Source organism: Micromys minutus (genome assembly GCF_963924665.1).
Source record: "Micromys minutus genome assembly, chromosome: 29".
Taxonomy (NCBI): domain Eukaryota; kingdom Metazoa; phylum Chordata; class Mammalia; order Rodentia; family Muridae; genus Micromys; species Micromys minutus.
The window spans coordinates 11,903,851-11,965,830 of NC_137964.1; the positions used below are offsets into that span (position 1 = coordinate 11,903,851).

General features: G+C 46.1%; 2 protein-coding genes and 1 pseudogene across 3 annotated transcripts; all 3 read left to right on the forward strand.

Annotated features, from left to right (window-relative positions):
• The first annotated feature begins 24,600 nt into the window (after positions 1-24,600).
• Positions 24,601-26,481, forward strand: LOC308439086 (N-acetyltransferase ESCO2-like; annotated as a pseudogene). Its single transcript has 2 exons — positions 24,601-25,319; positions 25,413-26,481. The product of its transcript is annotated as an N-acetyltransferase ESCO2-like (transcript).
• Positions 26,482-33,756: 7,275 nt separating this feature from the next.
• On the forward strand, positions 33,757-40,287 carry LOC308439311 (paired immunoglobulin-like type 2 receptor beta; the record flags this gene model as incomplete). Its single annotated transcript, XM_080941036.1, has 5 exons — positions 33,757-33,768; positions 34,469-34,553; positions 34,849-35,235; positions 38,358-38,547; positions 40,275-40,287. The coding sequence occupies 5 exons, from the start codon at positions 33,757-33,759 to the stop codon at positions 40,285-40,287; spliced, it is 687 nt and encodes a 228-aa protein (XP_080797162.1).
• An 11,074-nt stretch (positions 40,288-51,361) lies between these two features.
• LOC308439312 (paired immunoglobulin-like type 2 receptor beta) lies at positions 51,362-56,990 on the forward strand (the record flags this gene model as incomplete). The annotated part of the gene is made up of 4 exons (XM_080941037.1): positions 51,362-51,449; positions 51,763-52,149; positions 55,074-55,263; positions 56,978-56,990. 4 exons carry the CDS (start codon positions 51,362-51,364, stop codon positions 56,988-56,990), a joined length of 678 nt encoding a protein of 225 aa, XP_080797163.1.
• Positions 56,991-61,980: the final 4,990 nt, after the last annotated feature.

The following is a 61,980-nucleotide window of genomic DNA, read 5'->3' on the forward strand; positions in this document are numbered from 1 at the left end:
CTAGAGAAGAAACTGTGTCTAAGCCAGGAAAAGAGAACCAATTACAGCATTAACCCTGAGTGTGCTTCTGGGAGCCAGCCTGGGAGGGTTAGGAATGAGAATTACCTCCCTGCCAATATTGTCCAGCCACTACTCAAGTTTGAGTGCAGCCACAAACCTTGATAAACAGAGGATAAAAGATTCAATCTCCCACCTTCAAGAGTCACTCACCTCCCTGGCAGAAGTAGTCCTACAGCACAGAAAAGGGCTAGACCTATTGTTTTTACAGCTGGGGGGGGGGTCACTTTAGTTTCAACTCTGATAAGACCTTTGATCATCCTGTGTTTGCTCCTAAAGTTTGGTCCTTGCATTTTGAATGACTTAGTTGTTTTCATCAAGGAATGCCTCAACACTACAAATAATGGTGCTCAAACAACAGTATGAGGCTGTGTAGAGCAGGAGGACCTTTGATTACAAGATTGAAATAGTAGCCTAGAAAAAGGGGGAAATGAAAGAAGTGAGAAATTCTCTACCCCCAACCCCTGCAGAAACAGTGGCCCAGCTGCCCATCCTGCCTTGACCTAAAGAACTTCCTTGGGTAAACAATTCTCAGGAGAATCAAAAACTGTGCTGACTGATGGCCACCTGACCCTCTGAAGAGTCCCAGTTAGGATCCTGATGCATATGCTTACTAAGCAATAATTTTAAGGTCAATATGCTTAGCCAATGAATTTAAATTATAACTTTGCTGATGTAACCTGATGTACCCCTAAAAGGTATAAAAACTGCTTGTAACAGTCTTTCGGTGTCACCTCTCCTCTGGATGTAGGCCACCCCAGTGCAGTTGATGAATAAACCTCTTGCTTTTTTTGTCAATTCCTGATCTCTTGTCTCATTCACGGGAACCTCAAATAAATAAGACTCAATTTGGGTCTTACTAGGGCAGGCTCTGGGGGTTTCTACATCTACTCTTGGGCTCCAACTTCACTGCTGCTACTGTCTGTCTCCTTAAACACAAGAATCACACCTTCTTTTTTCCTTTCAGTGCCCTGAGAAAAGTTGAATCTTCCAAAAGCTGTCCTTGGGTGTGGCTTCTCTCAGGGACACTGGGTGCTCAGCTTCCTTAAATGTTAATGGTATTTCCCCAACCTGAAAGGCAAGGCCAGGGAGTCACCTGCAGGCAGGCTACTGTTATGGGGGAGGAGGGACTTTCTGGAACACAAAGGCCTGGGGTTTTGGTGATCAAAGACAAGGAAGCCTAAAGGACTAGCATCAGCCCCCAGGGTGTCCTGAGTTCATTCTTAGCCTTTCTGCCCACACCAGAACTGCTCTGCCCCCAAAACAGATTGTTAATCCACTCACTTGGCCTGCCCAGACTGAGGCATCCCTCTAAGGTACCAGCCATAAGACAGGTACTGTATAAAAATGTAGTTTGGGGTATGGGAACGGGCTATGGGGAAGGGAGTAGAGAAAGAGAAAGAAGGAAAGAAGGGAAGTGGAAGACAAAAAGGGAGCACATGGAGAGAGGGGATGGGGATGAGAGAGAGAGAGAGAGAGAGAGAGAGAGAGAGAGAGAGAGAGAGAGAGAGAGAGAGAGAGAGGAGACCCAAATGTTTTTATATGTGAGCCAGGCTCATATCTGGCTATTGTTGGGCAGAGCCTAGAAGAAATGCAAACAGTTGTCAGAATATCCATTGACAGCAAACACAAAAGCAGTGAGGGGCAGCATCAGAAGAATGAAACAGCTGCTATAGGTCCTCTATGGGGTCTCCCATTTCTTCCCTCTCCACAGTCCTCACAATTAAACTATCTGCAACTGGCAAAAATCATACCTCACCCCCAGAGCACAAGACAATCATAGTTAACATCTGAGGGTAAGATGTTAAGCAGCACCATGTCCCATGTCTGGGATTAAAACACAAACATATTCCTATAACCTACCTGGGTAATTTTAGAAACTTTAGAAGCTCTTACTACAGGGAGTTTAGTTCCAGGCACTCACTTTAGGTAGCTTACAAACCAAATCCTTAGTCATCAGGGAAATGAAAATGAAACACCTCTGAGATTCCATCTTATGCCAGTCAGAATGGCTAAAATTGAAATCTCAAGCAACAGCTTATGCTGACTAGGATGTAGAGCAAGGAGAACATTTCTCCACTGCTGGTGGAAGTGCAAACTTATACAACCACTTTGGAAACAAAACCAATTGTTTCTCAGAAAATTAAAAATAGATCCATCTCAAGACCCAGCTAGACCACAACTATGTATATGCCCAAAAGAAACTTCACCATAGCACAAGGACACTTGCTCAGTTGTGCTCATAGAAGCTTTATTCAGAAAAGCCAGAAACTGGAAACAAACTAGATGTTCCTCAACCAAAGAATGGTTTTAAAAAATGTGGGACGTTTACATAATGGAATGTTACTTGGTCATTAAAAACAATGATATCATGAAATTTGCAGGCAAATGGATGGAACTAGAAAAGATCATCCTGAGTGAGGTGACCCAACAGAAAGACAAACATGACAAGGAACCTTGCATAAATCTCATCAGAGGGGCTTCACCCAGCAACTCTTGGAAGCAGATGCAGAGACCCACAGCCAAACATTGAGTGGAGCTTGGGTCATCCTGAGGAAGAGGAGGAGGAGGAACTGAGGGAGCCAGAGGGGTCAACGACACCCCAAGTATATCTATATCACTGTGGGCCCGTGGGAGCTCATGGAGACTGAACTGCCAAGCAGAAAGCAGGAATGAGACAGACCCAGGCCCTCTACACACATGTGGTAGTTGTTCAGTTAGGTCTCCATGTGCGACTCCTAAAGCAAGAACAGGAGCTGTCTCTAACTACATTTCCTGCCTTAGGATCCCTTACCTGTAACTGGGATGCTCTGTCTAATCTCAGCGGAAGAGGATGTACCTAGACTTGCTAGGGCTGGCTGATGTCCATGGGAGGCCTCCCCTTTTCAGGGCAAAAAGGGAGAAGGATGGATGGGGAGGAGGGACAGAGAGGGAGAGACTGGGAAGAGAGGAGGGAGGAGAAGCTGTGAACTGGGTGTAACGTGAATAAATAACTCAGTCAAGGAAAGACAAGGAAATAGGCCAGCCACCAACATTATGGAAAGAAGGTCTGAGTGATGCTGTCATTATGAACAGGGTAATAGTGCCAGCTTGGAACAAGAAGAGGGAGAACTCAGAAGCGCAGTGCAGTTGGGTCTGAGGGCAGAGTGAGGGGGTAAAATCAGAGGAAGCAGCAGAAGACTTGGAAGTGATTACAGGGAAGAAAAAAAAATAAAGTCAGAGGCCTGGGGAAAGCAGAGGCAAGGGAGAGGAACCTGAAACAGGGTCAGAGTAGGGAGCCTGAGGTACCTTCTAGGGAACGAGAAAGCCCGGATCATCCAAGCCTGAGCTGATCAGGCTCACTGTAGATGATGAATTTTGTCCTCTAGAATGACGACCATTCATTGCTTCATGCCTTCCCTCCAAGTGTTCAGATAAACTTGACAGAAGCATGCAATCTGGTCCTTCACCTGCAAGCTCAAGGTTCGGAGGAAGACACATGTCTGACCCTGTGCCCAGTTTAGGTGACTAGGTTCTTGAAATGCTCCTGTATGCAGGATGGTGGTGGAGAGAAATTCCCCATGGAAGTTCTTCCATCTCCACAGAATCCTCATGTATGGATCTTTTGCCACCTCCTCCCTGCCCCTGCCACCTCTTCTCTGGTACAATAACCCTTTCCAAGACTTCTGTACCTCAGTAATGGCTGTTCCCCAGGCTTATCTCTAAGAGCCTAAAGAATTTGCCTTGCATCTGGGAGGAGACCACAAGAAAGGGGATTTTCATCTCCCTGCTTTTCGAATTGGGTCTCACAGTCTCATTGGGTGCCACAGATACAGCCCTAACACACCATCTCACCAGAGACGGGCAGGACAAGCTTGGCCAGGCAGTGGCTTCCACTACAGTCTGGGATCCCTTCAACCTCAACAACAGATAAACTTCCTAGTCAGGGTTACCTGGGACTTGACAGTCAAACAGTGAGGGACTTGCATAATGTCGGGAAAGGAATGCTGCTTCTATGTTAACAAGCCTGTCTGGTGGAACAAGACATACAAATGCTCATCTCCACTGGGAATTTCCAAGCATACTATGTGTCTAACACCCCAACCTCGTGTTACTCAAACCCCCTTGTGGCTTGGCTTCTTCTCCTTCTCGGCTCTGGACTGGCCATCAGAGACCTGCCCCCGGCACCCTGCCTCATCTAATTTTCAAATCAGCAGATAAGTAACATTACAAAAACCATTGCCAAATGGGTTCTGACTTAGTACCAAATTATTCACAAGACAGAGGCTGAGGGCTATTGTGACACCTCTCCATTATAAATAAAAGAAGGGGCAATGTTGGGAAACCTCGCTACTTGAGGTTTACATCTACTATGTCCAGATAGCTCACTTGCCTGAGCTCAGCACAATATGGAAAACTCCCTTTTTCCAACATGGTTTCCCCTTCTCTGACCCTGTCTGGGGAGATTGACCCCCCCCCACATCCTCTTCCTGGGGAAGGTCATAAACCTACAAGTTCAACTTGGCCAACTGTAAGTTCAACTTCTTTCCAAATAAGGACCCACTCAACAAGTGCCTGGGATTAAACTCTGGCCAATGATTTTACATTCAACCTGGAAACTTCTTCCTACTCTCCGAGGTTCATATATATGGGATCCTGTGGACACCACCCATTCTGAACTCTGCTTCATCTTTCCAGTGTGTATCAGTGCTTGGACACCCTGAGAGAGGATACGGAAGGCAAGGCACCACAGCTGGCCACCAACATGCATACCATAACTGGCTGGTCCTCCCCCTCCCACTTTGACGTTCTGCTTTATCTCATCCCCATCTGTACTGTCCCATTCACTCTTCTTGATGATGGTTGTAGACGCTCTCAGACCTGGACTCTTTCCAGCCATCCCTGTCTTGTGTGCAAGTTATTTTATTTCACAGAGGTTGAATCTTTCTAAGAGTGGATCTACGGAATTGTTTTTCTGCCATTGACCCCTGTTCTGCAGAGGTTAGCTAGAACCTCAGTTTGGGAACCCTGGTCCCCCTTTGCTGGGGGCCCAGCCCTGGCTGGAAGTCTTCTTCCTTGTTGGTTCTTCTTGAGGCAGCTGAGGGAGAAGAGCATCTGCGGAGGGTAAGACTTGGTCTTATGAGATTCAGGGGTAAGATTTTGTCTTGCGAGATATTTAGGGTTGCTGTATAATAAAAGGTTTATCTAAGTCTAAGTCACTATGCTACTGTTGCTGACCTGCCTTCTGTGTTCCTCTGAGACCAGAAGCTGCAGCCTCTGGCACTTAGCATCTCTTCCTAAAACAGCAAAGGATTAAGTAAATAGCCTTTGGACTATCTCAGCAGGAACTGCTGAGTTCTATGCTTCTTGCTTGTCAGGTTAGGGGGAAGTTTGGAGCAATAAAATTCTGTTGAACCAAGAGGAGAAAATAGCGCTTGCAGGAGGAAAAACTTTTACATAGGCAAATACGCATAAACTCATATATATTCATACAGATTCGCCAATGTGCATTTATACATTTCCATTCAAACCAGTTGGGCTCAGCTTGCATGCATTCTCACAATGACATTCTTACACACACACACACACACACACACACACACACATACTCACACTTACATACTTACACACACACATCCATACTTACATACGCATGTGGAGCAAAAGACCAAGCACCAGCGCAGAAAGAAAGAACTCATTCTGGATGAAAATGAACTCCAATCTTTATTGATAGAGAAAACAAAAGCTTCTACCGTTTTAATGCTAAATGAATTAAACTCAAGTTTGTAAGAAAAAAAAAAAGCTTTGTTCCTTCTAATAAGACTAAGCCTGCCTTGTTATTAAGAAAGGACCTGCCCTGTCCCATGGTAGGGAGAAGCCTGCCTGCTCCTTCTGCTTTCTGCAGCTTTTTCTGTCTTCTTATTTTATGTTAGCTGAGTCTCTAAGTTATTCTACCCTGCCTTCTCCTTCTAATCCTGCTCTGACGTCACAGTGACGTTCTCACTCTCAGGCCTTTCTCCCACTGCTGTGCCTGTACTTCTAAGCTCTTGAGTTCAGTTCTGTCTAAAAATTTCTCCTCAGTTCAGTTCTTCTCTCAGCTCGGTTCTGACTCTTCTCTTTGTCCTCAGCAATTAAACATCCCACAGAATATATGATCACATGTTAAAAAGTTCATCACAAGTTCACACAGAAAATCAAATCATAAACTGAAATAGAAGTTTACAGCAGAGAATGTTTACATGCAGATCCACTAGGAGTAATTATCTGGCTGAACATCCATCACCTGTCCCAGCTCCACAGGTTCGATGAAGGTTTAAAACCATAACTAACTTATTAGGGAAGTTTTTAGATAAACCCAGTCAATATTTTGTCCCCTGTCCTAGCATCTATAATAAATTGTTAATTTCCTTTTTATGACCTTTGGTTAATAGTTTTACAGCCTCTTGGAATGTGCTCTGAGTAGGAGAAAGTCTGGTTACTATCTAAGAGCAATAAACTGGTGACATTTAGGAGATTAAGTTCTCATTGCAGTTTAGACTATCAGAAACGACCTGATAGCAGACCTACTACAAGAGAACTTAATAATCATTGATATAATTTAGAAATTCTTATAGGATCACCATTAAGACTTAAGAAGTCATCTGTTTGTCTGTATAGCATCACTACAAGACAGTACATCTTCGTAGACCTACAGAGATCTGCTCCAAAGTGGTAAGCTATTACCTAATAATTGTTATCTATATGTTTAATAATAACAGGAAAAGCATTTTAATAGCAGGAATCTTTCCTATAATAGACCCCTTGTAGCCTTGCTTAATAAGGGTGAACCAGTTGCAGATTATATAATCCGAGGTGGCCATCTCAGGATGATCACCTGCTGGTTATTAGTGTGTCCGATTATGGCTCCTGACTTCCCTTTGCTAACAGACCTAAGATCCTATGCTTTTGGGGACATGGCCAGAGTCAGTCTCTGGCTAAAGCGACTCCCCCATGGGGCTGTGGAAATTCTCATGCAATAGAAAGAAGGAGGAGGTCCCTCTGTTCCAATCAGAGACCTACCACATCACATCATCCTGAGAAGAGCCTTCTCCCTGGTCCTGTTGGCCAAGCTGTCGGACCTGATTTGGTTTTCATTTTCCATAGCTTCTTGTCACTGTTGGAAACCTTCTGGCCACTTCCTGTGCATGGTGGCCCAATGAAGCTGAAGTTGAGACCCTGAGAACAATGCACTCATTCATGGTTTGAGGTCTAAGTGGTAGCCATGGATTTGAGGTTACAACCCCTTTGGTCTCACAGTTCCTGTAGGTTGGTCACTGGTTGGGGTGGGGTTGGACTGAGGAAGAAAAGATCTTGGGCCAATTCAGAATATAGTACAAGCTTCTCAGGATGTGGCAGTTATGAGTCTAGACTGCCAGGAGGGCTATGCTGAGGTACAGACACCCAGTGTTAGGTGTAAGCTGCAGGGGGACAGGCAGTAGGCATAAGAAAGGTGAGAGAGAAGAGGGACACCACAAGCAGAGTTGTCAAGGGAATGAGGCAGAGGGTGGCAGAGACTGTACCAAGGAACGCAGGCTTGGGATGACCAGAAGCAGGGAGTCTGTGGAGGACTCTTGGGGGCTGTTGCTGGTCTTCCCAGAGGTGAATTGTTGGGAAGAGGAACAACCGGTGGTGGCTTCTGGACAGTGGCTGGGGATGGTCCAGTTTCCCAATCCAGCAGAGGGCAGGGCTATGAATTCCAGGTCACCCTTCCCCAACTCACAGCTGCTTTGAGGTTATCCCCTTGCCGGTGGCCACTGGACTTCTTGTGCTATGGCCCTGTGGGGACCATCTGGTCCCTTAGCAGTGGGGTTAGTTGTCACCTGGTAGGGACCAGACCACTAAGAGGGTTTCCAGGGGTGCATGTGGAAGTCAGCCTCTGTCCACCAGGAATACTTATGCTCAGTTTTTCCCTAGAGACCTCCTGATTCCATGCCCTGCACAGTTCCCAAGCTTCTCTGTCTTTCAGCTTTGGTTCAAGAGCATTGAAGCCTCAACAGGCCAAACAGCAGCTCAGTTTGCAATCTTCATGCTGCTAAAGGCTTCCTTACCCTTGTTGTGAACCCCACAAGCAAGGGGAGCCTCTCGCCTACTCAAGCTATGTGGGTTGCCATGTTAGGGTATCCAAACCTGGGGTCCTCACGGCTCACAAGGCTCGCTCACTCATTTCACATTGTCAGCAGTCAGAGTCACTGTGGTGGCTTCCCACAACCTGACCTTATTTCCTTACTGTAGGCCTCAGTGGTAGTGAAGTCAGGGTAATGGGTTCTCCCTCTTAAAGTTACAGTACCAGGCTTCCCTTGCCACTTCCTAGACCTGCAGTAGTGGGAAAGGCTGCAGGGGTTGCTCCGTCAATCATCTCTGTGCCTCAGAGAGAGGAAGGGGCATGGCTGTTCCTGAGGAACTGAGCCTTATCCCATCCAGTCCCACCCAGCTAAGGTGCAGGGAATGGAGCAACAGGAGATGGCCAGATTCTGCCATCAGGAAAGCCACTGGGGAGGCAGTCAGGAGCCCACCTGAGTGACCCAGCTCCAAGGTGTGCTCTCGCTAGTATGTACCAGTAGTCCCTGGTTTCAGTCTTCAGTTCACCATCCCTCCCCAGCTCCCGTCCCACGTCCACCTGGAAACCCAAATATTGGCTTACAGGCTTTCCTGCCCAAAAGCTACCCAGCAACAGTTTGTCATAACCCCACCAGGTGTAAGCCAGGTTCATGTGCCAGGTATGTGAGCCAGGTTTGTGAGCCAGGTGTGTGCACCAGGTGTGTGTGCCAGGTGTGTATACCAGGTGTGTGAGCCAGGTGTGTGAGCCAGGTTTGTGAGCCAGGTGTGTGTTCCAGGTGTATGATGGCACAGCACCATATAAAAAGGACTGCTCATTACCCCAGCCCCCCTTTTCCTTCTTTCACCTCTTTCTCTCTCAGTTTTTTGTATTTCCTGCTGGCCTCGCTGTCTTTTTTCTGTTCTTCTCTGTTCCCTCCTTTCTCTGCCTCTACTACAACTCCTGTGAATATGTTGTTCTACCTTCAAAGAGGTAGTGATCCACAGGTTGAGAACCAGCGCACCAATTGATAATCTTCCCATCACTACCTGTCAATAGTTGAGATGACAGGCATGAAATCATGCCCAATTTTTCTAGTACCTTTTCTTACTAATAAGCTCAGTCTAGAGAATAAAAACTCCAAGTGCTGGTCCCCAGGGCAGAAGCCAATGTCTGCTCTGCACTTGCATGCTAATGTTCCTCTTTAGTAGATCACACAGTCTTTTAAGTCTGTTAAACCAGGGTTAAGTACTTACATGACAACGTTGAGAATGTAGGCTCTTTGTAAGTTTTTGCTGTGGGCTGAATGTGTTTTTTTTCCATTTTGAATAATAGAAAAGGACCTGGGAAGTCACATGACCATTTGAGCAACTGAACTAAGGTCCCTTCTCTGTGTGGAGCTGCCTGTGTTGTGGACCTGACAAATGGACTCCTTTAGATGTCTGGACAGACCTCCACTGTGTCATCCTGTTGTGTGAACATTCAGGCTTGCTCAGAGAAAACAACACCTAACGTTTCATGGTCATCATGCGCCCTGGGAGTTGCTGTTTTCAGCCTCAGGAAGCTTGGATGCAGTCACAACCACAGCAGATACCTCACAGCTGTTCCAGGGCACCTCACTTTAGCCACAGGAGTCTTGGTGACTCCTCCATAACCCCAATTTTCCCACCTTGTCTCATGGTATTGGGGATAGTTTTCCTAAAGACCCAGAAAATGCCCATGAAAGATATTCATTTGAGGATTGTTACTGGTAGACTGGAGCTGCATCTATGGCTCACTGTGGCTGGTAGATCTCTATCAACCACGGCGTGTGCCTCTTGTTGCTATAATAGAAGCCTGGTTATTACTCCTCATGGGTCGGTCTGGATGGTTTCCTTTGTCCCAAGCAGGGTTTTTGTTAGAAGCTAACCTGCTGACTGTCAAATGTTAGGACAAACTGAAATTGGGACAAAAGTCCTGTCCTAGGAGAAAACCCAGAGGCCAGAATATAAACATGGCAGGAAATGAGAAAGTAGGTGTGTACTTTAGAGGAAAGGAAGCCCAACATGGGACCCACACAAGCAAAGGTGCGTCACTTGGTGTGAAGCTTGGAGAAATCAGCTGTGGATGAAATGACAGGTTCCTGGGAGTAAATGAGAGATGAACCCTGGTTCTCGGGTTGTGGTTATCAATGTGGACCATGGTCCTCGCATCTTTCCCTGTAACCTGCATCCTTGACATTATCTGCAACTCTTTAAGGGGTGTCGTGAGAAAGGAAGGGGCGGGACCACAGGAGATCACTAAGATGGATTTCTGGGAGTAAGATATTTATTAAAAGTGTCAATAACTCCATGAGCAGACAGAGACCAGCACAGTCAGGCTCTCGGGAACAGAGACATACAGGATGACCTGGGATCTAAGGAGAAGGTATCAGAGCCCACATGGCAGAAGATGTAAGATTTCATATCTATCCAAGAACGGTGATGTTTCACAGCACCATCCTGTAGCCATGAACTCTGATTCCCGGAGAGGAGGAAGAAGGTGGGATGTGCAGGGTATGTGGTCACTAATAAGTACTTCCATGTAAACTCACCTCCCTGGTGAGAGATGCTAGCACGGGAAGGCCTGCTAACTGAGGACTAACCATTCATGTCTCTATCACCTGGAGCCTGTGGTGATGCTGGAAAGCAGTGAACAATTGCCCGGAGCCAGTTTGCTCCATATATCATTTGGGTCCCCAGAAATAAGACCCAGGTCATTGGGCTACACAACAGACTCCATTTCCCATTGAGCTATCTAATTGGTGCCCATTATTTTTGTTGATTAGTATGTCATTTAAAATACTTCACATCAGATCAATTTAGGAAATGTTATAAATGTGATTTATCACCTTCAGCAAGCCCCTCATTTTTAAAGACATGATCTTTCATTAGCCTGTAACTCACCAATTGTTCAAGACTAGCTAAACAGCCAACCCACAACTCTGCCCATCTCTTGCTTGACCAGGGCTAGGATTGCAAATTGCTGCCACATTCATGACTTATGGTGTATGAGCTCCTGATCCATCAAACTCAGGTCCTCCTTACATGTACCATGCTTTTCTGACTGACTCACCTCTCTGGCTCCCTTGCAAGCCTCTCATAATAAACTTCCAAACTGCCCCTCAGCGCCCCGTGGGATGACAGACACTCACCTGGCTGGGGTTTAGGTTTTACTCTGCTGGCCTGTGGGACAGAAACTGTGTCAGTGTGTCACCCATGCTGGTTCTCTGTCCTCTCAGCTGTTCCCTGTGTTCAGACAACAGGAGGGACCAGGGCAGTAAACAGCTCTGCTGCAGCCAGGCAGGGAAGGACTGAGAATCATCAGGACCTGAGGCCAGGAGTCAGCTGACCTTCTGTACACAGAAGTCAGAAGAATGACAAGTGCACTGACCCAGGTCCTGTCTCCCTTTCCTTCTTCCCCTGCTCTGACCTCTTGACACATGTCTGCCTTCTCTGCTCTGCTCTCACCGTGTCTCCCTTTTACCTCCCTGGGAAAGAGCTCTCTAGCTCTCCCTCTCAGAGCCGGCTCTGCACCCTGGAGATCCAGCCTCCTGGTTTGAATCCCAGTCAGAATCTTGCTGTCTCCCTGGCTACTGATATTCCTCCTCTCAGTTTTTCTACTTACTGTAATGGAGCTAAGGCTGTGTATTTTGGCAGACAGGTCAGGTTTCCCACCATTTTTCTTGCCTGGCAATTCCTAAATATAGAAGAAGAGGCGATGAAAAGCCAACATGGAAGAAAAGTTCAAAGAGAAAATAGTCTTGGTCACAGTCAGGGCCAGAGGGAGTGAAAAGCAGTTATTGGATTGGTGATGAGGGAGTCCCGCGTCCTAGTCCTGCCTCTCCAAGTGGCCGTGCTTGTGGTGGGGTAGACACGAGATATTTGACTATGCTTACTCCCCGCCCCTGTTGGGTGATGCTGGGTGGGCGTCGGGCTGTGAGAAGCCTCGGGACCCCACTCAGAGAGTGGAGAAGCAAAGTCTGAGGCAGGGGAATGGGCAACCAGAGCTGTTAGGTTCTCAGGCTCCTGGACATCCAGGTGCCACTAGATATCACCGAAGAGCTGAGAACGAAATGAGGGCCCATGAGCAGGGCCTAGAGGGGGGAAAGGGGAGCTCCGGCTCCCACGGCCTTTAGCTGTAGGCTCTTTGTTCAGCAGCTGCTGCATCTAGGAATACAGAGAAGACTTCTTAGGTAAAAGCTTTCCTACAGTTCCTGGCAACAGGTCCAGATGAAAAGAAACGGCCCATGAGTTTAAGATGTTCACTGTCAAGGCAGAAAATAAATGAGTAAAACCTTACCCTGATTATACAGGATAGGTCTGAGATTTAAAAATCCTTTTGTAAGGAGGAGTGTCTGGAAACAATGTATAATTGGCTATGCTTTTAGGCCTTTAGAATTGGGGGTGACTTGGGGGAGGGTTTTAGAATTTTTTTGGTTATTATTTTCTTTTGGTTGGTTGGTGAGGACTACCCCAAGAGCTTGTAAGGTCCTAGAAGATTGGTGGCTGCTTGAGTCACTAGAGGGCGTATGAGGACAGTGGCTCCATCTGGGTCTTCCCACTTATAGGCCTGTTTGGTGAAGAAAGTATTCAAGGTGCCCCCTATGTCTAAGAGTTGAGGTCCAGGAATCAGTTGCCAGTCATTTGGGATCTCTTGCTGTCTGTCTTTAAATTGTTCTGTCTGCTCCGATGTTGATAAAACACTTGAATGGTTTGTTGTCTATTTTAATGGTCAACTTAGGGTGAGAGCTTTCTGAGATGCTGGATACCCATAACACTTCTGGGGAAGGTGGTATTTGGTTTTGCAAGAGAATCCCTAAAGTTGCAAAGTTTCTGGGTTATAGATGTTTGGAGGCAGGAGACTAGGGAGTCTGGCTGAGCTTTATCTGCCGCATTCTTTTTGTTTCTAATGGCTTGAGGAATTATTATGGCTCAGAGAAGGGGAAGGAGAGATCTCTCTCTTGTTGGATGGGGAAGGGGCAGGAGGAGCCGATGGTTTATTTGTTATCTCCCCCAGAGTGTAAGGAGGCACGGATGGGTAGATGGATTTAATTTCTCCTATTAACTGGTTGAGGACTGTAAAATCCAAGATGGAGTGATTTTGGGGATCCTGGTCTGTCAGCTCATCTAACTTGGGGGACTGAGTGGCTGCATTGTTTTCAGGCTGTTTTGTTTTGGGTGATTTTATGCATTGTTTAATTGCAGCTAAAATCGGTAAAAACTCACAACAAGGTAGTTTGTCCTCTTGGCCATCTCTTTTTCTAATTAGGGAAGCTACTAAAGCCCATGATTCATGTCTGTACATTCTTTCATTGGCCATAAATGACACTATTCTGAGCACTTCTTCCCAGAACAAAGAAGCCTGTTTTTTGGCTAGCCTCATCCCACATGACTTTAGTAAGAGGAGAATCTCCCCTGACCGGAGAAAGTTTTTATGTGATTGTGAACTGCCCATTAGAAAAAAGAGAAGAAACACTCTCTAATGGGAACGTTCCCTTGGCCTTTTGGCTTTTGAGGGATTCCACAGAGGTCCAGAAGTGCTAAGCCTTCCCACCGATGCAGGCTCACAGCTGCTTTAATGGTCTTTACGTAGCTGCTGTGTTGCTAGGGTTTGGATTTTTTTTGTCTTTGATTACTAGGGAGGGTCTCTGGGGTTGCAGGGAACTGACCTTCCCTCCTTAGCTGTCTGTGTGTTGAACCTTTGGGTCGCTGTCATGCCCCACATTGGGCGCCAACTGTTGTATCCTGTGCAGGTCTTGCACCACCCGTCTGATGGAGGGCAGCTTCACACAGCTGATGGAGGGAGGGCAGCTTCTGAGGCTTTTAGGCTGGCAGGCAGTGCAGGCTAAAAAGCATGGGAACAAATCCCAGTGGGGCACCGCCAGGCCTGTGAACTCTGGCTGGTCAAGGCTCAGCAGCGTGTTGAGACTAAAGCCCTGCTGGTGGGGTGTTTTAACCCCAGCCTGGCTGTCTAGTAGCAGTGCAGAGCCATCAATAAGGCCCTGGAATAGAACATTCACAGAGGACAAAAAAGTCAGGACCACAAAGGAGCCAAGATCGAGGAGAACATTTTAACGTGTGTCTTTATTTTCACGAGCTTCTCTTCTTTGTTCTGCCCTTTTTAAACAGCCCCAGATCCAACCACCTGCTTCCCATTTGTTTGTCTCTGAGATTGGCCATAGTCGTTTTTTTATTGCTCTACGTGAGTGTGCAAGGGAGGGACTTAGGAAGTAGCTGATCTGGCTAGAATCTACGTCACTCTGTCCTGTGGAGGCAGGACTTGGGGCATGGCTCAAGTTTTGCAAAGCTGCCCCATTGTGGTGCATCCAGGAAAAGTAGATTTACAATCAGGAGTTTAGAAAACACCTACCAGTTTATGATTATTTGCATAATCATCTTTGGGGCTTCAACTGATCCCAACCTTTTGTACTCCCAGCATTTGCCTTTCTGCCTCACAATGGAGAGCTGAGCCTGTCTGAAATCATAGGATGCACATTTAAATGTTTATTTACAAACCACCATGACAGGCAACAATATACATGTCTGTTCTTTTCCCTTAGTCTTCTAGTTACCATGGCTTTAAATCTGCTCTGACCTCAATGCATCTTGGCTCATGTTGTGTGTACAAGGTCCTTGGTGCCCAGTGGCCTGCAGCTTGCTATGTAACTGCTAATGGCCTTGAACTTCTCATGCTCCTCTCTGCCCTTCCCAAGAGATGGGATTATGAAGTCCCCCACTGTGTTTCAATTTTTGCTTCTTAAAAATACTCATGAATATTTGAATATTGAAAACAAATAATTTATTTTTGCAGAAATGCAATTCGATTTCAAGAATGAGTTGCACTGTATTTATAGATTTTTCTGTTGAAGGGAGGTAATGTATAGAATTCTCCATGCTGCAAATATACTTACATATTTAGTATTTCCCTAATGTGTCAAAAAGTTTATTTGATCAGTAATTTTCCACATTTGAATATTTGCATATGTACACACACCCTTGGGCATTGTTTTTGGGGGGTGTCTTCTCTAGGTTGTGACACAGATCAGTCACTGGTCTCTATGTAAGGTTGGCAACACAGGGAACCCCAGGATGCTAGTGTCTTTGCCTGTTCAAGCAACTCGCAACATTTTATGTGGCTCTTGGGATGCTTCTGTTTGTGGGGCAGTTACTTCAACTGAGACAATTTATTGGCCGTCTGGTCATGTTGATCAGGAGGGTTAGGTTTCTAGAGTCAAACTGTACATTTTAGGTTTAGGCTCCACATTACTTTCTGTTTGTGGCTCTATCACACTCCATGCTCTTAATTTTCATGTTGCTCCCACATGCCCAACTGAAACAGGTGTCACTTTATAGACATCCCTTCCTGTGAGATGTTGTTTCTGAGTGCTGGTCTACCCTCAGATCTTCAGAAAATACAGCTCTTTACAAAATGAGCAGACATCCCCTGGGGATCCTGCATGCCTCCTTCAATTTCTTAGGAGCAGAATCCATGTCCATCTGCATTTGTACCTCTAATTTCAAGCCTGACCGGAAGGACAGCAGGCTCCAGGGATGCAGTCCTTGTAGAGCTCAGCCACCCTTCCCTCCTTCTGTTCACTTTACTGTTCTCCGCACAAGCCTTCCCTTCTACAGTTCCCACTGCTGAGAACACCCCCAGAGAGAAGTTTGGGTGAGGCCTGTCCTGGACCACTTACCCTTTCTTGCCACAGAAAAATCATCCATCCACAGACCATGATTATGACCACAACTTTAGCCACCACCATTGTGACCATGACTCCCAGATATAGCAGTCAAAGGATCCTATGGTCCCCTGTGTCCTCCAGGCCAGCTGTGGTGACTGCAGAGGTGATGATGGAGGGGCTCCTCATGGTGGTGCTGGGTGCTGTGGAGAGATGAGAAGTGAGCAGACCCTCCCTGGGTGAGAGAGGGATGAGTGAGTATCTCATCTTGTCTCCTCTGGGTGAATGGAGAACAGCTGTCAGATATTCACATGCATGCACTCATGCTTTTAAATTTAATCTCAAGAAGCCCAAACTGGTTCTTGAACTTGTTACATAGCCAAGAATGACCATGAATGACTAGACATTTTCCTGCTTGTCGCTGCCATGGCTGGGATTACAGGTGTGCACCATCATGCCTCTTTATCTCTCATTGGACATAAAACCTTCGGTTCTGCACATTTCCAGAACCCAGAGACAGAGCATCTCTAAATTATATGGAATCAGATTGTCCTTAATCTTAAAATGTTCAAGTAGCACTTTAAAGGAAGCAAGCACAGGTATTTCCTATAAAGCACATGGTGGGGCTGCTCACCCTTTCTAAGCGCACACATGCTGGTACCCGGTAGTTTCTATGCATGCACTTGACATGGAACATGTGGTGCTAAGTGCTGTTGTGATGTCCTGTCCTCATGTCACACAGTGCTGGGCTGGGGACCAGACAGTAATGGCCAAGGACAAGACCTGCATAAGGCACTGCCTCACAGCCGACTCTGAGAACTGGTGTTGTGAATTCCAGACATAAGACCTTAGGCTTCAGTGGCATTCACAGATAAATAGGCATAAAACCAACCATCCTGCACAGGAAAGCCTAGGAAGACTGCTCTTTCATCCATGGATTTTCATTTGGTCACAAATAACTAAGGTAGACAAAACAGTGATTTTGTCATAAATTTATGTAATATACAGATATTTAGTCCGTAGTGGGCTTGCTGCCCGGGCCTTAGATTCTGTGTTTGCTCCCTAGCATCAATATGAAGAGCTGGATGAAGTGGGCAGGACCTTTATTCTTAGCTCAAGATGCAGAGGCAGGCAGATCTCTGTGTGCTGACAGTCAGCCTGGTCTATGTGTCTAGTTCCACACCAAACAGAACTGAGTGACCTTTTATCCTGGCACTGAGGAGGTGGAGGCAGGCTTGTTGCTGTGGCTCACTGGACACACAACATTGTCTCCTTGGGAAACATGAAGCCAATGGAAGAAACTGTCCCAAAAAATAAGGTGCATAACACATTTATACTGTGACTTTCCTGTAACCTCCACATTCATGAACAAATGTGTACATACAAACATACACACACACACACATACACACACACACACACATAGAGTGATTGAGAGAGAGAGAGAAAGAGATAGAGAGAGAGAGAGACATAGGGATAATCCCAGACACACACATACCTGGAAACATCAAACATACACACACACGTATACTTACAAAGAGAGAAACACTCAGAGAGAGAGTAACACATACATACATACATACATACACAGAGAGAGAATTACAAAAACCTATCTCACACAAAAGAGTCATAGATAGAAAAACAGACACACACACATATAAACACATGCACACACAAAGACACAGAAACACAGAAATACACCCAGATACACAAACACAGAAACTTTTGCACTGACACACACAGAAACACACACAGACCCATACATACAGAGACACAGAAACATACACTTAGATACACACAGAGAGACACACAGACACAGAAACTTACACAAAGACACACACATGCAAACACACTCATCTGACTTAACAGACCCACATGTTCACACACACGAATACACAAAGATGTGTAACAGAAGAAATACAGGTTTAGGCCTGTGTGGACAGCTCAGTGCAGGGCAGAATACCTTCCTCTGCCTTACAAACGTCACTAAGGATATTTCCCCAACACTCACCTATTAGCAAACTGTAGAGCGGTGGTTCTCAACCTACGCAGAAGCACTGAGCTAACACACACATGAAAGGGCTCCTCTCTCTCTGCCCTGAGTCCAGGCAGCTTCATCTGACTTTACATCAGGTCAATATGGCAGCTGAGCCGGCACGGATAACTGTGCTGAGGGCATCCTCTCATAGCTGCACTTTAGTGCAGTCAACAGCCACCCCGGATGTGGTGGCACATGCTCTAATGTCCACACATCGGAGGCAGAGGCAGGCAGATGGCTGTGAGTTCGAGGCCAGATGGGTCTATGCAGTAAGTATGAGGACAGCCAGGGCTACATGCTGATAACCTGTCATAACGTAAACAAAAAAAAAAAAAAAAAAACAAACAAACAAAGCAGGGGTAAGAAAGAAAGAAAATAGAAGTAATGAAAGAAGTTGCTAACTTTAAAACACTCTGGAGCCACAGAGCAAGGCTATAAGAAACAATGTAGTAACACACAGTCCCCGCTCCTCTAGGGCCAGGTGCAGGAACACAGAGACTGATTTGATCCTCAGGGCTCCCCGTCAAGGGGGCTACAGTTTACTTCTGCAGCAGAGGAACTGGAAGGATCAGAAGGCAGAGCAGTCACATTATGAAAATGCAGACCTTTTCTTGTTCATTTCCTAATTCCTGAGGAGCCTGGAGAGAGAAGACTGATGTGTCTTGGGGATCTACAAGGACAAAGGAGGAACTGTGGTGAATGTGGCAGTCACCCTTAGAACTCAGGACACCGGAACAAGCAATGGCCCCTACTGTATGTTCTGAGCTGAGGCTTTGCGGCATACAGGGAACAATCTGAGCTCTCACAGGACCAAGAGAATCAGCTACATCCCAGAGAAGTTTATTCATCCTGAAGTCATGGTATGAAAGTGGTCAGGACTTCCGTTAGATTTGGAACATGAAAGGTGTGAGCTAGAAGGCAGGGCAGATGCTGAAGCCTCGAGTCCGGTGTGGTTCTGTCTGAGGAGACGATGACAGACCAGGGCAGGGGTGGCAGCCAAGACCTGTCACAACTACAGTAAAAGATGTTATTGCAGAGGTACGTACAGAGCCAAGGGGAAGTATTATGAAGGGAAGGTCAGAGTTTTGAAGCCTGAGGTGACATCTAGGGGACAAGAAAGCCACAAATGTCAAAGCCAAAGCTACGGTGGCTCACCACGGATGATGATTAGTTGGGTCCCAGGCATCGATTCCCACAAATCCATGCCTTTTGTTGTTGGCAGATAAACTTGACTGACATATACGGCCTGGTCAGTCTCCTTCAAGTTCAGGATTCTGAGGACTCCGGATCTCTGACCCTGTGTCCAGTTCAGGATGAGCTGGTCCTTGAAGTGCTCATGTATGAAAGGCAGGGTAGAGTTGTACATAATTTCCCCATGGAAATCCTTTCATCTCCAGACTATCCTCATCCTCAGTTCTTTCACCGACTCCCAGGGGAAGAAGAAGGAGAAGGGGATCTCGATGGAGCCGCCCTGGACTCCAGAGAGGACAGCTGGTTGGTTGATCCCAAACTCATTTTCTCTGTTGGATCCAGCTGAGTTCCCTGGGAAAGATGGGGAGAATGTGAAGCCATTGCAGGGATGGAAAGGACAACCCAGAGCAGCCTGAGCATCATCTACAGGCAGGGGTGGGACACAGGGCTGGACTGTCCCTATGGCTGGTGGGACAGCAAAGAGAGGGAAGGGTTGGGATAGGCTCTCTTAGGGCAGAGAGGACAGGCTGACTCCTCTACTGGACATGACACTCCACTCTTCCCAGCCCACTGCCCTCCCTGATCCCTGCTAGTAAGGTTCCCAGCACTCACCAGGGTGCAGACATTCTGCTAGCAGCAGAAGAAGCAGGATCCAAGCCATGGTCAGAGTCCATGGAGACCAGCAGAGCCATAGGAGACTAAACTCTGTGGCGGGCCCCTGCTGTTGCTCAGGATTCAGGAGACACCCACCCGCATTCCCCCTGGGCTTTCTCCTATGAAGGACTCACTGTGGTGAGCCAGGACCTCCCCATCTCCCTTCTGTGGCACTATCAACTTCCTTTATCAATCTGACTTCTTCTTTACCCATGTTGTGTAAGACCTGCTCTCTTAGTCACTGACAACATGGCCAGGCCTTGAGCCCAGCCTCATTTCTTTGACTGGGAGATGTACCCTTCATGCAGGCACACTGGGTTCTCTTCTGGTCCCCTTGCCCCCCTGACTTACCTAGTCCTTCGTGTATGTGATGCTGTTCACCTCTCCCTTCCTCCCTCTTTTACTTTCTTCTTTCCCTTTCTCTCAAATCTTCATCTGTCTTCCTGCTTTTCTGAGCATCTCGGGCTCACTCTGTCCCTAAGGAAGAGGCTGTCTGGACAGCACACCCCTTCAGGGAGCCAAAGCTGACCCATGCCTTTGAGCAGCCAAGCACCATGATCAGCCAAGAGATGCTGATAAAGATGGTGACAGAGGATGTTCCAAAAGCCCCCAAAACTAGAACTGTGTCCCTTCTTCTGTTTTTTTTTCTTTTGCCTCTTTCCTGGTCTTCAGTAACTCCTCATAGTCCTCAGGCTATCGGAAGGCCTGGTGGGTCATTCCTGCCATTGCCCGTTCCCCTGTTCCTGTTCCTGATGTCCCCAGGCTTCGCAACTTCTCAGGTGACAGTCCCCTCACCTAGGCAGTGATTCTAAAGCCTCTTCTTTTTCTGAAAGAGCCTTTCTACCCTGACTCCTACAGAGGAAGGCCTGGCTCAGGCCATGCAGCATCAGATGGCAGGCCTGAGGCAACTCCAGTCTTACTAAGCCCTTGTAGGCTTAGGTTCAACACAGAGGCCTCATACAGCCTTTCCTCAAAGGTCAGGGCTAGGTGACACCTTCCATGATGCTCTAGAGGTGATTCCCTCTAGCTGTGGCCATTCAAGACCCTTCTTTGGAACAAGACAGCAAAGAAGGCTCAAGCAGCAATTTGTCACTCAGTGCTTATTGCCGGGGACATTTCTGAAAGAGGACTCAGACTGTGATTGGAATGGAGAAGTCAGAGGTGGGGGTCAAGGCTGTGTTGGCCTCGGTGCTGGTTCTCTAGGACGTTCATCCTAGCTTTCCCCATGACAAGGTGCCATCAGCTCCCTGAAAGGCAGGAAGACATGATTGTATCAGAGGAAGTGACATCATTCTCCCTGAGTGACATGTGCAGAGGCATCTTCTCATTTCCTTACTTTCCTGGCATTGATTGCTTTGTCCACCCTTCCCTCAGCTGGCTATGCAGCCTGTCCTCTCCCATGTCTGCTTCTCTGTCCTCTTCACAGTCCCTGTGTCCTCAGATCCCATGACCTGAGTCAGACACAAACTGTTATGGCCCCAGCCAGCCACACACAGACGGATTTCTGTATCCAAAGTACCCTTGGAGACCCTGAGGCACAGAATGTTAGGATTACTTGTTTTCTGTTGGAAGGTCAATCAAGACACTGACTAGGGTTCTGAAACTTGTCAGAATGAACCTTTTGTTTGTATGTGTTTGTGTCTGTCTGTCTGTCTGTCTGTCTGTCTGTCTCTCTCTCTCTCTTTCTCTCTCTCTCTCTCTCTCTCTCTCTCTCTCTCTCTCTCTCTGTGTGTGTGTGTGTGTGTGTGTGTGTGAAAGAGAGAGAGAGAGAGAGAGAGAGAGAGAGAGAGAGAGAGAGAGTAAACCATCATGCCCATTTATTTACTTTTGAACACAAAACCTTTGGATCTGTGCATGCAGGGCAAGTAAGTACTCTACCAGATGAACCATGTTTTCAGCTGCAGGAATGTCTGTGACGATGTCCTCTTGGTCATGAGTCCTTACCTCCAAATTTCACCTACCTTTCCTTTTCTCTCTGGAGTCTCTCAGTAAACAGTGACTCAATTGCTAAGTCACACAGGAAGGGGCTGGACCTGACAATATTGCCCTATGTCACGTGCTGGACCACAGCATTTTACATAGCAGGCTCTGGTGGGCTCTACAGGATCCCAGCTGCCCCTTGTGCCCTGTTCCACCACTGCCACCTGCTGGCTCCTTAATCCCAAGCCATAGGCTTGGTTCTAGTTCCAAGTCCTGGACTCAGTTGAATCTCCATTGGGACCATGCTGTGGGGTGTGATTCTGCCCAGGATGCTGTCATCAGTCTCCTGGAGTGTCATCCTGCTTCCCCAACAGCAGTGACTGTGTCCTGCAGCCACAGTGCATTCCCAGAGCAATGACACTTTCTGTAAAAGAGCACCCTGCATTTTTGGTGTGCACCCTAGGTTCATGCAGGTTGTCAGAATGCAATATGAGAACATGGGTGTGGTTTAGGCATTAATACATGTGCACTGCCTCCCATAATATAAATAAATATAATTAATAAAAATAAACTCCCCCCCTTTTTTTGCCTGCAGGACCCTCATCATCAGGGGACAGGAAAGTATAAGGTGAGTGGCCTAGGCCCTTGTTATGACTCTAAAGCCCAGCTCCTTCAGAGGTGCCCAATGAAGAAAAGAGGAATGGCTGTGGACCAAGCCAAAGATAAGAAACCAGTGGTGTTCAGTGAAGTGTCTCTGGACTTCTCTCAGGAGGAGTGGGAATGTCTGGGCCCTGGGCAGAGAGACTTGTACAGAGATGTGAAGCTGTAGAACTACAGCAGCATGCTTTCAGTGGGACTTCCCATTCCCAAGCCTCTGGTGATCTCTTCACTGGATCAAGGCAAACCCTGGATGATTGGTGAAGAGCTTACAAGAGACTTTTGTTCTGCTCCGGAGACAATGTGTGAAAGCAAGTTATTATCTCTAAAGAAGGAAGTTTATGGAGTAGAATCCTGCCAGAGGGAGTTAATGAGACTTAGGAAGCAAGGCCTCGAGTACTCCAGTTTTAGACATGTTCTAGAATGTGGAAGCTAATTTCAACACGGACGTGGAAGCCAAGAATTACTCACATATGAATACATGCCCACATTTGTTCAGCAGACTTTCTTTACCCTACATCAAATTATTAATAATGACGAGAAACCCTATGAATGTAAGACATGTAGAAAGGTCTTTACCCAGAACTCACAATTTATTCAACATTAAAGAATTCTTCTTGGTGAAAAGTCTTATGACTTTATGTGTGGATGTAAGGAGTGTGGGAAATTCTTCAGTTGTGGGTCACATGGTACTCGACATCTGAAAATTCACACTGGTGAAAAGCCCTTTGAATATAAAGACTGTGGGAAGGCCTTCAGTTGTAGCTCATATTTTTCTCAGCATCAGAGAATACATACTGGAAAGAAACTTATGAATGTAAGGAATGCGGGAAAGCCTTTAGCTACTGCTCAAATCTCATTGACCATCAGAGAATTCACACTGGTGAGAAGCCTTATGTGTGCAAAGTATGTGGGAAAGGTTTTACAAAGAGTTCACAACTGTTGTGTGAGTTCATGCAGGTGAAAAACCTTATGAATGTAAGAAATGTGGCATAGACTTTACTCAGAGCTCAAGCCCAGTTCAGCATCAGAGCATCCACACTGGGGGAAAGCCTATGAGCGCAGGAATGTGGGAAAGCCTTCACTCAGAGCTCACTTCAGTAACATCAAAGAATTCATGATGGCAAGAAACCTTCTGAAGGCCTTGAATGTGGGAAGGCCTTCACTCAGAACTCACAGCTTTTTCAACATCAGAGAGTTCATTCAGATGGAAGCCATATGAATGTAATAAATGTGGAAAGGCCTTTAATAAATGCTCAAAACTTACCCGAATCTGAGAACTCATCTTGATGGCCAGCCCTATAGCTGTAAGGAATGTGGGAAGACGTTTACTAATGAGTCAATACCTTATTCACCATCAGGGAATTCGTACTAAGGAATAATAAAAAACCATGCTCCAGAGTTACTCCCCCTGACGTTGTTTGAACAGGTATTTTCACTTTCTTCTGAATTTTTTGACTGTAGGTTGTGAATTTCCAAGCCTACCTTTATTGCCATCCCCCACACCAATGCTGGTTGCTTAGTTTTTTTCACCCCTTGCTTGGAGGTTTGCCATACTGTTGTTCGTGTTTGCTCCTATTTTTAGGCCTGTCTTTTGATTTCCCAACTGTGTTTCTGATGCTTGTGCTCATGAGTGTTAATGAGTTGAGTCCCTTGTGGAGCTCCAGGGTTGGATCTCAGGTAGTGCCGGCCATACTGCTGTCTCGTGAGCTTGTTCTTATTATTTTTATTATAAGTGAGAAAAAAGAGAAAACTAGAAAATCCAAAGCTCAGACATGAAGATGAGCTGTGATTGTACCAATTCTAGATGACGGCCATCAAATCGGGAGAACCAGTTCTGCTGAAGATGTGCAGTGACGATGCTCGTGTTCCTGCCTCGTCTGCTTTTATCATCTACAAAGTCATCTTCGTAACTGATTGTTTCAGCAAATAAGGATTCTAATGCTAAAGGTTTCCTTAATACCTTTTAAATGACTATTATTCATGTTATGGCTGCTTCTAAATTTTCACATTTATACAAGCTGTCTCCATTAATATGACTCCAAACTTACAGTTGGATGCCTAATTTTTTTGGTTCTCCGAAGAACAAGAACATTTAATGCTGAATTTATTTTCTCCTTGTATGCTATTTTGTTAACCTTTTCATTAACCCTATCCTAATGTCATGCAAGAAAGGTAATTACAGTTAGGAAAGTGTTACTCAGGCAGAGCGCCGGGCTCCTGTGAGCAGAGTTGTTCGTTGACTGAGGTGCAGAGAAGTCTTTCCCTGGATCCTCCCCCAGGAGTGGACATTCGTCCAGAGGGAGACCAAGAAACAAAGAAATAGTTAAGATGATGGGAACTTTTACTCCAGGGAACAGGCAGCGACACCCACTGAATGATCATAATGCCGATAGCCTATTAACAGATATTTCAACAAGCAAATTAAATTTAAGATTTGCTGAAAATCTATTTCCAGCACCTAATAAGAAACGTAATTGTAGAAGCAATGTTCAGAGGAAAAGAAGCGATGCTCCCACCAACGACATTTCACTCAAGTCCACTCAAAACAACTGAAGATACTAGGCTGTCATTTACAACCCACAGCATGTTATTTAAAGCAGCTGTGTCTACGGTATCTTTCTACAATTAATAAGAGCACTACCTCAATCCATTGAAGAGGAAGTTGGTAGGGGAGTGCATATCTATTTGTCTAGCAACTGAAAATGGAGATAAACCTTTCCCAGTGTGACAGAGATAAATCAGAGAAAACCGGCCTGTACCAAGAAGAATAAAAAGAACCAGAAGGGTTTAGCTGCTAAATACCAATGGAATTATAAGCACATCAAGTCTATATCAAGAAACTTGAAAAATTCCAAGGAAATGAAGTCATCTATAAGCTAGTTGTGGACAAAGGGAACAGTTGTTTTCCAGCAGAAAAAAAACCCCAAATTCTCCTTCTCAGGTTCTAAGCCAGAAAATAAAATCATGAATTACACTCCAAGGTGGAGCATTTTTTTTTTTTTTTTTTTTGGTTAGGAAAAGAAACTCTTAAAAAGTCACCTCTGGGGGTTGGGGATTTAGCTCAGTGGTAGAGCGCTCGAGGCCCTGGGTTCGGTCCTCAGCTCTGAAAAAAAAAAAAAAAGTCACCTCTGGAAAATAAGCCATTACCGATACTTTTGCAGAAAAATAGACCAAAGGTCACTGAAGATGCTCCTGAGGTAAAGCAAGAACCAAAGTCCTTATTAGTGAAAAGAAAGTCAAGTATTGAGCTGCTGGATGCAAGGCGTAAAAATGAAGAGGAACCGAGAAAGAATTCCTTAGGTGCAGTAGTTTCTTCAAAGGACTGTAAACTTGATAAACATAACTTACCTTCAGGGAATTTACTTGATGAAAACAAGACAATTTCTTCAGAGTCTGTCTATCCCGTCTTCAGTGTTTCTTCGGTGAACACAAAAGGGTCTCCACCTGAAGAACAGTCTTCTGTGGGATCCACTACATGTACTAACTTCTTGAAAAAGACACATGTATAGAAAAATGTTAATTCCAGAGATATAAATAAAGAAGTAAAAGACCAGCTCATCACTGACACAGGTCAGAAACATTTTGGGACAACTATGAGTCAGCCCGTTCCATGATCTATACTGTTTCCAGTCCTGAAGAGGAAATACAACGTCTCCAGCATCACCACTGGTTCCTGGGAGGAATTAAATATGTGGAATGGAAAAGAGACCAGATGGTAGCAGCATTTGGGATGGGAAGACCATGTTGGTTCTGCCTCATGATCCAAGTTATGCCATCAAGAAGGTAGATGATGTCCAAGAACGTGTGGCTTTGGAATTGGGTTTCCAGCAGCTTGTTCCCATGTGTCCAAATGAGACCTAAACCTTCCTCTTTATTGATGAAAAAGTTGGATGTTTCATGTGGAACCCATGAAACAGGCCTTTTGTGTCCAGTCAGAACCAATTGCCACTAAAGAATGTTCTAGTGCTTGGCGAGGTTCAGATGTACCAGAACCTGCGGTTTGTGGAATAAGTGGAATCTGGGTCTTCAGACTAAAAGGAGAAGCGCATTGAAGGTGGCTGGTTGACACTGTGAGGAATTGCATCATGTCTGGTTTTTTTTCTCCCCACTAATGAAATTGCATTTTCTGACCCCACACCAGATGGCAAATTATTTGCAACCAAGTATTGCAACACCCCAAATTTCCTTGTATATAATTTCTATAGCTAAAGCCAATTGTGACCACAAATCTGGTACTATGTGAAAAAGTTCAGCTAGATAGGAACTAATTAGTATCAGAATGAAAATCATAAGACTCACACATATACATATGAGATTTTTTCTTTTAAGTTAGATAATTTGTTGAAAATTGTTTCAGATTCAAAGAAAAAAGGATCTTTGTATATACTCTGAATTCTCAATTCTGAAAAACTACGTAGCAGGGCGGTTTTTGCAGCAACTGGACCACTTTATAAGGAACACATGAACACACTTTTAAGACCATGGTTGTCTCATGCTCCATCAGTTAGAGGCGAATCTAAACACAGGCCATGAGATAATTCCTCAATTACTTATGTAGCCTTCCTACCTCACAAGCATACTGTAGCAGCTGAAGTTGGAAATACTTAAACGTGTTCTCAATTTCTTATTTGTAACAAGATAGCAGGATTCATTATCTAACATCTACAAACATAAACTAATCCCACAATCCCTTAAAAATTAATCAAAAGCATGTTTATCATAAAATTTAATTAAGACTATTTGGAATTGTTATCTGATTTTATTACATGGAGATGCTGGTAGTTTATGAAAGTCATGGATCAGACTAACGGACCTAAGAACACGATGACCTTGTGGAACAGATGACCTGGTCTGCACACTGAGTGCTCTCAGAGTTTCTGAACTCGGATACTCATTTGCAAAGCAAAACATTTAGGTTGTTTTAATTTTTAAAGGTCATTTAACTGACACCTGGCATGAGACATTAAGGAAGAAATGTTTGTTTATCAGTTGTATTGTTTTTGTAAAATTGTTTCATCTTTAGCCTGTAATTCTTCCAAAACCATGAGGAAGTGTTAAAATTATAATTATGCAATCATTTAAATGGTATTACCTGCACAAAATCTTTTTAGACATTTTATCATAAATTTTATTAACATTTCATTGTTCAGTGACTTGTGAGAAATCAATTTCAACTGTTATAATTGTTACAAGTGTACACGTGCCATGCATGGGTTCAGGGTGTTAGAGAACAACCCTTGGGAGTCACTTCTCTCCTGCCATAGCTTCGAAGGATCCAAGTCAGGTAGCCAGGCTCCTGCAAGTACCACAAGAAGTAATAACTTGAGTCCATACTAAAAAGTGAATTCTGGACAACAGTGAGTCCGCATTTCCTAAGGCAGACTGCACATCAGAGTGTAGAAATGGGAAGGAGGGAAGTGAGCATTACACTAGCAGGTTCCCTGCCGACAGTAACAGCCAGTGTTACCGTGTTAGTATTTATTTGGTTTGTTACATCAGAAGGGTGTTTACCTTTCTCAAATACAATTCCATGTGAACGTGAACTAAACATCAGACAAGTCACAGGGAACATTGTTCAGAATATCTAACCACCATACCCTAGAACTCAGAAGAAATGAAAAACAAAAATCTGAAACTTAGTGAAAGGCTCATGACATCCCCAAGTGTGGTATTTAAATAGGATCTTTGAATAGAAAAAGCCACTGATCAGTAAATCTGAATAAAGTGTGGAGTTGAACTAAAAAAAAAAAAAAAAAAAAAAAAGGAAAGTGTTACTCTCCAGGATTTTCTTATGTTATAAATAGTTGTTTATTCCCTCTTTTACACAGTCAGTCATGTGTATGTATTGGTTTGCTTCTAGAACTCAATGAACTCATAAATAGAACTTATAGACATTTTCCTAGCAAACAGTATGAGTTTAATAAATGGTTTTTCTGTTGGCATTTGTAAAAAAATAAAATAAGATAAACCCGAGTTAGGCATGTTCAACCATGCCTTTAATTCTAGCTTTTTGGGAGGCAGAGAAGAGGCAACTGGATTTCTATCACTGAAACTAGCCTGGTTTATATATCAAATTTAAGGGCAAGGACTACTTTGTAAATATTTGTCTACAAAGCAAAACACAAAATTAAAAAAACAAATGGTAATTTAAAAAAGGGAAATCAAAATAACAAAAAAAACACATATCAAAATAACACAAAACCAAGAAAAGAAACCGAAGATTGATAGCCAAGTAGTATGGTGTCCTTGTCATAATGTCCAAAGTTGTTTTCTCTATTCCACATACCTGAGCACACACTTGCTTGTACATACACTTACTTGCAATCACACACACACACACACACACACACACACACACACACACATTCATATATGCACAAAGAGTAAGAGGTGGAGATGAAGGTACAGGCCAAGGGGTGAGAGAGATGGAGAAGAAGAGGATGAGAAAGACAAAAAAGTGAGAAAGGGAGGGTAGCATTCAAGTTATCTTTAACAGCTGATCAGCTACCACAACTTTACACAATCTTCATCCTGAGTAATTATTGCCTCCCTCAGACTAGGCTCAGTGACTCTTCAGACTCCAGTTCCTGTCAGTGTTCCCAGCATACAGACTCTTAGATTTTTATACCCAACTGGGTTATCCCATGACAGTGATGAGAAAGAAAAGACTCAAGCCTTCCTTTTTCTCTGAAACCTTCCATTTGAGAAACATCCTTCAGACAACACATAGTGCAGGTTCTATGGCCCCTGACCCAGAAGATGAGCTCAAGCATGAAAAGTACCCCCCTCCTCTTCATTTCTGTCACAGCACATACTCTTACAACCCTTGATTTCTTTTCCCTTGTAACAACACAGACCACAGATAAAACCCTAATGTAACCTACCCAGACTGGTTCCTGAGTACAGTGGAGGAGAAGCTAAAGAGGGTGGCAGAAAAATGGTGGCTGGCACTGCAGACAGGATGCTCAGGCTGCAGATGCAGCTGTACAATAGGACATTTGCCCTGCTGCCTACTGACCTTGTGTTTCTCCCCTAGGATGACATCATCATCCTCATCTGCCTCAACTGCTGCCCAGGGGCGATCTAGAAAGAAACTCTATACTGACTCCTAAAGGCCCAGAAATTAGAATATGTCCAGCTTAGTCTCCTCTGGTATGAGGTCTGGCAACTTCTGCTGATAGACAAGGACACAAGCATTTTTTATATCTGTGTCATAAAGTTTGTGGTCACAGAAAAAGAGAAGGTCCCATTTCCTTCCTTAGTGTTATGTATGTAGCTCAGAAAAACAAAACAAAACAAAAGCCAAACACTGTTATAAATCCAGGTATGGTGGTGCAGGACTTTGTCCCATTTTATAGGATGCTGCAGAAGGAGCACCTCTGAATTTGAGACCCATCTTGGTCTACAGAGCAAGTTCCAGGACAGTCAGATCTACACAATAGAGAGACCCATTTCTCCAAAACAAATCAGAAAAAAAAACAATGAACAAAACACCTAAAGTATTGATAGTCACATTTTTTATAAGTCTGAGGAGGGAACTGGTATTGTCTTCCAGTCTTCGTCTCCAAGGACAGATGACCTTTCTCAGTGGTGTCTCTGGACTGTTAGGAGTTTTGATGAGCTTTGCTGTTGGTTTCAAACCCCAGATGGCCTCAAACTCAAGAAGTACTAAGAATGGCTTCCAATACAGTGGTCCTTAAGCTTCCTAATGTTGAGTTATTTCTTCATGTTGGGGCGATTCCAACAATAAAAATAATTCATTGCCAATTCATGACTGTGGTTTTGTTGTTGTTATGTTTGTAATATTAACATCTTATATAAAGTTTATCTGATATGTGACTCTACTGAAAATGCTGTTCTAACTTCAAAGACTTGATGACCCACACTTTGAGAACTAGGGCTCCAAATGGTAATCTTCTCATCACTACCTGTTAATATTTGAGATGACAGGCATGTTATGATGCCCAATTTCCTCTGACACTTTGTCTTACTGACCAGCTCTGTCCAGGGAACACAAATTCCAAACACTGGTATCCACAGCAGAAGCCAATGTCTGCTCCTCAGTTCCACTATAATGTTCCCTTTTGGCAGATCAGAGGCACAGTCTGCCTAACAGCACACATCCAGGGCTTATGCACCTATGCCCATAGTGACATATCTATTCCATCATGGCCACAACTCTCAACAGGGACACTTTCTGGGCCAAGCATGTACAAATCATAGCATATGCTGAAGTGGACTTCAGGGAGTCAAACATTTATGAGAAAGTGCTATTAACTTCAAGAAGCGACACAGCACAGCATAGTCAGGCTCACGGGACCAGAGACACATAGGATGACCTGGGTCCTGAGGAGGGGAAATCAGAACCCGAATGGCTTCTTAAGATGACTCATACACAGTCCTGCTTCCACGTGCTGGGATTCCCATACAGGAGGCAGAGGATGGGGTGGGATGCTGATGTGTGATACTCAATCATTACTTTGATAGAAACTCACCTCCTAGGTGATAAAACCAGGCACCTCTAGGTCAATAAGCTGGGTGCAAACAGACAATGTCTCACCAGCAGCCTATGAGAGACACTGAGAGGCAGAAGACAAATGTCCACAGTCAGTTTTCTCTGTGTACCACGTGGGTCCCCCAAATGACACCCAGGTCATTGGTCTAAATAGCAGGCTCCATTTCCCCTTGGGCTATGTCACTGAAACCCACTATTGTTTGTCCTTTAATATGTCATTTGAATTATTTCCCTCCAAATAAAATTAAAAGTGATTTGACCATGATTTATCACCTTGAGCTATTCACATAATTTTTGAATAAATAAATGACCTTTCATTGGCTTGGAGCTCACCAATTAGGCCAGGCGAGGTGACTCTGCCTGTCTCACACTTGACCAGGGACGGGGTTACAAATTCCTGCTGCACCCCTGGCTTATAAGGTGGGAGCTCCACATCCATGAAACTCAGGTCCTCCTACCCACGTGCCATGCTTTTCTGGCGGAACCGTCTCTGTGCCTCTCATGATAAACTTCCCAACAGCCCCTCAGCTGCCCCGTGGGATGACAGACACTCACCTGGCTGGGGTTTAGGCTTTACTCTGCTGGCCTGTGGGACAGAAACTGTGTCAGTGTGTCAGCCATGCTGGTTCTCTGTCCCTCAGCTGTTCCCTGTGTTCAGACAACAGGAGGGACCAGGGCAGTAAACAGCTCTGCTGCAGCCAGGCAGGGAAGGACTGAGAATCATCAGGACCGGAGGCCAGGAGTCAGCTGACCTTCTGTACACAGAAGTCAGAGGAATGACTAGTGCACTGACCCAGGTCCTTTCCTTCTTCCCCTGCTCTGACCTCTTGACACATGTCTGCCTTCTCTGCTCTGCACTCACCGTGTCTCCCTTTTGCGTCCCTGGAATCCAGCCCTGTAGCTCGCCCTCTCCGGGAATGTTGCTGCACCCTGCAGATTCAGCCTCATGGTTTGAATCCCAGTCAGACTTCCCAGTCTGTGAGGCTACTGCTCTCTCTCCACTTCTACCTTTCTCTCTATGTCCCCCCCCCCGTGTGTGTGTGTGTGTGTGTGTGTGTGTGTGTGTGTGTGTGTGTGTGTGTATGTGTGTGTGTGTGTGTGTGTGTGTGTGTAAGTGCATGTGTGTGAAAAGGTATGTGGAGTCCAGAGGACAACCTCAGGTATTATGACTAGGGACACCATCCACCTTGGCTATCAAAATTGGGTTTATTTGCTTGGTTTTCTTTTGTTGTTGTTGTTGTCTTAATATGTGGGTTTTTTAATTTTTTGATTTGTTTGTTTATTGTTTGTTGTTTCAGTTTGTTTGTTTCCTTGGGGGGTTTTTTTGAGACAAATTTTTACTATGTAGTTTTTTCTGCCCTGAAACTGGATATACCATCGAGCACACATCGAGAGACCTATTGCTCCAGTTGCATATGTAGCTGAAGACAGCAGTGTCTGGCATCAATGTGAGAAGAGGCCTTTGGTCCAGGGAGGACATGTTTCCCAAGGTAGGGGAATGCCAAGGCAATGGGGTGGAGAGGGGGATCAGAAGGGAGTGCACCTTTGTGAAGGCAAATGAAGTGGGAGGGGGGAAGGGATAACGTCTCAAAATGTAAATACAGAGACTATCTAATAAAAAAATAAAAATAAACTGGATATATAGACCAGGATAGCTTCAAACTGATAGAGATCCATTACACTCTTCTCTGCCTCTGCCTCCCAAAAAGCTAGAATTAAAGACATGGATGACCGTGACCACCTTGGGTTTATTTGTTTAAATACACTTACTTGTTTATATTGTGGGAGGCAGGGCACGCAGGTACTAATACCTAAGCTACACCTATGTTCTAACATTGCACTCTGACAGCCTGAATGATCCCATGATGTGCAAAAGCTCCTAGTGTGCACACCAAAAACCCCACGGTGCTCTTCCCCAGAAATTTCCCTCCCTTGGGAAAGAAAACATCATGGCTGCAGGTACCGGGGAAGCAGGATGACACTCCAGGAGACTGATGACAGCATCCTGGGCAGAATCACACCCCACAGCATGGTCCCAATGGAGATTCAACTGAGTCCAGGACTTGGAACTGGAACCGAGCCTATGGCTTGGGATTAAGGAGTCAGCAGGTGGCAGTGGTAGAGCAGGGACAAGGGGCAGTTGGGATTCTGTAGTTGGGATGCTGTGAAAAATTCTGTGGTCCAGCACATGACATAGGACAGTTGGGTGATGTGCAGCCCCTTCTTGGGTAGTGTGGCTATTGAGTCACACAGAGATCCCAGAGAGTAAGGGAAAGGGAGATGAGATCTGGAGGTGAGCTCTCATGACCGTGAGGCAGCCATCAGACACCATACTGAGCCTAGAGATGTTCGTGTGTGAGCTTACTTGTCTGGCGTGCACAGAATCCGGGTTCTATGTCCAGCGTGAGAAAAGGAAGCAGACATGAGAGAGGACAGGCTGGATGGCCAGCTGCAGGAAGTGTGGACAAGGCAATCAATGCCAGGAAAGCTAAGGAAATGGAAAGTTACCTCTGCACACGTCACTCAGAAAGAACGATGCCACTTCCTCTGACACAGTCATGTCTTTCGGCCATTCAGGGAGCTGGGGAAGGGTAGGATGAACCTCCTTAGAATCAGCCCTGAGGCCACCACAGTCTCTGACCTGACCTCACATGTCTCCACCCAAGTCACAGGCCAGCTGTATCCAATGTCAGACATGTCCAAAGACTTGTGACACATAGCTGCTTTGAAGGGTCTTTGCCCACTTATTTCAAAGAAGATTCTGGTGTGACCATAACTAGAGGGAGTCACTCAAGGGCTTTGTGAAAAGAGGCTCCTCAGAGGTTGCACTGAGCTGCCTGAAGTCTCCGTGTGGAATGGAAGACTATAAGAACTCATTTGACTAAAGTCCAGTCAATCAGCCATGTGGCTGTCCTGTGCCAGGTGCCAGGGCCTCTCTCATCCTCGGTATCTTCTTCTGAGTGAGAGTTATGGTGCAGGAGGTAGGAAGGATGTTTAGATATGGGAGCTTTGGCATCACTGACAAAGACACACAGTGAAGATGGGACTTGGTAGGAGTGAGCAAGCTAAGGTGTAGGGGACCCATCAGACCTTGCCTGGCCAAGGTGAAGTGTCCTGGAAAGGGAAAAAATGGGCAAAGAGTAGATGCGGGGAAGCAGGTGATTGGTGGCCGGGGACTGAATGTCTTTTTTTTTTTATCTCAATCTCCCTTGTTGTAAATGAGGTGCTTTACAGACTGACAACTTCATTTCGTGAGATTATTAGAGAGAGACCCAGACATCCGCCAAGGTGGGAGACATGAAGAGAAAGCAATTGAGCAGGGGGGGGGGGAGGGATAGAAGGAATATAGAAGAGAGAAGACAGAGAGATTACAAGCCACTTAGGAAATGGAAAAGAATAGACAAGTAGAATGTCAAAGTGAAAGACACATGAGCCCTGCCAGTAATGGGCTTGGAACCAAGAGGCCGACCTTCTTGCAGTGACCACAAGGGCGTGTCTTATGCAACATGGGAAAAGAAGGCAGATCATTAAAGGAAGTTGCTAGCCACGGGAGTGGAGATTCAGAGAGCCTGTCTCCACTCCACTTAGAAAGCCTGTGGTTCCGTCTCTCTTTACTCCGATTCTCTCTGGACTCCTGAGCACCTCACTGTTGCTGCACAAGGCATCCTCTCCTTCCTGTAGACTTTGGTGTTCTCATTACCTAAAGGGACTCTGGTCATGGCTTGGATCCTGATTCTGTTGCTGTCAGCACCATGTCTACATGCTTGTGAGTGTTGGGGACATCATTTACATAGATGTAACCACTGGAGGGGACAGTGGGCTTGGAAGAATGGGCTGTCACTTGAACAGGTATCTCAGAGGGGACAACCAAACCTCTCTGACCCAAGAGAGCTCATCTCTCAGAGGAAGCCCAACCTAACGCTTACCTCTTTTTTCTGACTGGCTGATCATAGGGACAGTCCTGCCCTGTGTCCCACCCCTGCCTGTGGATGAGGCCCAGGATGTTCTGTGTTGTCCTTCTTATTCCTGCAGTGGCTTCAGATTCTTCCCATCTTTCCCAGGGAACTCAGCTGGATCTAACAGAGAAAATGACTATGCGATCAACCAACCAGCTGTCCTCTCTGGAGTCCAGGACGGCTCCATCGAGATCCCTTTCTCCTTCTTTTTCCCCTGGAAGTTGGCAAGGGATCCACAGATGAGCATTGCCTGGAGATGGAAGCACTACCATGGGGAATTCATCTACAACTCCTCCCAACCTCTCACACATGAGCACTTCAAGGACAGGCTCATCCTGAACTGGACACAGGGTCAGACATCCGGAGTCCTCAGAATCCTGAACTTGAAGGAGACTGACCAGGCCACATACTTCTGCCGAGTTTATCTGCAAACGACAGAGGGAGTGAAGAACTGGCAGTCGATCCCTGGGACCCAACTCAAAGTGACCCATGGTGAGCCACTATGGCTCAGGATTTGACACCTGTGGCCTTTTTGTACCGTAGATGTCACCTCAGGCTTCCCATTTATGAGCTTATTTTCATATTCCTTAACCATGGCTCTGCCAACAGCAGCTTTCCTTGTAGTTGTGACAAACCTTTTCTGCCTCCTCTGCCCTGAGCTGTCATTCTCTGTGATGACAGAACCACATCCAACTTCAACAGGTGCCTACCCTCTAGATCACACCTTCATTGTTCCAAATTCTACTACTGTCCTCCAATTTTCACCCATGACATCGAGCGAATGCAGTGATTTAGGATATGGCTGACTCTCTCAGTCCTGTGGCTGGATTGGTCTCCATATGCAGCATCTCCACACAGCTCCAGCCTCAGCTGAGAACACAGAGGAGGTGCCATTAGATGTTCTGGTGTCCTGAGCTCTAAGTGTAACTGCTACATGTCACCACAGTCCCTCTTTGGCCCTCATAGCTCCCTAGAGCACTTCTGTGTCCTCCCCAGTCTCTTCAGTCATTAGAAAGTGAAAATGAAAGTGTCTGCACTTCCATGATATGGCTGTTCTGACTTCTGATCCCTCCAGCCCCTCTGATGCAGAAGTCACTGTAGTCCCCTGACTGGGAGCCCTGAGTCCCAGCATTGTCACTGTGTGCTCCTGCACATGGCCCTACAGGAGAGGGGACTCTGTGTTGCTGAGCTGTTCTTAGGAACTTCCTCTGTGGCTGCCCACCCGTGATAAACTTATCTGATTGTTTTCTTTCTGTCTTCTGCTTTGTTTGTTTGTTTGTTCATTTTTTATCTATTTATTTGAAGTCAGGGTCTCACATGTAGCCCTGGCTGTCCTCATACTGACTGCATACACCCATCTGGCCTCGAACTCACAGCTATCTGCCTGCCTCTGCCTCCGATGTGTGGACATTAGAGCATGTGCCACCACATCCGGGGTGGCTGTTGACTGCACTAAAGTGCAGCTATGAGAGGATGCCGTCAGCACAGTTATCCGTGCCGGCTCAGCTGCCATGTTGACCTGATGTAAAGTCAGATGCAGTTGCCTGGACTCAGGGCAGAGGGAGAGGAGCCCTTTCATGTGTGTGTTAGCTCAGTGCTTCTGCGTAGGTTGAGAACCACCGCTCTACAGTTTGCTAATAGGTGAGTGTTGGGGAAATATCCTTAGTGACGTTTGTAAGGCAGAGGAAGGTATTCTGCCCTGCACTGAGCTGTCCACACAGGCCTAAACCTGTATTTCTTCTGTTACACATCTTTGTGTATTCATCTGTGTGAACATGTGGGTCTGTTAAGTCAGATGAGTGTGTTTGTATGGGTCTTTGTGTAAGTTTCTGTGTCTGTGTGTCTCTCTGTGTGTATCTGAGTGTATGTTTCTGTGTCTCTGTATGTATGGGTCTGTGTATGTTTCTGTGTGTGTCAGTGGAAAAGTTTCTGTGTTTGTGTGTCTGGGTGTATTTCTGTGTTTCTCTGTCTTTTTGTGTGCATCTGTTTATGTATGTGTGTATGTCTGTTTTTCTATCTATGTCTGACAATATGACTCTTTTGTTTGAGAAAATTTTTGTAATTCTCTCTCTCTGTATGTATGCATTTATGTATGTATGTATATATGTATGTATGTATGTATGTATGTATGTGTTACTCTCTCTCTCTCTGAGTGTTTCTCTCTTTGTAAGTGTATGTGTGTCTGTATGTTTGATGTTTCCAGGTATGTGTGTGTCTGGGATTATCCCTATGACTCTCTCTCTCTCTATCTCTTTCTCTCTCTCTCTCAATCACTCTGTATGTGTGTGTGTGTGTGTGTGTGTGTGTGTATGTGTGTGTGTGTGTGTTTGTATGTACACATTTGTTCATGAATGTGGAAGTTACAGGAAAGTCACAGTATAAATGTGTTATGCACCTTATTTTTTGGGACAGGTTCTTTCATTGGCTTCATGTTTCCCAAGGAGACAATGTTGTGTGTCCAGTGAGCCACAGCAACAAGCTGTCTCCACCTCCTCAGTGCCAGGAGTAAAGGTCACTCAGTTCTGTTTGGTGTGGAACTAGACACATAGACCAGGCTGACTCTCAGCACACAGAGATCTGCCTGCCTCTGCATCTTGAGCTAAGATTAAAGGTCCCGCCCACTTCATCCAGCTCTTCATATTGATGCTAGGGAGCAAACACAGAATCTAAGGCCCGGGCAGCAAGCCCACTACGGACTAAACATCTGTATATTACATAAATTTATGACAAAATCACTGTTTTGTCTACCTTATATTTGTGACCAAATGATTATCCGTGGACGAAAGAGCTGTCTTCCTAGGCTTTCCTGTGCAGGATGGTTGGTTTTATGCCTATTTATCTGTGAATGCCACTGAAGCCTAAGGTCTTATGTCTGGAATTCACAACACCAGTTCTCAGAGTCGGCTGTGAGGCAGTGCCTTATGCAGGTCTTGTCCTTGGCCATTACTGTCTGGTCCCCAGCCCGGCACTGTGTGACATGAGGACAGGACATCACAACAGCACCCAGCAGCACATGCTCCATGTCAAGTGCATGCATAGAAACCACTGGGCACCAGCATGTGTGCGCTTAGAAAGTGTGAGCAGCCCCACCATGTGCTTTATAGGAAATACTGTGCTTGCTTCCTTTAAAGTGCTACTTGAACATTTTATGTTAAGGACAATCTGACTCCATATAAGTTAGGGCTCCTCCACCCAGGGGTGACCCCTGTGCTGTCTGCATTGATCTCAAGGTCCAGATACCTGATCACATGTCAGACTCCACCCCACCCCCACATAGATTCTTTTCTTTTCTCTTGTGCTTTGTTTGGACTTCCCCACCTGAGCCTAAGAGGTTTTATTTTATATGTGTGTTACTGGTCTTCATTATCAACAATGTAGACATCACTTTATTAAATGTATCCAGCAAAAAAAAAAAATCTGAAGACACCTAACAAGGACAGATGGGGACTGAAAATTTGAGCTTGCTCTCTCAGAGTCTCAGTCTTAAGCAATTGTTCCCCTCTCTGTGTCAACATCTGACAGTTCCACATTCCACATCACACACAGGAAACGAAATGCGTCACCCATCCCTCTGTCATCCAGGGAGGGTCTGCTCACTTCTCATCTCTCCACAGCACCCAGCACCACCATAGGGAACCCCTCCATCATCACCTCTGCAGTCACCACAGCTGGCCTGGAGGACACAAGGAGCCAGAAGTGTCCTTCCCTGCCGATCCGGGGAGCCATGCTCACCATGGTCCTGCTCAAAGTTGTGGTTGTCATCCCTGTCTCTGGATTGATGATCTTCCTGTGGTGGAAGCAAAGGTAAGTGGTCCAGGGCAGGCCTCATTCAGGCTTCCTCTGTGGGAATGTTCTCAGCAGTGGGAAATGGAGAACGGCAGGCTTGTTCAGGGAACAATATGGAGAACAGAAGGAGGCAAATATGGCTGAACTCCACAAGGGCTGCGTCCTTGGAGCCTGCTGTCCTTCCAGAAGAGCTGGAAATGAGAGGAGCCAAGGCAGATGGACACAGAGTCTGCTCATAAGGAACTCAAGGAGGCCCACAGGAGCCTCAGAGGACGGTGGCTCATTTGGAACAATCCATGGCTGCTAAAGTAGGTCTGAGAATAGACTAGCATTTGTGGACATTGTCTCACAGGAGCTGATGTCTAGAAGAAGAGGCCCCTGTTTGAGTTGGCAGTGTGAGATCAAAATGGAAATGAAGAGCACGGTGTGTAATAGAATCACAACCAGAAAGAAATGTGTAGGGAGAAGCTAAGTCTACACAAGGCAGAAGATCTGGACACTAGAAACCTAACACTGCTGAGCAAAACAGCCCAATGGCCAGTGAGGAGGTGACTCAGTTGAGGTAGAAGCCCCACAACCGGGAACTTGACCATCAACTCAGGAGCCACATAAAGAACTGTCAGGTGCATGGACAGACAGACACCAGGATCTCTGGGGGTCACTGTGATGCCAGCCCTACATAGTACGGGAGACCAATGAGTGACCTGTCTCACAGTCTAGAGGGGACACCTGTGAAAGGACAATGCCAAAGCTGTCCACTCGCATTCACATGTGTGTGCATGTATGCAAATATACATATGTGGAAACATATTGCCAAAACTAATTTTTAAAAACATTAGGAAAATATTAAAATGTAAATATATTTGCAGAATAGAAAATTCTATACATTACCTGCTTAGAACACTAAAACACAAAAAATACAATGAAAATTTTTTCTGAATTCCAATTGCACTTTTACAAAACTAAATGATGTCTCTCCTAATATTCATGAGTATTGTAAGAAACAAATTAGGAGACATGGTGTGGGACATCATATTTCCAGCACACGGGAAGGGCAGAGAGGAGAATCAGGAGTTCAAGGCATCAGCAGCTACATAGCGACCTGAAGGCCACTGGGCTGCAAATATTGTACACAGAAGAGAAGCCAAGTTTGAAGAAGGTCAAGGAAGCTGTACGGCACTGGGAACCTGAGGCAATAAGATAAGGACAGAGATGGGCAATGGTGGAATATAATCAGACTTTACAATAAACATCCAATTGTGCATCACACAGTTCTCAGAGAGATGCAGACCTCCATCGTGGAAAAAGAAAAATGAGAGGAGAGAGAGAACAGTAGCCTCTTAGAGAGCAGATCTGACTGGGATTCAAAGCATGAGGCTGGATCTCCAGGGTGCAGAGCCGGCTCTGAGAGGGAGAGCTAGAGAGCTCTTTCCCAGGGAAGCTAAAGGGAGACATGGTGAGTGCAGAGCAGAGAAGGCAGACCTGTGTCAAGAGGTAAGAGCAGGGGAAGAAGGAAAAGGAGACAGGACCTGGGTCAGTGCACTAGTCATTCCTCTGACTTCTGTGCTGCACAGAAGGTCAGCTGACTCCTGGCCTCATGTCCTGCTGATTCTCAGTCCTGTCCCTTCCTGGCTGCAGCAGAGCTGTTTACTTCCCTGGTCCCTCCTGTTGTCTGAACACAGAGAACAGCTGAGGGGACAGAGAACCAGCATGGCTGACACACTGACACAGTTTCTGTCCCACAGGCCAGCAGAGTAAAGCCTAAACCCCAGCCAGGTGAGTGTCTGTCATCCCATGGGGCAGCTGAGGGGCTGTTGGGAAGTTTATTATGAGAGGCTTGCAAGGGAGCAAGAGAGGTGAGTTTGACAGAAAAAAAAAAAGGATACAGGTAGGAGTTCCTGATATATTACCAAGCCCACACGTTCTAACCCAGCAATTTAACAGAAAATTGTAATCACAACCCTGGACAAACAAGAGACAGGAAGAATCATGGATTCGCTGTCCAGCTTATTTGGAATAATTGGTGAGTTTAAGGCCAGTGAAACACAATGTCTTTTAAAAAGGGGAAAATTTCTCATGGTGCAAAATCACAGTCATGACATATTCTAAATTAATTTAATATGAAGTATTTATGTGACATATTAATGGACAGAGAACAGTTGTACCAGTGAGACAGCTCAGAAGGAAATGGAACCTACTGCTTAGACCAATGACCTGGGTGTGAGTCCTGGGGACAGAAATGGTACACAGAGAAAACTGACTCTGGACAATTGTTCTCTCTTTCCCAGGTCACCAATAGGCTCCTGGTGAGACTTTGTCTGTTTGTCCCCAGCTGACAGATCTCCATGTGTCTGGTTCTCTCACTGTGGAGGAGAGTTTACAACAAAGTTATGATTAGTGACGTCACATCAGCATCCCACACCTTCAAACTCTTCCTGGGAACCGCATGCATGGCTGCAGGACTGCTCTGTCTCGTATTCTTGGACAGTTATAGGAAGATACCCCCACTTCTGCCATGTGGGCGCTGATGTTCTGTCTCAGAACCAAGGTCCTCCTGTGTGTCTCTGGTCCTGAGAGCCTGACTGTGCTGTTCTGTGTTTGCTCATGGAGTTAATGATTCGCTTTAGCAAATGAAGGGTCAGAAATCAGGCAAACCAGTGAGCCAGTTCAGAGAAAGGCTGATTCTAGATGTGCCCAAACCCTGAAAATCTGGTCCCGAGCCCAGCTGAGTTAGGACAGGTGTGCATGTTCAGGTGCAAGAAGCCTGTACCACCTCCACCTCAGCCCCACTTCGGGTAGTCACAGAACAAGATGGCTGGATTATAGGTCTAACTAATTCTCAGCCTATCAGGACATGTTCAGCAAGCACATGAGTTTCTCTTCATGCAAATGAAGCCTCCCAGAACCTATCACTCAGGAAGGTTCACAGACTCCTTGTTCCCCCCACTCAGAGACAGCTGTTTCACTGTAAACTCTGGGACAGGCCTGTTTCTCCACAGGACTCAATCTAGAATCGATCCTGCGAACCTGCCAACCTGGACAAGCTCTATCCACTGCATTCCAGCGCTGTGTTCGCCTTCCCCGCATGTCCCACAGGCAGACGAAGAAACTTGCCAGTAAATAAATACTCTATTTCTCAGAACTCCATCTCAGAGTTTGTCCTGACCCTCTTCTCCCATATGAGAGCTCTAAGAGAGTTGCAGACAGTGTCAGGAATACAATCAATGGGAGAGGGGAAAGGACCACGGTCCATCGGAGAACCACAGCCTGAGATTCAGGGTTCCCCTACTTTCTCTCTGGACACCGCCATCTCATGCAGACCCGAACCCCTCCATGCTTCACATTCAGTGACAGACAATGGCTTAAGTCTCATGTTGGGCTTCCTTTCCTCACAAGTCCTACTATGTGCTCTCACTTTCTATTTTCCTGCCATGTTGACATTCTGGACACTTGTTTCTCTCCTAGGACAGGGTTCTGTCCCAGGTCCGGTCTGTCTTAACATTTGATAGTCAGCAGTTCAGCTTCTAGCAGAAATCCAGTGAGAATACAGGAAACCATCCTGAGTGGACCAGGCTTCTATTATAGCCAGAGGAGGTGCGTGGCCATACTGGATAGAGATCTTCCAACCATTGGGCTACAGATTTCGTTTCGGTCCACCAATCACAGGCCTCAAATGGATACCACTCATGGGCCTTTGCAGAGGCATAGAGAAAATGATGTCCTATCCCATGAGACCAAATGGAGATAATTGAGGTCCTGAATAAGTCACCAAGGCTCCTTGTGGCTAAAGTTAACTGTCCCAGTCCAGCTGTGAGGTGTCTGCTGTGGCGGTGACTGCATCCAAGCCTTCTAAGATGAGCTCAGCAGCTTTTCTCGGTGACCTTGGGAGCTGTGGTGAAGTTTCCTCTGAACATCCCTGAACATGAGCATTCCCAGGTCCTTCCCCATAGTTCAAAGGGAACAAAACACAGAGATGCCCTCAGTGAAGACTTACACAAGCCAACAATCTCAGCATCACATTGAGCATAGGTCCCGGTTGTGTACACTTAGACTGTCTCTGATCAGAGTTTATGTTACAATCATGACAGTCACAAAATGACAGTCACTGAATGACCATGAGACAATCTTATGGTTGGAGTCACCCCAGATGAGGAAAAGGTGTCCCTGCATCTCGAAGCTTGAGAACCACAGAAACGGAAGCTGTTCTTAGTGCCTGCTGAGTCTGAGGCCAGCCCTGGTTACAGGAGACTTTGTCTGGAAACCAGCAGAAAAGCGAAACAAACTCCAAACAGTACAGAGAGGTCATGGAGAAAGGTCATCTTTTGGTTCCCTTTCGGCTGAGGATGAAGAACTTGAAGATGGTACAGGTTTCCTCCTCAGATTAACATATTTTTTTTAAATGTGAATATCTATACTTGAGCTTTTTGGTCATTTGGTTGTTCACTGTGGTCTGTCTACGTAATACATCTGGCTCTCAGCTACACAGACCTGACTGTAGACCAAGACTGGCATCTAATTAAGCAGCACCCCTGCTGCTGCATCTGAATAAATGCTATGAAGTCCTGGCCCCCATGGGGATTATTTATAGTTTTTGAGGTTTTTTTTGGTTTTGATTTGTTTTGTTTTCAGCCACATTCCTACTACAGAGGAGGGAGGGGGGAAACTCTCTTTCTGTGACCACAAACATGATGACACCTATATAAATATATGTTTTTTGCTATCAGCAGAAGATGGCAGACACTAAACCAGTGGAGACTGACCTTGTCTCCAAGTACCACTGCCTGGGCCTTTAGAACACAGTATAGAGTGTTGTTAGCATTTTTTCTAGGCTCTGCCCCACAGTTTCCTAGCATTTCTTCTCTCTTTATTTTTATAAAACACAACATAGAGTCTTTTTCTGGAGGCTCCTCTGGGCAGGGTTGATGTGTTTATAAAAAAGAAAAATTATGTCCCGAATTTTGGCACCAATGTTAAGAAAAAGATGAAGAGATGGAGGGGGCTGTATGGTCTGTGGAGGTGGGGTGAGGCATGGGGGGGGGTGTTTCTGGTGGACCATGTTAGGAATTCCTTTCCCTGAGGGACCAGCCATATGACAGTGTAGTATAGAATAGAGCTAATTCACGGAATAGGGCGAGGAGTTAAGAGGGCAGTAAGGGCAGAGAGAAAAGTGAAGAGGAGTCGAAAAGTAGAGGCCAGCCATAGGCATGTGGAGGGGGGAAAGGTAGTAGGGAGAGGAGGGACAATGTGGGTAAAGACAAGTGGGCAAGAGAAGAGAAAGCAAGAGAGAGAGGAGGGGTCAGCAACCCCTTTTATAGTGCCAGGTAACTGTGGGGTGAAGGTTACCTGGCTGGTGCCATGTAACTGTGGGGTGGGGTTTACAGAATCCCAACATCCCCCCATTTTGGTTTAACTGAAAAGAGAAATTAAAGGCAATGGTGGAGCAGAAATAGTGTTGTGATCTCTGACTGTTTCAGGCTTGCTTCGGGGCGATGTTTCTATCTAGAGAGTCTAGAAAAGTGGGAGTGGGGATATTTGCCCAGTTTTTCAGTTGGCTGCTTTCTTGTTGTCCAAGGTTTGTGGAACCACCTGAGGCTAGGTCAGAAGGAACAGGTCCAGTAGCAGTGTCTGTGAGAGAAGGCTGAAGCATCTGTAGGTTGTTTCTCTGGAGCTGTTCTAGATGTAATGAGCACCTGTACTTGACAAGATGCTGGAACACACACACACAGACAGACAGACAGAGACAGAGAGACAGATAGACAGAGACAAGGAGTGAAAAACAGAGACAGACAGAAAGAGACAGACAGACACACACACACATACATACATACACACACATATACACATTATAAGTAGAGATTAAGTATATTTGGAAGAAAGAACATTTTTACAGGAGCGGTTCTTTTCCTAACATTTCTCCCCCTTTCTTATCATAAAACAAAAAAAAAAAAGGAAGGAGAGGCTGATGGTGAAAGGGGAACAGGGACACCAAATCTCTTAGGCTACTTCCTGCTGTCATGGGGTGTCGTAAATTTTAGGGTATAGCTGGCTTTCACTATCGGGTCCAAAGGTAAAAGTTCACATCAGACTCCTCCATTTTCAGTGGCTGCTAATGCGGTAACAAAAACTGATTAATAGTTTGGTTAGAGATATCCTGTATCTGAAGAAACAAGATTAATGAGGCAGGGAGCAAATAGTAAAGCCAGAAAGATGACTAGGAAAGTAGTCATGAAAGGGAGTATTGACTACCATATAGGACGTACAGGCCCCATGTTTCTTGGAAATTTTGTATTTCTCACTATCGTCCATTGGATGATGTAGAAACAGAATTTTTCTTGGATGAACATGCAAAGACCACCTTTTTAGCTGACAGGACATCCAGCCCCCATCGGTTCTGAAGCATCACAGCAACAACAGTCTCCCACCTGGGATTTTAGGGATCTTGTCTGGTCAAAGAGAAAGCGAGGAAAGAGATCATGATATTTGTATGGGACAACCCACACAGAGATGACAGCAGTTTGGATGGGTTCCTGTTATCCAGCCATGAAGCAGTTTCCTGACCCTACTTGGAAAGACTGTTATCTGTGGGGTTTGGAGTAAAAACAGCCAAATGATGAGATGGGAGGGGTTCAGGATGTGGGACCTCTTTTTACCTACCAGGCCAATGGCAGTATGTGTAAAGATCCCGTAAAATGATCTAGTGGGCCATTATGTGGCAATTTTTGAATCTCTGTCTAATGGATGTTGAGTCTAGACATTACTGTGAATGTGTTATCAGTTTCCACATCCTCAGCTTAGGCATTAGTGTGGGAGATTTGGAATTTTCCAGTGGGGATCCGGGTGGTATGTTCAGAGACATCGAGTTACCCATTGGGGGACTATTGACTTATCCCATACCTGCGTCCCAGCGGGATAATTTAACAGCAAAAAAATCAACCAAAGCCCAGAGATTAAGATGTCACTTAGACTCCTGGTAGCTACTTCATCTGGACCCGAAGGAGAATGCTCTCACTAGGCCCCACAAGAGCCCTGGGGGAGGGGAATGTAGGGAACCTCCCACTAAACTATCAAAGCCTTATTTTGGACCTTGGTTGTGGAGGACTAAACCTCCTACCCTGTAAAGGCTGGCCAAACCTTATCTAGGAAATCGGGGGTCCTCCTTGCCAACTGGAGTGATAAACCTACCAATCTGCTGGGTTTTGTGCGAGAATTTTAGCCGAGATCGGGTATCAGGAAAAGTGAAACTTTGAGGTTGAGGAAAACCTGTGTAAGTGTCCCACGTGGCAGAAGCTATTGCCATGAAAAAGAAATGTTTTTCTTAGATGTACCTTTGAACTCCAGAGGAATCCCACCTTTTGGAATAGGTAGTGAGCTGTAGGCAGATGTACTTATCTGGGTGGAGTCTTATTTGGTCCATTTGGTAGATCTGTGGGTTTTCTGTAGCTTATGAGGTTCACAAAAGAGATAACAACATGAGTTAACAACATGAACATTCCTAAAGTTGAGCTTTTTGTGGGGCAGAAGGAGCCAGAATTATATATTTGGATCGTATAGTGGAAAGGGAACTTTATCAATGAGAGGAAGCATGAAGCTTTAGTGGAAGCCGAGTTTAGGTAAGGAAGTAAGTGATCATATTCTATAAAAGCCTGTATCTGAACTGGTTGTTAGAAAATAGAAGTCTGTTTCTTTGGTTGCGAGGCTACAGTTACCTTCGCTGTCAACGTAGTCAGAAATCTGGATAAGAATAAACGAACTATAATTTAGCAGTCATATACCAATTAAAAATGACAGAGTCTATTAGCCAACAGTCCCCTGTGGTCTCTGTTGTCTTCACAGCAACCTGGACCAGTCAGTCTGGCTTTCAAGCCCAGAAGACACAGGGCCTTTTCTCTGTGGAGTGGATATGTGATAGAAATGACACAGCAGTACTTAGATAAATCATTTGACTCTGAGGGTATTCAGTTTTGTCCACTGTGTTTCTCAGTGGCTCTTATACCACGATCCAGGGAGCCTCTTGAAACCGTGTTCATATCCCCTGAGACCTTGTGGAACCAACTGTTAAAGGCTTTGGGAGATGCTGTCAGTCCTAAATATACATATATTAATAATTACCAGACTTCTGACAAGACTGGGGGCTATATCATTTGGTTACCTCTAAATAGAGCTCATCATAACTTAGTGGCAGTAGTAAAAGTGATGATTTATCAAAGCAGGATAGGACTGAAAATCTTAAGAACAAAGGAGGAAACTTTTTTCTGTTGTGTCAGAGACCATGAAGGAGAACATTTAGGCCTGTGACAGACACCAGTGCACACAGGCAGAACAGCACATTCAGGCATCTGGTGCTAGCATGTGCAGGGGGAAGGGATGGTTCTGAGGAGGGATCAAGGCTAAGGCTCAGGCAAGTCCTCCTGGCAGGGCAGCCAGAAACCCTGGACCAGTGATTCCTGCCCCCTGACAAAGCAACCATATCTCCACTCTGTCCCCTAAGGGACCATGTGTTCCCGGGCTGGGCCACCACCTCACAGATGCCTGCCCACAGCTGGCTTGAGCCACTGGCCCCAAGCAGCCAACTCCAGTCAGATCACAGGCTCTGCAGCTGCAGGGCTTGGGCTGGCTGCACCCCCAAACCAGGGACTCCCAGAGAAAGAGAACTACCCAAACCATCACAACCTTGCACCTGCAGCGGGGCCCAAGCTAAACCACAATCAAAGGCAGTAGCTAGAAGCAGGCAGAAGGAGTCCTGCACAGGGAGAGCCAGGACACAAGCAAGGTGCAGAGAAGCAAGTCTCATAAACAGGGTCTTGAGCAGGAGGTGAGGAGTGGGGCCAGACCCAACGTACCTGCAAACCAGCACTGTAGAGGGCAAAGCAGAGGGCAGAGCACAAAGACTGGGCTGCAGACTGATCCCTTCTGAGCACTAAAAGCTAGTCCTCCAGACAGAGCCCCTGGCAGGAAGCATGGGTTGGGGCCAGAACTACTCTTCATGCAGTGAACTAGGCAAACGCTGTAGCACTGGTGGAGCAGCAGTGAGGGGAAACCCAGCCTCCAGATCACTAGCAAAGGAGTGCCAGCACAGTGACCATGTAGACACTGCTTTCTGCTTACTGTAAATTAGACCAAACATCCCATGAGATAAGGACAACCAGACGGCAAAGACCTATAGACCCGTGAGTGAGAATAGAGATGTATTGCCCCTGCCAGTAAAGAGGCTACACTCAGAGGCGTGATCCTGAACCAGAGAGCACTTTCCCAGGCCTGGCATCCTCATCAGAGAGAAACTGTCTCAAAAAGAAGCAGGGAAATCTCACCCAAGGGCAAAGGTCCTAGAAAGAGGATCAAAGAAAGGATCCTTACCCCTGGGGGAGCTCCAAGTTCAATAAGTATTCCCTTGGGACCATGTGGATGTTTGCTATGACTAGTGGGGGAGGGAAGCTTACCAGTTATACGAAGTTTAACCTAGTGAGCATCGGGATGCAAACCTGAAGTTTCTCAATTCGGGACCAATGAAAAGATATATCCTGGGTTTTGGCACAACCTTAGGTAAAAGATGGGGAGTTATGCTCCATGGAGGTGCAGTGAGGTGTAGGGAAAAGGGGGATGCCTCTGGCTGACCCATGGTGGGAATCCCTTCCCTGTAGGGACCAGCCACGACTATGATACCAGATTCAGTATCATATAAAGTAGACTTTATTCAGAGAATGGGAGGAGAGTTAAGAAGGTTGTGGGAGCAGAGAAAGAGAAGAGGAGGAATAGAGAAGTAGAGAACAGCCATAAGCACGTGGAGAGAAATGGGGGGAGAGAGATAGGGAGAGGAGAAACAAAGGGGGTAATGACAAGAGGAGAGAGATGAGGGGAAAGCAGCCTGTTTCATAGTTCCAGGACACTGTGCGGCGGAGCTTACATGGCTGTTGCCCTGTAACTGTGGGGTGGGGTTTACAGAATCCCAACAAGGGGTGTAGTAGGTGTTCATGCTGAGGTAGGAAGCAGCTGAGACAGATGAAGATGATGATGTTTCTCTCAGGGAGAAACAAGAAGTCAGAGGGCAGCAGGAAACTGTGCTATTTCAAAGCTTCACCTGCAGCCTGAGCATCCTGTCTGCGCACCAGCCTCTGTCTTTCCACCACCCTCTCCAGATTCCCTCCACTCTCCCCAGGCCAGTCTGCGTGGGGCACTTTGAGGTCTGTGTGTTGTCACTAGGGAAGAGAAATCAAGGAGTGTGTAGGTAGATGGTGTGACACATGTGGGAAAGAAAAGGATGTTGTTCATCTGTGAGATTTTTCTGCTCTCTTTCTCTCTCCTCTCCCTCCCTTCTCCCTCTCCCTGTGTCTTTCCCTCACTGAGCGTGTGTCTGTGTGTCTGTGGATCTGTGATTGTGCAGGTGCATGCCTATGTAAGTGTGTGCTCAGATATGTGGAATCTAAGGACACCCCCGGGCATTATGATTAGGGACACCATCCAACTAGACAATCAACCTCAGGTTTCTTTGCTTGTTTTATTGTTTGTTTGACGGGTTGGTTGCTTGGTTTTTGTTTCGGTATTTTGATATGTGGTTTTTGTGGTTGGTTTAGATTTCTTTGAGGTTTTGTTTGATTTTGGTTTTGATTTGGTTTGGTTTGGCTTTTGTTTGTTTGTCTGTTTTGTTTGAGAAAAATTTTCTGATGTAGTGCTTGCTGCCCTGTAACTGGATATTTCAGGATAGCTTCAAACTTAGAAGATGCACGTGTTTGTCTGTTCCTACAGCAGGGTTCACATAGGAATTCAACATGAATCCACAGCATGAAACTAGAGCAGAGCCCAGGACTTGGGATTAAGGAGCCAGCAGGTGGCAGTGGTGGAACAGGGCACAAGGGGCAGCTGGGATCTTGAGGAGCCCACCAGAGCCTGCTGTGTAAAATGCTGTGGTCCAGCACGTGTCATAGGGCAATATTGTCAGGTCCAGCCCCTTCCTGTGTGACTTAGCAATTGAGTCACTGTTTACCAAGAGAGCCCATAGATTAACAGAAAGGCAGATGTAATACGGAGGTGAAAACTCCTGACCAGGAGAGCATCCTCACACACCTCACTGCTGCTAAAGGATAAACACTCAACGTTAAGATTTGGTTCATGTGGAAGAGTGCTTACCTTCTTGGCATGGGCAGAACCGAAGGATCTATGTCCAATGAGAGACACAGGGGCATGATGGTGCACATGTGTAACCCCAGGTCATGGGAGAACCAGGCAGGAGGACCTCTTGTCATTCACGGTCATTCTCAGCTGCACAAGTTCAAGGACCAGTTTAGGCAACTTGAGATCGAATTTACACACACACACACACACACACACACACACACACACAAACACACACACACACACACACACACCAAACTCACACACACACACACACCAAACTCACACACACAGCTCTTTGAACAAGGACTATAGCCCTAGACCTTCCATATGAAGCCAACTCATCACAAAGGTTCTGTGCCTCAGTGTCTCCAAGGGTACTCTGGGTACAGAAATCTGTCTGTGAGTGGCTGGCGGTGAGGCCATAAGAGATTGTTCCTGACTGGGGTCTCGGGATCTGAGGACACAGGGACTGTGAAGAGGACAGAGAAGCAGACATGGGAGAGGACAGGCTGCATAGCCAGCTGAGGGAAGGGTGGACAAAGCAATCAATGCCAGAAAGTAAGGAAATGGGAAGTTACCTCTGCACATGTCACTCAGGGAGAATGATGTCACTTTCTCTGGTACAGACATGTCTTCCTGCCTTTCAGGGAGCCGATGGCACCATGTGCTGGGGAAGGCTAGAATAAACCTTAGAAACAGTCCTGGTGTCACCACAGCCTCTGTCCCAACCTCTCATGTCCACTCAAGACACAGGCCAGCTGTGTCCACTGTCAGACACATCCCAGGTCTTATGTCTTGAGTGAGACATGAGTGCTCTGAGCTGCCCAACAGAAGTCTCTGTGTGGAATGGAAGACTGCAAGAACTCAGTGTGACTAAAGTCCAGTCAATCGGCCATGTTGGTGTCATGTGACATGTGCCAGGGCTTCTCTGATCTCTGCTTTCATCTTCTGAGTGAGTGTTATGGTGGGAGGAGGGAAAGCAGAAAGGCTTCCTTAGAAACTGGAGTAGCTTTAGAATACAAGAAGCCAAGGAAGATGGAGATGGAGCCACAGAGAGCCAGACAGAGTCCACCAGGCCTTGGTTCTGCCTGGGAACTGTGAAGATGTCTAAAGAACAAGAAATGCCAAATTGCCGATGGGAGCAGGGAGGGAGAAGGAGGAACAGGGTAAGGAGGTCACCGTGCTGAGGCTGGGGACTGAATGTGTTTCCTCATCACCACCTTCCTAACTGTGTCTGAAGTGCTTTAGAGACTGACAGCTTCCTTACAGGAGATTATCAGAGAGAGACCCACACAGCCACCAAGGTGGGAGACATAATGAGGAAGAGACTGAGGAGGGGGAGGGGAGGAATAGAGGGAACCAGAAGAAAGAAAACTTGGAGAACAAGCCACTTAGTAAATGGAACAGTAGACATACAGAAGGTCAAGGTGTAACAGAGGAGAAACAGCCATGCCAAGATCTAGGCCATGTCTCCAAAACAAAAATGGGGGCTGGGCCCAGGGGCCTAGTAATGTTATCAGTGACCACAGTGCGGATCTTCTGCAACATGGGAAAAGAAGAAGCCAGAAGAATAAAGGAAGTTGCTTGCCACAAGGAGGTGGAGATGGAGAGGGCCTGCCCCCAACGCAGTCCTCCACATGAGACGGTCTGAGCATGTGTCTCACTTTACCCTGGTTCTCTCTGGACTTTGGGCACCACTGTGTCACTAGGCATCCCCTTCCTGATGGCTCTGCTGTTTGTGCTTCCTGGAGGGACTCTGGCCATGGCTCAGATCCTGCTTCTTCTGCTGTCAGCAGCATTTCTGCACCCTGGTGAGTGCTGGGGACATCACTAGCAGGGACTGAACCACAGGAGTGGACAGTGGGGCTCAGAACAGTGGGTATCATGTGGACAGCTGTCTGCTAGAGAAGCCAGCCAGGCTATCTGCCCCAAGAAAGCTCATCCCTCAGAGAGAGCCAACCCAACCTTCCCTCCCATTCTTGTCCCACTAGCCTTAGAGAAAATTCTGCTCTATGTCCTAAACCTGCCTGTGGATGATGGCCCAAGATTTTCTGGATTGTCCTTTCCAACTTCCTCCTGTCACTGTCCCCTGCAGTGGCTTCAGATTCTCCCCATCTTTCCCAGGAAACTCAGCTGGAACCAACAGAGAAAATGAGTTTCAGATCAGCCAACCAGCTGTCCTCTCTGGAGTCCAGGGCGGCTCCATTGAGATCCCCTTCTCCTTCTCCTTCCCCTGGGAGTTGGCAAGGGATCCACAGATGAAAATATCCTGGAGATGGAAGAACTTCCATGGGGAATTCATCTACAACTCCACTCCTCCTTTCATACATAAGCACTTCAAGGACCGGCTCATCCTGAACTGGACACAGGGTCAGAGATCCGGAGTTCTCAGAATCCTGAACTTGAAGGAGACTGACCAGGCCACATACTTCTGCCGTGTTTATCTGAAAACAACTGAGGGAGTGAAGGACATGCAGTCGATCCCTGGGACCCAACTCAAAGTGATGCATGGTGAGCCACCATGGCTCAGGATTTGACACCTGTGGCCTTTTTGTACTGTAGATATCACCTCAGGCTTCCCATTTATGAGCTTATTTTCATATTCCTTAACCATGGCTCTGCCAACAGCAGCTTTCCTTGTAGTTGTGACAAACCTTTTCTGCCTCCTCTGCCCTGAGCTGTCATTCTCTGCGATGACAGAACCACATCCAACTTCAACATGTGCCTACCCTCTAGATCACACCTTCATTGTTCCAAATCCTACTACCGTCCTCCAATTTTCACCCATGACATCGAGCGAATGCAGTGATTTAGGGTATGGCTGACTCTCTCAGTCCTGTGGCTGGATTGGTCTTTATATGCAGCAACTCCACACAGCTCCACCTCAGCTGAGAACACAGAGGAGGTGCCATTAGATGTTCTGGTGTCCTGAGCTCTAAGTGTAACTGCCACATGTCTCCACAGTCCCTCCTTTGCCCTCATAGCTCCCCTAGGGCACTTCTGTGTCCTCCCCAGTCTCTTCAGTCATTAGAAAGTGAAAATGAAAGTGTCTGCACTTCCATGACTTGGCTGCTCTGACTTCTGATCCCTCCAGCCCCTCTGATGCAGAAGTCACTGTAGTCCCCTGATGGGAGCGCTGAGTCCCAGCATTGTCACTGTGTGCTCCTGCACATGGCCCTACAGGAAAGGGGACTCTGTGTTGCTGAGTTGTTCTTAGGAACTTCCTCTGTGGCTGCCCACCCCTTATAAACTTATCTGATTGTTTCCTTTCTGTCTTCTGCTTTGTTTGTTTGTTTCTTCATTTTTTATCTATTTTTTTGAAGTCAGGGTCTCACGTGTAGCCCTGGCTGTCCTCATACTGACTGCATAGACCCATCTGGGCTCGAACTCACAGCTTTCTTGCCTGCCTCTGCCTCCGATGTGTGGACATTAGAGCATGTGCCACCACATGCGGGGTGGCTGTTGAGGGCACTAAAGTCCAGCTATGAGAGGATGCCCTTAGCACAGTTATCCGTGCCGGCCCAGCTGCCGTATTGACCTAATGTAAAGTCAGATGCAGCTGCCTGGACTCAGGGCAGAGAGAGAGGAGCCCTTTCATGTGTGTGTGAACATGTGGGTCTGTTAAGTCTGATGAGTGTGTTTGTATGTGTGTGTCTTTGTGTAAGTTTCTGTGTCTGTGTGTCTCTCTGTGTGTATCTGAGTGTATGTTTCTGTGTCTCTGTATGTATAGGTCTGTGTATGTTTTTGTGTGTGTCAGTGGAAAAGGTTCTGTGTTTGTGTGTCTGGGTGTATTTCTGTGTTTATGTGTCTATGTGTGTGCATCTGTGTATGTGTGTGTGTGTGTTTTTCTATCTATGTCTGACAATATGACTCTTCTGTGTGAAAATTTTTTGTAATTCTCTCTCTCCGTATGTGTGTATGCATGCATGTATGTATGTATGTGTCACCCTCTCTGAGTGTTTCTCTTTTTGTAAGTGTATGTGTGTGTGTGTGTTTGATGTTTCCAGGTATGTGTGTCTGGAATTATCCCTATGTCTCTCAATCTCTCTCCCTCTCTCTCTCTCTCTCTCTCTCTCTCTCTCTCTCTCTCTCTGTGTGTGTGTGTGTGTGTGTGTGTGTGTGTGTGTCTATGTGTGTGTGTGTTTGTATGTACACATTTGTTCATGAATGTGGAGGTTACAGGAAAGTCACAGTATAAATGTGTTATGCACCTTATTTTGTGAGACAGGTTCTTTCATTGGCTTCGTGTTTCCCAAGGAGACAATGTTGTGTGTCCAGTGAGCCACAGCGACAAGCCTGTCTCCACCTCCACAGTGCCAGGAGTAAAGGTCACTCCGTTCTCTTTGGTGTGGAACTAGACACATAGACCAGGCTGACTGTCAGCACACAGAGATCTGCCTGCCTCTGCATCTTGAGCTAAGATTAAAGGTCCCGCCCACTTCATCCAGCTCTTCATATGGATGCTAGGGAGCAAACACAGAATCTAAGGCCCGGGCAGCAAGCCCACTACAGACTAAACATCTGTATATTACATAAATTTATGACAAAATCACTGTTTTGTCTACCTTAGTTATTTGTGACCAAATGAAAATCCGTGGATGAAAGAGCTGTCTTCCTAGGCTTTCCTGCGCAGGATGGGTGGTTTTATGCCTATTTATCTGTGAATGCCACTGAAGCCTAAGGTCTTATGTCTGGAATTCACAACACCAGTTCTCAGAGTCGGCTGTGAGGCAGTGCTTTATGCAGGTCTTGTCCTTGGCCATTACTGTCTGGTCCCCAGCCCAGCACTGTGTGACATGAGGACAGGACATCACAACAGCACCCAGCAGCACATGCTCCATGTCAAGTGCATGCATAGAAACCACTGGGCACCAGCATGTGTGTGCTTACAAAGGGTGAGCAGCCCCACCATGTGCTTTATAGGAAATACTGTGCTTGCATCCTTTAAAGTGCTACTTGAACATTTTATGTTAAGGACAATCTGACTCCATATAATTTAGGACTCCTCCGTCCTGGGGTGACCCCTGTGCTGTCTGCATTGATCTCAAGGTCCAGATACCTGATCACATATCAGACTCCACCCCACCCCCACATAAATTTTTTTCATTTCTCTGTGCGTTGTTTGGACTTCCACACCTGAGCCTAAGAGGTTTTATTTTATATGTGTGTGACTAGCCTTCATTATCAACAATGTAGACATCACTTTATTAAATGTATCCAGCAAAAAAAAAAAAAAATCTGCGGACACCTAACAAGGACAGATGGGGTCTGTGCATTTGAGCTTGCTCTCTCAGAGTCTCAGTCTTAAGCAATTGTTCCCCTCTCTGTGTCAACATCTGACAGTTCCCCATTCCACATCACACACAGAAAACGAAATATGTCACCCATCCTTCTGTCATCCAGGGAGGGTCTGCTCACTTCTCATCTCTCCACAGCACCCAGCACCACCATAGGGAACCCCTCCATCATCACCTCTGCAGTCACCACAGCTGGCCTGGAGGACACAGGGAGACAGAAGTGTCCTTCCCTGCCGATCCTGGGAGCCATGCTCACCATAGTCCTGCTCAAAGTTGTGGTTGTCATCCCTGTCTCTGGATTGATGATCTTCCTGTGGTGGAAGCAAAGGTAAGTGGTCCAGGGCAGGCCTCATTCAGCCTTCCTCTGTGGGAATGTTCTCAGCAGTGGGAAATGGAGAACGGCAGGCTTGTTCAGGGAACAATATGGAGAAAAGAAGGAGGCAAAGATGGCTGAACTCCACAAGGGCTGCGTCCTTGGAGCCTGCTGTCCTTCGAGAAGAGCTGGAAATGAGAGGAGCCAAGGCAGATGGACACAGAGTCTGCTCATAAGGAATCAAGGAGGCACACAGGAGCCTCAGAGGACGGTGGCTCATTTGGAACAATCCATGGCTGCTAAAGTAGGTCTGAGAATAGACTAGCATTTGTGGACATGGTCTCACAGGAGCTGATGTCTAGAAGAAGAGGCCCCTGTTTGAGTTGGCCGTGTGGGATCAAAATGGAAATGAAGAGCACGGTGTGTAATAGAATCACAACCAGAAAGAAATGTGTAGGGAGAAGCTAAGTCTACACAAGGCAGAAGATCTGGACACTAGAAACCTAACACTGCTGAGCAAAACAGCCCAATGGCCAGTGAGGAGGTGACTCAGTTGAGGTAGAAGCCCCACAACCGGGAACTTGACCATCATCTCAGGAGCCACATAAAGAACTGTCAGCTGCATGGACAGACAGACACCAGGATCTCTGGGGGTCACTGTGATGCCAGCCTTACATAGTGGGGGAGACCAATGAGTGACCTGCCTCACAGTCTAGAGGGGACACCTCTGAAAGGACAATGCCAAAGTTGTCCACTGGCATCCACATGTGTGTGCATGTATGCAAATATACATATGTGGAAACATGTTCTCAAAAGTAATTTTTAAAAACATTAGGAAAATATTAAAATGTAAATATATTTGCAGAATAGAAAATTCTATACATTACCTGCTTAGAACACTAAAACACAAAATACAATGAAATTCTTTTCAATTTCCCATTGCGATTTTGCAAGACTAAAGAATGTATCTACTGATATTCATGAGTATTGTAAGAAACAAAAGAGGGAACATAATGTGGGACATCATATTCCCAGCACATGGGAAGGGCAGAGAGGAGAATCAGGAGTTCAAGGCATCAGCAGCTACATAGCGACCTGTAGGCCACAGGGCTGCAAATACGTTGTACATACAAGAGAAGCCAAGTTTGAACTGAGGTCAAGGCAGCTGGCCGGCCCTGAGAACCTGAGGCGATAAGATAAGGACAGAGATGGGCAACGGTGGAATATAATCAGACTTTACAATAAACATACAAATGTGCATCACACAGTTGTCAGAGAGATGCAGCCCTCCATCAAGGAAAAAGAAAAATGAGAGGAGAGAGAGAACAGTAGCCTCTTAGAGAGCAGATCTGACTGGGATTCAAACCTAGAAGCTGGATCTCAGCGTGCAGAGCCGGCTCTGAGAGGGAGAGCTAGTCTTTTCCAGGGAGGCAAAAGGGAGACAGGTGAGTGCAGAGCAGAGAAGCCAGAGATGTGTCAAGAGGTCAGAGCAGGGGAAGAAGGAAAGGGAGACAGGACCTGGGTCAGTGCGCTAGTCATTCCTCTGACTTCTGTGTACAGAAGGTCAGCTGACTCCTGGCCTCCGGTCCTGATGATTCTCAGTCCTTCCCTGCCTGGCTGCAGCAGAGCTGTTTACTGCCCTGGTCCCGGCTGTTGTCTGAACACAGGGAACAGCTGAGGGACAGAGAACCAGCATGGCTGACACACTGACACAGTTTCTGTCCCACAGGCCAGCAGAGTAAAGCCTAAACCCCAGCCAGGTGAGTGTCTGTCATCCCACGGGGCAGCTGAGGGGCTGTTGGGAAGTTTATTATGAGAGGCTCGCAAGGGAGCCAGAGAGGTGAGTTTGGCAGAAAAACAAGGAATATAGGTAGGAGAACCTGGATATGATCCCAAGCCCACAGGTTCTAACCCAGCGATTTAGCGGAAAATTGTAATCACAACCCTGGACAAACAAGAGACGGGCAGAGTCATGGATTCACTGTCCAAGTAATCTAAAATAATTGGGGAGTTTAAGGCCAGTGAAACACAATGTCTTTAAAAAAAAGGAAAATTTCTCATGGTGCAAAATCACAGTCATGACATAGTATAAATTAATTTAATGTGAAGTATTTATGTGACATATTAATGGACAGACAACAGTTGTACCAGTGACACAGCTCAGAAGGAAATGGAACCTGCTGCTTAGACCAATGACATGGGTGTGAGTCCTGGAGACAGAAATGGTAAACAGAGAAAACTGACTCTAGACAATTTTTATCTCTCTCCTGGTGAGACTCTGTCTCTGTTTGTCCGCAGCTGACAGATCTCCATGTGTCTGGTTCTCTCACCGTGGAGGAGAGTTTACAACAAAGTTATGATTAGTGACGTCACATCAGCATCCCACACCTTCAAACTCTTCTTCCTGGGAACCACATGCATGGCTGCAGGACTGCTCTGTCTCGTATTCTTGGACAGTTATAGGAAGATTCCCCCACTTCTGCCATGTGGGCGCTGATGTTCTGTCTCAGAACCAAGGTCCTCCTGTGTGTCTCTGGTTCTGAGAGCAAGACTGTGCTGTTCTTTGTTTGCTCATGGAGTTAATGATTCCCTTTAGCAAATGAAGGGTCAGAAATCAGGCAAACCAGGGAGCCAGTTCAGAGCAAGGCTGAGTCTAGATGTGCCCAAACCCTGAAAATCTGGTCCCGAGCCCAGCTGAGTTAGGACAGTTGTGCATGTTCAGGTGCAAGAATCCTGTACCACCTCCACCTCAGCCCCACTTCGGGTAGTCACAGAACACGATGGCTGTTTTATAGGTCTAACTAACTCTCAGCCTATCAGGACATGATCAGCAAGCACATGAGTTTCTCTTCATGCAAATGAAGCCTCCCAGAACCTATCACTCAGGAAGGTTCACAGACTCCTTGTTCCCCCCGCTCAGAGACAGCTGTTTCACTGTAAACTCTGGGACAGGCCTGTTTCTCCACAGGACTCAATCTAGAATCGATCCTGCGAACCTGCCAACCTGGACAAGCTCTATCCACTGCATTCCAGCGCTGTGTTCGCCTTCTCCGCATGTCCCACAGGCAGACGAAGAAACTTGCCAGTAAATAAATACTCTATTTCTCAGAACTCCATCTCAGAGTTTGTCCTGACCCTCTTCTCCCATATGAGAGCTCTAAGAGAGTTGCATACAGTGTCAGGAATACAATCAGTGGGAGAAGGGAAAGGACCACGGTCCATCGGAGAACCACAGCCTGAGATTAAGGGTTCCCCTCCTTTCTCTCTGGACACCGCCATCTCATGCAGACCCCGAGCCCCTCCATGCTTCACATTCAGTGACAGACAATGGCTTAAGTCTCATGTTGGGCTTCCTTTCCTCACAAGTCCTACTATGTGCTCTCACTTTCTCATTTCCTGCCATGTTGACATTCTGGACACTTGTTTCTCTCCTAGGACAGGGTTCTGTCCCAGGTCCAGTCTGTCTTAACATTTGATAGTCAGCAGTTCAGCTTCTAGCAGAAATCCAGTGAACATACAGGAAACCATCCTGACTGGACCAGGCTTCTATTATAGCCAGAGGAGGTGCTTGGCCATACTGGATAGAGATCTTCCAACCATTGGGCCACAGATGCCGTTTCGGTCCACCAATCACAGGCCTCAAATGAATACCACTCATGGGCCTTTGCTGAGGCATAGAGAAAATGATGTCCTATCCCATGAGACCAAGTGGAGATAATTGGGGTCCTGGATAAGTCACCAAGGCTCCTTGTGGCTAAAGTTAACTGTCCCAGTCCAGCTGTGAGGTGTCTGCTGTGGCGGTGACTGCATCCAAGCCTTCAAAGATGAGCTCAGCAGCTTTTCTCGGTGACCTTGGAACCTGTGGTGAAGTTTCCTCTGAACATCCCTGAACATGAGCATTCCCAGGTCCTTCCCCATAGTTCAAAGGGAACAAAACACAGAGATGCCCTCAGTGAAGACTTACACGAGCCAACAATCTCAGCATCACATTGAGCATAGGTCCCGGTTGTGTACACTTAGACTGTCTCTGATCAGAGTTTATGTTACAATCATGACAGTCACAAAATGACAGTCACTAAGTGACCATGAGACAATCTTATGGTTGGAGTCACCCCAGATGAGGAAAAGGGGTCCCCGCATCTCGAAGCTTGAGAACCACAGAAACGGAAGCTGTTCTTAGTGCCTGCTGAGTCTGAGGCCAGCCCTGGTTACATGAGACTTTGTCTGGAAACCAGCAGCAAAGCGAAACAAACTCCAAACAGTACAGAGAGGTCATGGAGAAAGGTCATCCTTTGGTTCCCTTTCTGCTGAGGATGGAGAACTCGAAGATGGTACAGGTTTCCTCCTCAGATTAACATTTTTTTAAAATGTGAATATCAATACTTGAGCTTTTTGGTCATTTTGTTTTTCACTGTGGTGTCTCTACGTAATACATTTGGCTCTCAGCTACACAGACCTGACTGTAGACTAAGGCTGGCATCTAATTCAGCAGCACCCCTGCTGCTGCATCTGAATAAATGCAATGAAGTCCTGGCTCCCATAAGGATTATTTATAGTTTTTGAGGTTTTTTTGGTTTTGATTTGTTTTGTTTTCAGCCACATTCCTACTACAGAGGAGGGAGGGGGGAAACTCTCTTTCTGTAACCACAAACTTGATGACACATATATAAATATTTCTGTCCTTTGCTATCAGCAGAAGATGGCAGACACTAAACCAGTGGAGACTGACCTTGTCTCCAAGTACCACTCCCTGGGCCTTTAGAACACAGTATAGAGTGTTGTTAGCATTTTGTCTAGGCTCTGCCCCACAGTTTCCTGGCATTCCTTCTCCCTTCATTTTTATAAAACACAACAGAGAGTCTCTTCCTGGATGCTCCCCTGGGCAGGGGAGATGTGTTTATAAAAAAGAAATATTATGTCCCGAATTTTGGCACCAATGTTAGAAAAAGATGAAGAGATGGAGGGGGCTGTATGGTCTGTGGAGGTGGGGTGAGGCATGGGGGGTTGTTTCTGGTGGACCATGTTAGGAATTCCTTTCCCTGAGGGACCAGCCATATTACAGTATAGTATAGAATAGAGCTAATTCACGGAATGGGGCGAGGAGTTAAGAGGGCAGTAAGGGCAGAGAGAGAAGAGAAGAGGAGTCAAAAAGTAGAGGCCAGCCATAGGCATGTGGGGGGGGGAGAAGGTAATGGGGAGAGGAGGGACAATGTGGGTAAAGACAAGTGGGCAAGAGAGAGCAAGAGAGAGAGGAGGGGGTCAGCAACCCCTTTTATAGTGCCAGGTAACTGTGGGGTGAAGTTTACCTGGCTGGTGCCATGTAACTGTGGGGTGGGGTTTACAGAATCCCAACATCCCCCCATTTTGTTTTAACTGAAAAGAGAAATTAGAGGCAATGGTGGAGCAGGAATAGGGGTGTGATCTCTGACTGTTTCAGGCTTGCTTCGGGGCGATGTTTCTATCTAGAGAGTCTAGAAAAGTGGGAGTGGGGATATTTGCCCAGTTTTTGAGTTGGCTGCTTTCTTGTTGTCCAAGGTTTGTGGAACCACCTGAGGCTAGGTCAGAAGGAACAGGTCCAGTAGCAGTGTCTGTGAGAGAAGGCTGAAGCATCTGTAGGTTGTTTCTCTAGGGCTGTTCTAGATGTAATGAGCACCTGGACTTGACAAGATGCTGGAACACACACACAGAGACAGACAGACAGAGACAGAGAGACAGATAGACAGAGACAAGGAGAGAAAAACAGAGACAGACAGATAGAAAGAGACAGACAGACACAGACACACATACATACACACACATATACACATTATAAGTAGAGATTAAGTATATTTGGAAGAAAGAACATTTTTACAGGAGTGGTTCTTTTCCTAACATTTCTCCCCCTTTCTTATCATAAAACAAAAAAAAGGGAAGGAGAGGCTGATGGTGAAAGGGGATCAGGGACACCAAATCTCTGAGGCTACTTCCTGCTGTCATGGGGTGTCGTAAATTTTAGGGTATAGCTGGCTTTCACTATCGGGTTCAATGGTAAAAGTTCGCATCAGACTTCTCCATGTTCAGTGGCTGCTAATGGGGCAAAAAAAACTGATTAATAGTTTGGTTAGAGATATCCTGTATCTGAAGAAACAAGATTAATGAGGCAGGGAGCGAATAGTAAAGCCAGAAAGATGCCTAGGAACGTCGTCAGAAAGGGAGTATCTACTTCCATATAAAACGTACAGGCCTCATGTTTCTTGGAAATTTTGTATTTCTCACTATTGTCTATTGGATGATGTAGAAACAGCATTTTTCTTGGATGAACATGCAAAGACCACCTTTTTAGCTGACAGGACATCCAGCCCCCATCGGTTCTGAAGCATCACAGCAACAACAGTCTCCCACCTGGGATTTTAGGGATCTTGTCTGGTCAAAGAGAAAGCAAGGAAAGAGATCATGATATTCGGATGGGACAACCCACACAGGGATGACAGCAGTTTGGATGGGTTCCTGGTATCCAGCCATGAAGCAGTCTCCTGACCCTATTTGGAAAGACTGTTATCTGTGGGGTTTGGAGTAAAAACAGCCAAATGATGAGATGGGAGGGGTTCAGGATGTGGGACCTCTTTCCACCTACCAGACCAATGGCAGTATGTGTAAAGATCCCGTAAAATGATCTACTGTGCCATTATGTGGCAATTTTTGAATCTCTGTCTAATGGATGTTGAGTCTAGACATTACTGTGAATGTGTTATC